The 72,089-nt window shown below is 39.5% G+C and overlaps 3 protein-coding genes and 2 pseudogenes across 3 annotated transcripts; all 5 read right to left on the bottom strand.

Moving 5' to 3' along the window:
- Positions 1-10,109: 10,109 nt before the first annotated feature.
- Positions 10,110-11,016, bottom strand: LOC142844849 (olfactory receptor 4F6-like; annotated as a pseudogene).
- A 9,572-nt stretch (positions 11,017-20,588) lies between these two features.
- LOC142844850 (olfactory receptor 4F6-like) lies at positions 20,589-21,527 on the bottom strand. Its single transcript, XM_075963648.1, has one exon. The coding sequence runs from the start codon at positions 21,525-21,527 to the stop codon at positions 20,589-20,591; it is 939 nt and encodes a 312-aa protein (XP_075819763.1).
- Positions 21,528-28,121: 6,594 nt separating this feature from the next.
- On the bottom strand, positions 28,122-38,236 carry LOC142845221 (olfactory receptor 4F6-like; annotated as a pseudogene).
- A 3,557-nt stretch (positions 38,237-41,793) lies between these two features.
- On the bottom strand, positions 41,794-42,732 carry LOC142844851 (olfactory receptor 4F15-like). Its single transcript, XM_075963649.1, has one exon. It carries the CDS (start codon positions 42,730-42,732, stop codon positions 41,794-41,796), a length of 939 nt encoding a protein of 312 aa, XP_075819764.1.
- A 19,655-nt stretch (positions 42,733-62,387) lies between these two features.
- Positions 62,388-63,335, bottom strand: LOC142844852 (olfactory receptor 4F3/4F16/4F29-like). The gene has a single exon (XM_075963650.1). It carries the CDS (start codon positions 63,333-63,335, stop codon positions 62,388-62,390), a length of 948 nt encoding a protein of 315 aa, XP_075819765.1.
- Positions 63,336-72,089: the final 8,754 nt, after the last annotated feature.

The raw sequence follows: 72,089 nt of genomic DNA on the forward strand, positions 1-72,089 counted from the left end.
AAATGCATTGAAGGCTACTTCCCACTTTGTCTTCTACCAGGTTCAATGTGGTTGGATTTATATTGAGGTCTTTAACCCGTTTAAATTTGAGTTTTGTGGATGGGGATAGGTATGGATCAATTTTGTCTTCTTCTACATGCTGACATCTAGCTATTCCAGCACCATTTGCTCAAGATGCTTTCTATTTTCCATTGTATAATTTTAGCTTCTTTGTCAAAATTCAGGTGACCATAGGTGTGTAAATTAATATCTGGGTCTTCACTTCAATTTCATTGATCAAACTGTCTATTTTTATGCCAACACCAAGCTGTTTTCACTGCTGTAACTCTATAATAGAGTTTGATGTCAGGCATGGTTATGACTCTGGTAGTTACTTTATTGTATAGGATTGTTTTGGTTATCTTGGGTTTTTTGTTTTTCCATATGAAGTTGATTATTGTTCTTTCAAGGTCTGTGAAGAATTGTGTTGGGATTTTGATGGGGATTGCATTGAATCTACAGATTGCTTTGGTAGAATTGCTATTATTTTTAATTGCTATTTTTTATTATGTTGATCCTACCTTTCCAAGAGCATGAAAGATCTTTCCATTTTCTGGTATCTTCATCAATTTGTTTCTTCAAAGACTTAAAGGTCTTGTCAAATAGGTCTTTCACTTGTTTGGTCAGTGTTACCCCAAGATAATCTATGTTATTTGTGGCTATTTTGAATGGCGAGTTTTCTCTGATTCCTTTCTCAGCTTCTTTATCATTTACATATAGGAGGGCTGCTGATTTTTTGAGTTGATCTTGCATCCTGTCACATTACTGAAGGCATTCATCAACTGTGTGATTTTCCCTAATAGAGTTTTTGGGGTCACTTATGTATTCTATCATATTATCTTCAAATAGCAAAAGTTTGACTTCTTCCTTTCCAATTTGAATCCCCTTGGTCTTCTTTTGTTGTCTTATTGCTCTAGCCAAAACTTCAAGAACTATGTTGAATAGATATGGAGAGTGAACAGCCATGTTTCATCCCTGATTTTAGTGGAATCACTTTGAGTTTCTCTTTGGGTAATTTGATGTTGGCTGTCAGCTTGCTGTATATTGCTTTTATTATGTTCAGAAATGTTCCTTGTATCCCTGACCTCTTCAAGGCCTTTATCACAAAGGGGTGTTGGATTTTGTCAAATACTTTTTCTGCTTGTAATGAGATGATCATATATTGTTTTCTATGTTTCAGTTTATTTGTATGATGGTTTACATTGATAGATTTTCGTATGTCAAACCATCCCTGCATTTCTGATATGAAGCTGACTTGATCATGGTGGATAATTTTTATTGATGTGTTCTTAAATTAGGTTTGCCAGTATTTATTGAGTATTTTTTTGATCTATATTTATGAGTGAGACTGGTCTGTAATTCTGTTTCTTGGTTGAGTCTTTGTGTGGTTTTGGTATCAGGGAAGAAGGAAGCTTTCTTATCCATTCTCTTAGCCTGCGTCTTTTTATGGGTGAATCCAGTCCATTAATATTAAGAGATATTAATGACCAGTGATTGTTAAATTCTGTTAACTTTCAGTGGTAGTGTTTCCCTTCTTTGGGGTTTGCTGGTGTGTGATTGTCTGTTGCCTGTGTTTTGGTGGGTGCACTTAGCTTCCTTAGGTTGAAGTTTTCCTTCTAAGACTTTCCATAGGGCTGGATTTGTGGATAGGGATTTTTTAAATCTGATTTTGTCATAGAATATCTTGTTTTCTCCATTGATAGTTATTGAAAGCTTTGCTGTGTATAGTAGTCTGGGGTTGCATTTGTGGTCTCTTAGTATCTGCAACACTTCTGTACAGGACCTTCTGGATTTTCTGCTTTCCAGTGAAAAGTTAGGTGTAATTCTGATAGGTTTACCTTTAAAAGTTACTTTACCTTTTTTCTTTGCAGCTCTTAATATTCTTTCTTTATTCTGTATATTTTGGGTTTTGATTATTATATTATCATATGACATGGGGCCTTTTTTTTATTCAGTTTACTTGGTGTTTTTTCAGCTTCTTTTACCTTCAAAGAGATATTTTTTTTTTTTTTAGTTTGGGAAAGTTATCTACTATGATTTTGTGGAATATATTTTCTGTGCCTTTGTGCTGAGGTTCTTCTCCTTCTTTTATCCCTATTATTCTTAGGTTTGGTCTTTTCATGGTGTCCCAGATTTCTTGGATGTTTTGTGCTAAGAATTTGTTGGATTTAACATTTTATTTCCTGTATAGTATCGTCGACACCTGAGATTCTCTCTTCCATCTCTTGTATTCTGTTGGTTATGCTTGCCTCAGTAGTTCCCATTCATTTGCTTAGATTTTCCATATCCAGAATTACCTCAGTGTTCTGTTTGCTTTTTTGCCTCTATTTCAGTCTTTAAGTTTTCAACTATTTGAACTCTTTGCTTCACCTGTTTGATTGTGTTTTCTTGAGAGATTTATTGATTTTCCCCCTTTTTTGTCTTTTCCTCCAATTCTTTAAGAGAATTTTTCATTTTCTCTTTAAAAGTTTCCATCATCCTCATAAAGTTATATTTAAAATTGTTTTCTTCTGCTTCTTCTGGGTTAGGATGATCAAGTCTTCCTGTTGTATAACCACCGGGCTCTGGTGTTACCATGTTGCATTTTAGGTTGTTGAATGAATTCTTGCATTGACACATACCCATCTCTTCCTCCAACTGGTACCAGCAGTGTCTTTGCCTCTTGGCCCAACTATTGCAGTGGCTAACTTTGTCTTTGGGAACTGTTCTTGGTCTGTTCTGTACTGTCTCTGTCTGTGTCTCAGGGAGCCACTGAGATCTGTCTTGGCCTGCTCTCTTGGCCTACTCTCTTGGTCTGCTCTCTTGGTTTGCTCTCTTGGTCCAGTTTGTTCAGTCACAGCCTGTGCTTCAGGGTTCTTTTGAGGTTGCAGGGGATAGGAGCATTTGGCGGTGGAGTGAGACGTATAACTTGCAGGGTCTAATTGATGAGGTGGCTGTGTTGGAGCAGCCTACCTGCAGGAACGTTGCCTGCTGTCTGGCTAGTGAAGCTGAAGCAGGTGGGGGAGGGGTCCAGAGTTTTGTCCCCAAAAAGGAGGGCCAAGAGAGTGTGGTCTCCTGCTGAGTAGGTGGTCACTCCCCTTTTTGCCCTCTCTGTGTATTTGCAGCCTATGTTTCAGAGATCCTCTGAGGTTGCAGGGCTAGGGAGTGGAAGGGAGATATGACGGTTTGGAGATGGAGTGGGACTTCAAAGGTATATTCTTGCCAGGAGATGGTGGTGCACGCCTTTAATCCCAGCACTCGGGAGGCAGAGGTAGGTGAATCTCTGTGAGTTCGAGGCCAGCCTGGTCTACAAGAGCTAGTTCCAGGACAACCTCTAAAGCTACAGAGAAACCCTGTCTCGAAAAACCAAAAAAAAAAAAAGGGTATATTCTTTTGTGTTTGGATGAAATAATCTGTAGATTCCTCTTAATTTGTCAGGTTAATAATATTTCTTTGTTTAATTTTTGTCTGGATGTTCTGTCCATTGAGGAGTATGGGGTATTGAAACCTCCCACAATTAATGTATGAAGCTCAATATGTGATTTATGCTTTAGTAATGTTTCTTTATAAATATGGGTGTTCTTACATTTGGGGAATAGATGTTAAGAATTGAGATGTCATCTCGGTGAACTTTTCCATTGATGCATATGAAGTATCGGTTCCCATCTCTTTTCATTAATTTTGGTTTGAATTTTATTTTGTTAGATATTAGAATAGCTACTCCAGCTTGGTTCTTGGGGCTGTTTTCTTAGCAAATCTGTTTCCAACTGTTTATTCTGAGGTACTGTCTATCTGACATTGAGGTGTATTTCTTGTATTATGCATAAGGATGGATCTTGCTTTTTAATAAATTCCTTAGCCTGTGTCTTTTTATTGGAGAATTGAGTCCATTGACATTAGAGATATTAATGACCAGTGATTGTTAATTCCTGTTCATTTTTTTGTTGATGATAGTGTGTGTATATGTGTTTTCCCTCTTTTGTTTTTATTTCTGGTATGAGATTATATAATTACTGTGTTTTCATGGGTGTAGTTAACTTCCTTGGGTTGGAGTTTTTCTTTTAGTACATTCTTTAGGGCTGGGTTTGTGGATAGATATTGTTTAAATTTGACTTTATCAGGTAATATCTTGCTTCCTCCACTTATGGTGACTCAACGTTTTGCAGGGTATTGGAGTCTGGGTTGGCATTTGTGGTCTCTCAGAGTCTGCAAGATATCTGCCTAGGTCCTTCTGGCTTTTAGAGTCTATATTGAAAAGTCAGGTATAATTCTAATAGGTTTGTCTTTATATGTTACTTGGCCCCTTTCCTTAGTAGCTTTCAATATTCTTTGTTATGTGTTTAGTATTTTGATTAGTGGTGGGGGGTGCTTTGTTATCTGGTTTAATCTATTTGGTATTCTGTAAGCATCTTGTACTTTATATTTATGTCCTTCTTAAGGTTAGGTAATTTTAATTCTGTCATGTTGTTAAAAATATTTTCTGAACCTTAGAGCTGACATTGTTTTTTTCCTATTCCTACTATCCCTTTGCTTGATCTTTTCATAGTGTCCAAAACTTCCTGAATGTTTTGTGTCAGGAATTTTTTTAGATTTTATGTTTTCATTGACCAATGTATCATTTTCTTCTATTGTATCTTCTATGTCTGAGAATCTCTCTTCTGTCTCCTGTCTCCTCTTGGTGAAGCTTGTGTCTGCAGTTCCTGTTCACTCCAGGATTTCCTCAGTTTGTGTTTTCTTTACTGATTCGATTTCCATTTTCAGGTCTTGAACAGTTTCATTGATTTCCTTCACCTGTGTTTTTTTTTTCCCTTAGCTTTCTCATTTGTTTGTGTTTTCCTGGGTTTTATTAAGAGATTTATTAATTTCCTTCAAATGTTTGCGTTTCCCTGGATTTCTTTTTGTGTTTTGTTTTGTTTTGTTTTGTTTGTGTTTTTGGTTTTTCAATTCAGGGTTTCTCTGTGGCTTTGGAGCCTGTCCTGGAACTAGGTCTTGTAGGCCAGGCTGGTCTCGAACTCACAGAGATCTGCCTGCCTCTGCCTCCCGAGTGCTGGGATTAAAGGCGTATGCCACCACCGCCCAGCTCCCTCGATTTCTTTAAAGATTTATTTATTTCTTGTTTAAGGACCTCTATTATCTTCATAAAGTTGGTTTTAAGGTCATTTTCTTGTGCTTCAGCTGTGTTGGAATATTCAGGGTTCACTGTAGTAGGATAGGTGGCCTCTAGTGGTGACATACTGCATTGTCTGTTGTTGATTGTGTTCTTAGGTTGGCCTCTAGGTGTCTGGATTTATGTGTCAATGTCCCAGTTTATCTTTGTGGGATTGGTGTTTCTGTCCCTGCTTTCTCTCTCCTCTCTGGCCTGACTTGCCTGTGGTTCTGGTGCCCGGAGAGTTGTTGGGGAAAGCTGGGCCATTTCTGAGGAATGTTGGAGATGTACAGGTAGGGTCTTACCTGAGGTTGATGGTACTGGCATGGCCTCTGGTAGAGCAGGGGTTTTCTGTCAGGGTCGGGATATGGACTCAGCTTGATTTCTTATAGAACTGAGGGCCATCAGCCCAAGAATGGCACCACCAAGAGTGGGCTGGATCCTGCCCCATCAAGCACTAATTGTGAGAATGCTTATAGCCAGATTTACGAAGGCATTTTCTTCATTGAGGTTTCCTTCTTTCAAATAATTCCAGCTTGATAGAAAACTGACCAGCACAATTAACCTCTTGTCAGCTTTCCACACATATACAACACTGTTAAGCTCTTTTCTTTCCTTTTTTTTTATTTTTCCTCTACCCTAAGGCCACACATTGACATCACATGACAATGTAAACATTCTTAAATTTAAAGACCCACAGTCTTTTAAAATACACTTAAAAATTCAGTCTCTTTAAAATTCAAAGTCTTGGGGTAAGGTTGAAATCTGGTGCAAGGGAAACTCCCACTAATCTACAAGGGTGACCCCAGCTAAGGCTCCTAGCAATGGTGGATAGGTAGCCTGAAGTGGCCTCCACCTGTAATCAACTGATGAAATCAAATACCCAAATCCACAGCCAAGCACACAGCCAGGCACCAAGCACGAGTTCTGGAATCATGCTGAAGAGAGAGAGAGGAATGATTGCACAAGCTAGGAATAATTGTGCCAAGGTCATCACAAAGGAACCCATAGAAACAACTTACCTGTGCTCATTGGAGCTCACAGAGTCTGGAACAACAGTTAGGCAACCTGCATGGAAGTGACCCAGGCCCACACTATGTGTGACAGTTGTGTAGCTTTATCTACTTGTGGGCCTCCTGGTGCTGGAAGTCTGGCCTGTACACAATGCTTTGCTGACTTCAAGGAGCCTAATCCTCATACGGCGTTGCCTTGCACAGCCTTCATACAAGGGGGAACTTAGTCCTACCTCAACTTGATATGCCATGCTTCATTGACACCCATGGGAGGCCTGTCACCCTTTCTACAGAAATAGAGGAGGAGTAGATTAAGGAGTGGAGTTGGGTGAGGTAACGGGAGGAGAAGATGGTGGGGAAACTTTGGTCTGGATATAAAATAAATGAATACCTTTAATTAACAGTAAAAATTAAAAAATTATAAGTCTTTTAAAAATCAAAATCTCTCAACTGTGGTTTTTTGTGAAATCAAAATTAAATTAAATTTTTTTTCTTCAAGTGGGAGAACAGGGCACAACCACACTCTGGACAGAGCAAAACCATATCCAGAAAGTTGACACTTCTGGGGTTCACTCATGATCTTCTGGACTCCTTCATGGGCTTGGTCTCTTCTCTGGCTCTGCCCTCTGCAGCAAACACACCTTGTCTTCTCTGCTCAGGCTGGCTCCAATCCACTTCTGATGCTGTTTTTGGTGGTCAGCCCATGGTGCCGGCATCTTCAAAATCCAGGGGCTTTCTGCTGCAACTGGGCTGTACTTTCATCCCTAGGCTCTCCTGGGCTCTCTTCAGGGACTCTAACCCTGCCACACAGTGACAAAGGGAAACTGCTCTCTATGACCAATGCACACCTTCAAAAACAGCACTGCCGGGGCGAATCTTATACTGCCAAGTTCAGTTGCCAGGACAAGGTACAACCTTGTCATGTCAGGAAAACTTTCCACAAGAGTTCACCTCAAGGATGCTGGTTTCTTCTTACCCAGCACTAATTTCTCAGCCCCAGCTGAGCAGCATCAACTGTTCCATGGAAGAAAAGTTTTTATTTTGGTGTTCTGGTATCTTGTTAATTACAGCTGAGTCTTTAGTCCCAGCTAATTAGCTAACTTCAGAATCTTAATTCAATACAGTGAATGCCCTTGATAAACATCCCTCTGAGACTTCACATGCCAGGCCTCTGTGGTCTGCTGTACTTTCAACATGCATCTTGTCCAAGCTCCTACAGAAGAGCTCACTGTGTGTTAACACTCAGTGGCTTTGTAGCCTAAGGTTCCAAAATCTTTCTATAATCCTCCTCAAAAACTACCTGTTCAAGTCTGTCGCAGCCATACCTCATAATCCTGGTACAATTTCTATCCTATTAGGGTTTCTACTGCTGTAATGAAACACCATAACCTAAAAGCAAGTTGGGAAGGAAAGGGTTTATTTAGTTTATACTTCCATTATTGAAAAAAGCCAGGACAGGAACTCAAGGAGCCCAGGAACCTGGAGGCACAAGCTGATGAAGAAGCTTACTGTCTTTCTCCTCCTGGCTCGCTTTCTTATGGAATCCAGAATCTCCAGCCCAATAATGGCACCAGGGACAATGGGCTGAACCCTTCTTCATCAATCACTAACTCAGAAAAATGCCTATAGCCAGATCTTATGGAGGCGTTTTCCCCACTGAGTTTCTCTCCTTTAGATAACTCTAGCTCGTGTCATGTTGACACAAATGTAGTTAGCATGAGTTATAAGGAGACTCTGCACCAACTTTGAGTGTTGATGAATCAGAACTAATTTTAACAAGGCTTGAAAACAGAGAAATAAAGGAAGTAACTTCAAGGTGAGTATCATTAAAAATGAGTAAAAAGCCAAAGTGAGCATTTGTTGAATGAAATCCAGTATTTGATAGACATGGAAAACCCAACGAGAATACTATAAATGGACGTGTCAGTGAAAAACCATTTGGAGAGCACATCAGACAACTAAGGAAATCAAATCTTGGATGAGAAATGGCAGGAAAGGAGCAGCAATCCATCAAAATAGATTTAATATTTGTACTGTCCTTGTGTTAATTTTAATCACCATGGAGCAAATACTTAGGATAAAGACTTACTTAACAAGGAAACTAAGTCAAATTATAGCTAATGCTAAATCCAAAGCCCTATGATCTGCTTTAAGGTGAGTAGTTTTCTAAAAACTGCAGTGTTCACAGAATCTTCTAACTCAAAGGAAGCTTATTTCTTCTCTAATGCAGGTGCTGGGTTTGCCAACTTTCCTTCTTGGCAGTTCCTCCTTTTGTACTCTATTCAGGGGTTCTCAATCTTCCAAATGATCTGACCCATTAATACAGTTCCTCATGTTGCTGTGACTCCCAACCATAAAATTATTTCATTGCTACTTTGTAACTGCAATTTCGCTACTGTTAGGATGTAAATATCTGATATGTGACCTCTGTAGAGTTGAGACCCATGGTTTGAGACTGCTGTTCCATTACTCCTGTAAGACACCTCAGTTTCCTTGATTCCATTCCAAATGAGAAGTCACACCCTCCTGAGAGACCTGTACTGGACATGGCTCCTGTGCCTCAGGGCCGTGTTCAGCTCTGTACATCTTTCTTTAAACTGACACACTGGTGTCATCAGACAACCCAATCCTCCCATTCTTCTACAAGCTTTCAATCATTCTGCTGATATATTTAAAGTTTTAATAATTTTGATACTTTCTCCTTATTTATTTTCCTATCCCTATGTGTGCATTCTGTTTCCTGTCTTTCTATAAATGCTACTTCTGTGATTATACATTTATATCTCTCTCAAAAACTACTCAACACTTGTTAAAAATGAAAACGTCATAAATTTTGTTTGATTTTATTTGAAATATAGTTTGATTTTATTTGTGATAATAGAATAGGGTAGCACCTTACTTTAAAGTTGAATGATTGGTCTGATGATCTAAATGGAGAACGTTAGCTTCATGATGAGAAAAATTCCGATTAAAATACAACTCAAAGGAAAAGGCAAATTTGGGAAGAGGATGCTTTTCATTACATTCGCTTTATTTTTTTCTTTCCTTCTCCTTGCTTTTGTTTGGTTTTGCTTAAACTCAACTGTTTAGAAATGGAGTTTGACCATGAAGGCTCCTTTAGCACTCTGAGCCCTCTCTGGTCTGGTCTGTGCTGCTGGGAACTCATCTGAAGCAATGGCTTCCCTTGAAAGTCATTCAGTGGAGTTTTATATTGAGTCAACAGTTCTTCATATTAAAGTTTGTCTTTTCAAAAAAATGATGCAGTTTCAGTCTTACTGGTCTTTGAGGAAGCAGATTAGTAAATAAATGATTGATAAACTGAAGGGGTAGAAAATAAATTATCAAAATAGTAAAAAAATCAGAGGAAGTAGAAACTATAAGAATTAAATTTGAAAACAATCTCAAGATTGGAAAGATAAATAGGTAAAAAAAAATCACGTACCGATTTTTACAAGTTTATCATTATTGCATTCATCATTATACCCATGCAGTATTATTGGTGAGGAATGACATGCACAAACTTTAATTTTTTAGTACATATGTTTTTATTAAGATAGATGATTCTATTTCATGTGTATGAGTGATTTGCTTGCAAGTATGCATGTATACCAATGAATGCTGCCTTTAGCAGAGGCCAGAAGTGGCAATTTGACTCATTTAAACTGGAATTACAGACAGTTTGTGAACCTTCATGTGGGCTCTGGAAACCAATTCTTGGTCCTATGTAAAAACACTGACTGATCTAAACTATTGAGCAATCTCTCTAGTCCATCATGTCTCTTACAGAAACTATTTATTAGTTGGTATTTTACTTTTGGGGAAAGCAAGTGAAGGCATATCAAATTTTGGTACACAAAACATTCTGGATAAATACAACACAGTCAATGTAGCAATATCCATCTGAAATTCTAATATAATTTGTGTGCTTTATATTAAGAAATTTTATTGTAATTAATAAACTGACTACATTGTCTTCTCATTGCCACCTTCATCTCTTTATTCCTAAGTGTATAGATCACTGGGTTTAGAAAAGGGGTAATAACTGCATCAAAGAGAGCAAGAAATTTATCCAGATGTGATGTTGGAAATGGCCAAACGTAGAAGAAGATTATTGGTCCAGAGAACAAAATGACCACCATGACATGAGCTGACAGAGTGGAGAGGGCCTTAGATAAACTACCCAAAGATTTCTTTTGAACGATCATCAAAATAAACACATAGGAGATGATCAGAATTAAAAAGGAGGCCACAGAAATGAACCCACTATTGGCAGTAATCATGAATCCCAAGGTGTATGTGTCCATACAAGCCAGTTTAATAAACCGAGGGAGGTCACAGAAAAAGCTGTCTAGTTCATTAGGGCCACAGAAGGGTAAGTCTATGACAAAAATCAACTGAGTCACTGAGTGGATGAAGCCAGTAATCCAGGAAGCAACTAAAACCAAAATGCACTTTTGTGGACTCATGATAGTCAAGTAGTGCAGGGGCATACATATGGCAACATATCGGTCAAAAGCCATGGCTATGAGCAGCACCATCTCAGTGCCTCCAACTGCATGGATGAAGAAGATCTGAGTGACACAGCCCCCCAAAGAGATGGTTTTGTGCTGTGGAGGAGCTAAATATCAATTCGAGAAAGGAAAGATTGGCTACGAGGAAGTACATAGGGGACTGTAAATGGGGGTCTGAAGTCACAGTTAGCACAATGAGAAAATTCCCCAACAGACTTGCCACGTAGAATATACAGGAAAAGAGGAAGAGGAAGAGCTGGGTTGTCCATGAGTTGGAGAGTTCCAGGAAGACAATTTCAGATACTACAGAGCAGTTTGCTTCACCCATTGGCTCTTTTGGCTGTGACAACTCTCAAGTCATCTGAAACAGGAGAGCAAGGAGAAACTCTGGTTTAGGACGAGCAATGCTCAACTGACAAAGTCACATGAATGATTAATATGCCGTTGGAGATAGTTTAAGTAAAAGCTTGGAGAATTCTGAGCGCAGGAGAAATAGCCTTCTCCATGTAAGAATTCCCCAGTTGTTGACTCAATATGAAGTGGTCAGCCCTGAAATTATATACTTGCAAGTAACATTATATGTACTGAGCAGATTGTACTTATGTATTTATGAGTATATGTATGTAGAATCAATGAAAGGAAAGATGTCATGAGCTTGAAACAAAGCAAGGGGCAAATACATGGATGCAATCAGAGGGAGGTAAGTGACATAATTATAATTTCAAAATATAAAAAAATAAGATGTGCTTCTTCCAGGTCAAATAAATGCAATTAATATTCCTGACATAGACCGTTGTTAAAAAAATACTAAACTAATTAACTCTTTCACTTACTTGGATAACATATTTGTTTTATTTTAAAAATCCAATTTGTAAGCATATTTTTGGGTTGACTCTGAGCTAAAGGATTTTTGGATATTAAATGTGAAGAAATTGTTAAATGATGGTGGTATTCACAACTGGAACATTCTTTAATATATACTAATATTAAATATATGATTACATTAAATGCCCGTATACACATTTCCAGGCAAGAGATGGGCATTTCTCTTATCTCTATATTGAGATGACAAGGTGAAAAAATGGGGCAAAGGATGCAGGTTTATGGCACTCATTGTGTGACTTGGAGAAATTAAAAAAGGGCATGAATACTCTGGAGCAGATTCTGTCTGATACTCAGTTGAGAAAAAAAAATGATAAACATCAAGTGAAAGAGGCAACCAGAATGAGGGCAGTATGTCATGATCCTCCACACAGAAGTGAGAACAAACATGTCAGAGGATCTGGTGAGGACCTGTCTCTTTGTAGGTAAATACTCCTAAGTTCATTCACAACTAAAAATATGGAAAAATAGCAACATAACAGCCTTTTCTTATTATTTAGACAGGTATTTAAATATTTGACAAAATACAAGGTTTGGTGGAGAAGCAAGCATTTTCACATCTGTTTGCAGAGAAATAAAGAGGTTAGGTTTCAAATGCCGTCTGAGTTTTTACATATGTGTTTTTGCTTTGGTTCAGCACTTCTGTCTCTAGGATTGAAAATTCTAGAGTGTATTAATATGTATGTTTCTGTGAATAAGGTAGACAGTGAAAGAACATTTTTTTGTTATTTTGGCTAAAGTACTGTTTTCAAGTTTAATGTCTTGAAAATGCCTTTCATGAAAGTAGAGACATAACATTGACTAGCTGTGATGTCCACTAACAATGTCCACACTTGCTTATCACATTTTTACCAACTATAGTAACTTATTCCCTTTTAAACCATTGTTAACTTGAAAGTTTAAAAATTGCAATATTCTAAGAAGAGTTATTTACCTAGTTCCTGTGTCACATTAAATTTAATTTAAAAATCTGAAAATCATCTGTGGACATAGTTGGTGGACTGTCGAGCTGGTTAATTCTCTGCATCTACTTAAATCTCAGTTCCCCAGGTGTGAAAATTGCTATTTGTTTCTATGCTTTAAAAGAGGGTAGAACTGGGACTGAAGCTGATGCTAGGACAGGGGTCGTTCTTCTCAAATTGAAAATGAGCATCATTGAGAGGCCAACATCCACAAACTCACTGAATGTAGAGAGTTTGAGCTCGTGCCTGTATGGAGCCTTCACTCGTATGTTCTAGTCTCTCTGGTGAGGGAAGGTACTCTGAAGGGTACTGAAAGAGAAACATGGACACCAAACCAGCCATAAAATCCTCAACGTAAAATCTGTCTTCCCTGCAAGGTGTGCTGGGGCCATGGTGGCACAGAACTTGTGAGAAGAGCCAACCAATGTCTGATGTCAATGCCATGAGAGAGTCAATGCCTTATGTTGTGTGGGATGGTTAAGAACCAGAGACTTAGGGCAGAATCAAAATGAATGGGGAAAATATCATTAAAATGATTACTAATAATATTCTTCTATAATCATAGATTGATGCCTTGTTCAGTCAGTATCAGAGAAGCTTCCCCTGGTAGATGAGAGTGAGTGCTCAACCACAGCAGACAAAACGCAGGAGGAAGAGTCTAAATTGAGGGCCTCCATCAGATCCTTCCCCTCTGCACTTGGGGAAGGGAAGAAAGATTGTAGGAATCAGAGAGGCTGGAGAATGCAAGGAGAGCATGAGCCACTGAATCAACTAAGTGGATGCATATGGCCTCAGAGAGACTGAAGTGGGAAGTATGGGGTTTGCACGGCTCCTCATCAGGTTCTCTATGTATGTTAAGGTGTTTTTGTGGGACTTTTAACACTGAACGTGTATCTCTGACCCCTTTACCTGCTCTTAGAACTCTTTTCTTTCACTGGGTTGCCTTGTCCAGCCTCCATTTGAGGGCTTTTGCCTTGTCTTATTGTACCTTGCTTTGTCATGTTTGGTTGGTGTCTCTTGGAACCTACTCCCTCCTGCAGGGAACCAAAGGCAGAGGGGACCTGGTGGAGAGGACCTGGGGAAGAAGAGAGGTGAGGGAGTGGGGAACAGTTGAGGGAGAGGAAACTGTGTCAGGTTGCATTGTCTGAGAGCAGAATACATCTTCATTTAACAAGAGGGCAGAAAAGTAGTTTAAATCTAATACTTCAGTGAAAACAGATTGAAGACTGAATAGTGTTTATTAATGAGGATTCAGACCTCAGTTCCACTGTCTTACCTGTGTTCATCTGAGTGCAAGAGTCTGTGCTCACACTTCCGCTGCTATGTGTGAAGTGTAACAGGAAATGCCTCAGGGTTCTCTACAGAGTAGGGCATTCCCTCCTGTGCTCAGGGCAGCTCATCCTTTCCTGGGCCAACATCAACAGGCAATGGACTTTAAATCATGTGAAAGAAGCATCGATGGAGTCAGCTGATAATGCTAGAGTTTTTGTTAAAATCACAAGTCAACATTTGAAACAGATCAGGAAAATACTGGCTATTTACTTTTTCTTTTCAGTTATTAAAAAATGTTGAAGTAAATTAGAAGTTTCTGGATAGTGCTGAAAAATTTCCTCAAGAGTTCAATATAATCACCAGAAGCTTCTCCACTATTTCTTCTTCCTGGTATGTACAGATTGATGTCAAGACATTGCTCAGTGTCCTAGAAGTTATGTAGAGAGGACATTAGACCTGCATGCTTTTACATGAGTCCTTATTGCTCATGGAAAGCTACTATCACCCCAGTGAAACTTTGCTGCATGTTTATGACAGTCTTTTGATTCTAAACTAAGATAGCAAAGGTCCAGGAAGGGTGAGGACTCTGCTTAAGCCTTAGAACAAACTGTTGGAAAATCTGAGTAAGTGTGTTTCCCTCTTGGTCTCATCAATCCAGATTTATTTATTATTTCATTCCACCTCCTTATTTTTCTATGATTGTCCTACACTTTGTGGATCCTGTGGATCAAGGAATCACAATACATCACTTGGATGAAATTTTAAGAAGAGAAGGTTTTGAAGGTTTTATCACATAGTATAAATCAAGTTTTAATCAATTGTTTGCCAATCATCCCATATTGATGATATAATATGAGTATGTCTCTTAACAGCTTATTGTATATCTATATAAATATTGTATTTACACTTAGAATTCAGCCCTTCAACATATATATATATATATATATATATATATATATATATATATATATATATATGAACCCTAGCTTCTTTACTGTTTTCCAAATTTATTGATATTTTTCCCACCTGGCTACACTTCAATTCTTATTTTATTCCCTTTGTGGAACACACATGTAAGACTTCCATGAAAACGCCACTGGAGGAATATCTACCATGCTGAACATCTCATGACTTTGCTCATTCCTCTGATTTGTATATTTTACTTGATATATTGCAATTTCCACGTTGAATTTATTTTTATAGTTGATTAGGTTTTTCGTCTGCTCAATGTGTTTCCATTGAATTTCTGATTTTCTTCAAAGACAGTTCTATCAGTGGGATAGACAGAGGTGCAAGGAAGTGCTGGATAGGTAGGTCAGAACGAGCAAACACACACACATACACACACACACACACGTCAATATAAAACTTAGAATGTTGTGATCTCACTATAGAAAATAACGGAAAGTCAGCTTCCATCCATCTAACCTACCTGAATCAATGTTGGGAAGATCACAAGTTAGATAACACAAGCCTGCTGAGCCCCAGGCTGTGCCATAGCTTAGCATAAAAAGTCAAGTGTTGTACCTCCACTGAGGAAAGGCGACTACTTATCAACATGGGAAAGACACTGAAGTGTTGCCATAGAATTTTGGGATTGTTATTTTGTGTACATTTGCCAATGGGAATTCTTTCCAAGGACCACAGAAATTTGGCCAGAGCCAAAGGAAAAATTTGGTATTGGGTCACCTGAGGAGAGAGAAGGCAGACTACAGGGATTTCGTATTTGTGAACAGCACAATCTTTTGCTTAATTTAAAATCCTTTTGATCTATTGCTTTTCTTATTTATAAGAAGAGAAAATCTATAAGATTTAAAATATAGTTTGGAAAGGGGTTTATCAATTTTGTTGATTTTCTCTAGGAACCAGCTTTTTCTTTCATTGAATCTTTGGATTGTTTTTTGTGTTTCTATTTTGTTGATTTCAGTCCTCAGTTTGATTATTTCAAGTCTTCTACTCCTCCTAGGTGAGTCTGCTTCTTTTTTTCTAGAGCTTTCAGGTGGGCTGTTAAGTCTCCAATGTGTGCTTTCTCTGTTTTCTTTAAGTGGGCACTTAGTGCTATGATCTTTCCTCTCACGACTGCTTTCATAGTGTCCCATAAGTTTGAATAGGTTGTTTCTTTATCTTCATTGAATTCCAGGAAGACTTTGATTTCTTTCTTTATTTCTTCCTTGATCCAGGTGTTGTTCAGAAGTTGACTGTTCAGTTTCCATGAGTTTGTAGGCTTTCTGGGGGTAGCATTGTTGTTGAATTCTAACTTTAATCCATGGTGGTCTGATAAGACGCAGGAGGTTACGAATATTTTTTTGTAACTGTGGAAGTTTGCTTTGTTTCCGAGTATGTGGTCAATTTTCGAGAAGGTTCCATGAGCTGCCGAGAAGAAGGTATATTCTTTCCTATTTGGGTGGAATGTTCTATAGATGTCTGTTAAGTCCATTTGATTCATTACCTCCATTAATTCTCTAATTTCTCTGTTAGGTTTCTGTCTGATTGACCTGTCCATTGGTGAGACAGGAGTGTTGAAGTCTCCTACTATTAGTGTGTGCGGTTTGATGGCTGCCTTGAATTTTAGTAATGTTTCTTTTACGTACATGTGTGCTGTTTTATTAGGGGCGTAGATATTCAGGATTGAGACTTCTACCTGATGAATTGTTCCTGTTATGAGTATAAAATGTCCCTCTTCATCTCTTCTGATTGATTTAAGTTTGAAGTCAACTTTGTTAGAGATTAGTATGGCCACACCTGCTTGTTTCTTAGGTCCATTTGCTCGATAAGCCTTTTCCCAGCCCTTTACTCTGAGTAGGTGCCTGTCTTTGTGGTTGAGGTGTGTTTCTTGTAAACAGCAGAATGTTGTATTCTGTTTTTTTATCCAATATCTTAGCCTGTGCCTTTTTATAGGTGAGTTGAGTCCATTGACATTAAGTGATATTAATGACCAGTGGTTGTTAACTCCGGTCACTTTTTTAGTCGTAGAGTTTGTGTGTTTCCCTTCTTTGATTTGTGTTGGTGAAGGGTCTCTAGATGTCTGAGTTATTGTGGTCATTGTTGGACTCCTTGGTTAGTGATTTTCCTTCTATTACTTTCTGTAAAGCTGGATTTGTGGCTGTGTATTGTTTAAATTTTTTTTATCCTGGAAAATTTTATTTTCTCCATTTATAGTGAACGAAAGCTTGGCTGGGTATAGTAATCTGGGCTTGCATCCATGGTCTCTCCGTTTCTGCAGTACATCTATCCAGGACCTTCTGGCTTTCATGGTTTCCATGGAGAAGTCAGGTGTAAGTCTGATAGGTTCACCTTTATAAGTAATTTGCCCTTTTTCCTTTGCAGCTCTTAATATTTTTTCCTTATTCTGTATGCTTTGTGTTTTGATAATTATATGGCAACGGGATTTTTTTTTTGATCCAGCCTATTCGGTGTTCTGTATGCTTCTTGAACCTTCATAGGTATATCTTTCTTTAGGTTGGGAAAGTTTTCTTCTATAATTTTATTAAATATATTTTCTGGACCATTAAGCTGCACTTCTTCTCCTTCTTCTACTCCTATTATTCTTAGGTTTGGTCTTTTTATTGTGTCCCATATTTCCTGAATGTTTTGTGATGAGAGTTTGTTGGACTTGCTGTTTTCTTTGATCAGTGTGTTCATTTTCTCTATGGTATCTTCAGAATCTGAGATTCTTTCTTCTAACTCTTGTATTCTGTTGGTTATGCTTGTTTCTGTAGACTCTGTTTGTTTACTTAAATTTTCCTTGTCCAGCCAGCCCTCTGTTTGTGTTTTCTTCTTTGCCTCCATTTCAGTTTTCAAGTCTTGAACTATTTCCATTATCTGTTTGATTGTTTTTCCTTGGTTTTCTGGGGTATCATTCACTGATTTATTCAATTCTTCAAACTTTCTGTTATATTCTCATCCATTTCTACAAGGGCATTTTTTACATGCTGTTTAAGGGCGTCATTCACTTTCATGAAATCAATCTTATCTACTTCTTCCTGATGAAGGTGTTCATGTCCTCCCGTTGTGAGGTCGCTGGTTTCTGGTGGCTTCATGTTGCTTTTCAGCTTGTTGGGCGAATTCTTGCCTTGGCGTCTGCCCATTTCTTCTTCCAAATGCTCCCTTATGGATCTTCTTTTACTGGATCAGGTCTCCTTGCCTACCCAACGCTGGCTCTCCCCAATGTTGGCTCTCCCCAAAGCTGCCTCTCCTGGCGCCCCAATGCTGTCTCTCCTGGTGCCAAGAGATCAGGCCTCCGAGCTGATGGGGCAGCTCGCAAACAAAGCGCCTACCCTGCTTGGTGCAGGCAGGCCATAGAAGGAAAGGAACCCCCACCTGCTTGGGTGCCCCGAGGATTCGGACCCAGTGCCCAGACAGGCTGGGCTGGGTGATGTTATGTGCTGAAAGAGGGCGGTGAGGCCGAAGTGGGGAGGGTTCTGGATGGAAGCTGGGTGGGCTAGGAAGAAAGAGGCGGTAAGCTGGGAGTAGAGGCCCTGCAGAGAGCCCAAGAAGGATAGGGGGCCAAGGAACCTCTGAGTTCCTTGTCCCAGGCTGGCGCTGGGCGGGGCCAGAAACTCACCCCAACGCTGGGTCTCCTGGCTCTGAGAGCTCAGGCCTCAATGCTGATGGGGCAGCTCGCAAACAAAGCGCCTACCCTGCTTGGTGCAGGCAGGCCATTGAAGCAAAGCAACCCCCACCCGCTTGGGTGCCCCGAGGATTTGGACCCAGTGCCCAGGCAGGCTGGGCTGGGTGATGTTATGTGCCGAAAGAGGGCGGTGGGGCCGAAGTCCTATAGCCAGATCTTATGGAGGCGTTTTCCCCACTTAGTTTCTCTCCTTTAGATAACTCTAGCTCGTGTCATGTTGACATAAATGTAGTTAGCATGGGTTATAAGGAGACTCTACACCAACTCTGAGTGTTGATGAATTTGAACTAATTTCCAAATAAAGCCTGAAAACAGATAAGCAAAGAAATAGCTTCTAGCTGAACACCATCAAAAATGAGTAAAAAGCCGACATGAGGACTTTTTGAAATTCGGTATTTGATTACCATGAAAAACTCATGGAGAATAATACACATGGTCTCATCAGGCAAAAGCAGTTGGATAGCACACCAGACAGCTAAGGAAATGGCAGGAAAGGAGCAGGAATCTGTCCACACAGATTTAATATTTGTATTGTCCATGTGTTACTTTAATCACCCTGGGGCAAATACTTATGATTGAGACTTTCTTAAGACGGAAACTAAGTCAGTTTAAAACTAATGTGAAACATAGCCCTAGGATCTATTTTAAATTCAGTAGTTTTCTAAGAAACTGCACTGTTCACAGAATCTTCCAACTCAAAAGAATTGTCTTCCTTCTCTGATGCAGTTGCTGGGTTTGCCAACTTTCCTTTCTTGGCAGTTCCTCCTTGTAGACTCTATTCAGTGGTTCTTAACCTTCCTTATGGCCTGGCTCTTTAATACAGTTCCTCATGCTGTTGTGAATCCCAACCATAAAAGTATTTTATTGCTACTTCATAGCTGCAATTTTGCTACTGTTAGGAATTGTAATGTAAATATCTGATATATGACATCTGTAGTGTTTTCAACCCACAGTTTGAGTCCACTGTTCTATTTTTTCTGTATGTCACCTCAGTTTCCTTGATTCCATTCCAAAGCAGTAGTCAAACCCTTCTTGGAGACATGTACTAGGCGTGGCTCCTCTGCCTCAAGGCTGTGTCCTTTGCTGTTCATCTTTCTTTAAACTGACACTTTGGCATCACCAGACTGCCCAAGCCACCTGTCCTTCTTCCAAGCTTTCAATAATTCTGCTGATTTATTTTAACCTTTAATAATTCTGATACTTCCTCCTATTTATTTTCCTATCCCTTATGTGTGCATTCTGTTTCCTGCCTTCCTAAAAATGCTACTTCTGTGCTCATAGATTTCTGTCTCTCTCAATGAATTACTCAGTACTTGTTAGAAATGAAAATGTCATAAATTTTGTTTGATTTTTATTTGAAACGTAATTAGTTTTTATTTTTACACCTCATTGTGTAATGAGTAATGAGTGGTCCAATGATCTCAGTGGAGAAAGTGAGCTTCATGAGGAGGAAAATTCTGAAGAAAATTTACTCAGAGAAAAAATTGAATTTGGGAAGAGAATGCATTCTCACTATATTCGCTCTATTGTCTTTCTTTCCATCTCTTGACTTTTGCTCTGCTTTGCACGAAAACAGGAACATTTAAATCTTCCTGGATTGCCCTGTGCCTGGGCTGAATGTAGAATTCTATTTTTAAACAATTTTATGAAACTATTTAGCATAGTTTATACTCAGACAATTCTTCATATCAGAATTTTCTTTTTCAACCAAACCCGATGTGGTTTCTGATTCCTTACTGGATTGTGAAAAGCAGATTATCACACAAATGACTGATAAACAAGATGCTGAAGGGACAGAAAATAAGTCATGAGGAGAGTAAGACAAATCATACAAAGCAAATGTTAGTTAATCTTTATTTTCAAGTAAGACAGTCCATTTATAATGTGACCCTTAGAAACATGTGCTTCGGCAATTATCAGTATTGTCTTGACCATTTTAGTGAATTAAGCTTATTGGTGAGTAAGACTGGAAAACTCTTTTGTCTTTAGTCTGTTGTATAAACAGTTAGTACTATCCAAATTTAATTCAGGCAGAAACGAACAAGGGTACATCACATATTAGCACATAGTAACATTCTGGTGAAGTATAACATAGTTTATATAGCACATATCCACATGAAATTCTACTTGCATATTCATGTATCTTCAGTATAGCTAAGATAACTTACTGTAATTCATAAAGCGAGTGTATAGTCTTCTTATGGCCATCTTCATCTCTTTATTCCTAAGCGTATAGATCACTGGGTTTAGAAAAGGAGTAATAATTACATCGAAGATGGCAAGAAACTTATCCAGATGTAATGTTGGAAATGGCCACATGTAGAAGAAGATTATTGGTCCAAAGAACAAAATGACCACCATGACATGAGCTGACAGAGTGGAGAGGGCCTTAGATAAACTACCCAAAGATTTCTTTTGAACGGTCATCAAAATAAACACATAGGAGATGATCAGAATTAAAAAGGAGGCCACAGAAATGAACCCACTATTGGCAGTTATCATGAATCCCAAGGTGTATGTGTCCATACAAGCCAGTTTAATAAACCGAGGGAGGTCACAGAAAAAGCTGTCTAGTTCATTAGGGCCACAGAAGGGTAAGTCTATGACAAAAATCAACTGAGTCACTGAGTGGATGAAGCCAGTAATCCAGGAAGCAACTAAAACCAAAATGCACTTTTGTGGACTCATGATAGTCAAGTAGTGCAGGGGCTTACATATGGCAACATATCGGTCAAAAGCCATGGCTATGAGCAGCACCATCTCAGTGCCTCCAACTGCATGGATGAAGAAGATCTGTGTGATACAGCCCCCAAAAGAGATGGTTTTGCGCCTTCTGAGAAGGTCATAAATCATCTTTGGTGCTGTCAATGATGAACATATTAAGTCGACGATGGAAAGATTGGCTAAGAGGAAGTACATAGGGGACTGTAAATGGGGGTCTGAAGTCACAGTTAGAACAATGAGAAAATTTCCAAACACATTTGCCACGTAGAACATACAGGAAAAGAAGAAGAGGAAGAGCTGGGTTGTCCATGAGTTGGAGAGTCCCAGGAAGACAAACTCAGATACCACAGAGTGGTTTGCTTCACTCATTGCCTCTGTTGACTGTGACAACCCTCATGTCATCTGAAACAGGAGAGAGATGAGAAACTCTGGTTTAGGACGAGCAATGCTCAACTAACAAAGTCACATGAAAGACTAACATGCCTTTGGAGATAGTTATGTATTTATACACACACACACACACACACACACACACATATGTAGAAATAGTGAAATAAAATGAGACCATGATTTTGAAGCAAAGCAAGGGGGAATATATGGAAGGGATTGGAGGTATGAAAATAAGAATGTGATGTATTTACATTTTAATTTCCAGAAATAAAAAGTATAAAAAGCACTTCCTCCATCCCCCCTAAAGCAATTAGTATTCCTTTCATATATCCCAGTGTCCAAAGCATAACAATATTTAACCCTTTAATTTACTTGGATAACCATATTTGTTATATTTTGAGAATATATTATTATAGGCATATCTTTCTGATGACTCTGAAATAAAAGTCTTGGGTTATTAACTGTCAAATTCTTAAGTGACTGTGGACATTTCTTAAGATATTAGTATTCTAAATAAGATCACATTAAAATGCCTATATACACATTTCAGGATAAGAGATGGGCATTTCTCTTATCTCTATATTGAGATGACAAGGTGACAAAATGGGGCAGAGTATGCAGGTTTAAGACACTCACTGTGTGACTTGGAGAAATTAAAAAAGCCATAGATACTCTAGAGCAGATTCTGTCTGATGCTCACTGGAAGAAAAAAAATGAAAAATATCAAGTGAAAGAGGTAACCAGAATGATGGCTGTATGTCATGATCCTCCACACAGAAGTGAGAACAAACATGTCAGAGGATCTGGTGAGGACCTGTCTCCTTGTAGGTAAATACCCCTAAATTCATTTACAATTAAATTAAATGCATGCAAAATATCAACATAACAGCTTTTTCTTATTAATTAGGCAGGAGTTGAAACATTTGACACAAATCAAGGTTTGTGGGTGGTTGAAGAAGAAAGCATTCTCACATCTGATGACAGAAACGAGTAGTTAAATTTGAAGTGCATTCTTTTTTTTACATTGGTGTTTGCTTTGGTTCAGCACTTTTACCTCTAAGACTCAAAATTCCTGAGTATATTCACATATATATTCATGTGACTAAAGTAGACAATGGAAGAAAATTTTATGTTATTTTACTGAAATACTATTTTCATGTTTAGTGTTTCAAAAATGCCTTCAGTGTGTGACATAGGATTCTAGGTAAATAACTCAGAATATTGTAATTTTTTTCCTTTGAGTTAGTAAAGATTTAAAAGTGGGCAAGTTACTATAGTTTGTAAAAATTTGGAAAGCAGGTGTTGACATTGTTGGTGGACTATCCAGTTAGTCAATGCTCTGCCTCTACTTAAATTTCAGCTCCCCAGGTTTCAAACTTTCTATTTGTTATGCAGACTGACTCTGCACTAAAAGTGGGCAGAATTGGGGCAAAGGCTGATACTAGGACAGGGGTCGCTGTCCTCAAACTGACAGTCAGACCCCACTGCAGAGGTCACCACCCAAACAGCTTATTGAATGTAGAGAGGTTGAGCTTGTGTTGTTTGGAGCCTTCACCCTTATGGTCTAGTTTCTTTGATGAGGGAAGGTACTCTGAAGGCTATTGAAAGAGAAACGTGGACACAAACTCAGCCACAAAACCCTGGACCTAAAAATCTGTCCTGTCTACAAGATGTGTTGGGGCAATGGTGGCACGGAACTTGTGGGAGTAGCCAATCAATGTGACAGGGAGCCCACGCTTCACACTGCTTGGGATGGCTAGGAACCAGAGACTGGATATCCAAAAGACCTAGGGTAGAACCATAAACTATTTGTGAAAAAAAATGAAAATTTTCCCGATAGTATTTTTCTATACTCATAGATGTCTTATACGGTCATCAAATGAGAGGCATCCTCTGGCAGAGATGGGAGCAGGTGTGCAGAGACCCACAGGCAGACATTATGGGGAGAGAGAGAGAGAGAGAGAGAGAGAGAGAGAGAGAGAGAGAGAGAGAGGAAGACTAAATTGAAGGTCTCCATTGGATCTTTCCCGGCTGCACTTGGTGAGTATGGTGGAGGAGGGGGAGGAATGATTACGGGAGTCAGAGGGGATGGACGATACTAGGTGTAAATGACCCACTGTCTCAACTAATTAGGATGTATATGGGCTCACAGAGACTTAAGTGAAAAGCATAGGGTCTACATCAGGTCCTCTGTGTATATGTTTAGTGTTTTTGTGGGATTTTAAACACCAGGAGTGGATTCATCTCTGACTCTTTTTGCCTGCTCTTGGGACTCTTTTCCTCCTATCGGTGTCCTTGTCTTGTCTCCATATGAGGGCTTTCATCTTGTCTTACTGTATCTTGTTTTGTTGTGCTTGGGTGTTGTCTCTTGGAGGCCCACTCTTTTCTGAAGGGAGACAAAGGGCTAGTGGACCTGGCAGAGAAAGAGGATGGAGGGAAGACTGTGGTCAGGTTGTATTGTTTCAGAGAAGAACACATTTTCAATAAAAAAAGGCAGAAAAGTAGTTCAAATCCGATGCTTTAGCGAAAACAAAATTGTAGCAGTATAGTTAACTGAATATAGTTAATTAATGAGGACACTGTCTTTGCAGTGTTCTAAGTCTCAGACCTGACTTCACCAGAAAGCAAAAGTCTCTGCTCACGCTTCCACTGCAAAGTGTTAAGTGTAACAGGACAAGACTCAGACTCCTCAACAGAGCAGTGCATTCCCTCCTGTGCTCAGGGCAGCTCATCCTTGTCTGGGCCAACATAAACAGGCAATGGTCGTTCAATCATGTGAAATTAGCACCGATGGGGCAGGCTCATGCTAGAGTTTTTGTTAAAGTTGAAAATCAACATTTGAAGCTGCTCAGGAAGAGTCAGAGTATTCTTTCTTTATTTGGTAAACTTTTTTTCTCAATTATTAAAAAAGTTGAATTAAGTCAGAGCTTCTGTATAGTGCAGAAAATGTCTTTGAAAGAGTTCAATATGATCATGATAAGCTTCTCCACTGTTTCTTTTTCCTGAGATTGACAGAGAGAATTCGGGACATTGCTCAGTGTCCTAGAAGTTGTGTGGAGAGGCTTTAGACCTGCATGCTTCCACATGAGTCCTGAGTGCTGCCAGGACAGATTGGAAGGCTATTGTCACCCCACTGAAACTTTTCTACATGACTGCGATATTCTTTTGATTCTAAACTAAAGAAAGAAAGGCATGGGAAGGGCAGGGACCCTGCTAAAGTCACAGAACTAATTGTTGGCAAATCTGGAGCAAGCATGTTTGACTCTTGGTCTCATCAGTCCGGATTGCTTTCATTCCACCCATTTGTTTTGCTGTGCTTCTCCTACACTTTGTGTCCTGTCTGTGGCCCGAGGAATCACAACACATCACTTGGATGAAATTGTAAAAAGAGAGGGTTTTGAAGGTTTCACTACATAGGAAGAATAATGTTTAATCAATTGTTTGCCAATAATCTCAGTTTGATGATACAATATGAGTATATGTCTCAACAGCTTATTGTATATCTATAAACATTGTATTTACAATTATAATTCAGTCTTTCAACCCATATCTATGGACCCTAGTTTCTTTACTGTTGTCCAAAATTATTGATATTTTCTCGATCGGGCTACGCTTTCACTCTCATTTTATTCCTTTTGTTGAATGCACATGGAAGACTTCCATGAAAATGCCACTGGAGTAACCTCTACCATGCTGCACACCTATGACTTTGTTCATTCGTCTGACTTATACACTTTAATTTATGGGTAATATATTGCAATTTCCTCATTGAATTTATTTCTTCTGATTTATTAAATTTTTGTCTACTCTATGTGTTTCTTTTAAAATTCAAATTTTCCTCAAAGACAGTTTCTATCAGTGGGATAGACAGAGGTACAAGGGAGGGCTGGATAGGTAGGTCAAAATGAGCAAAGTATAACACACACAGACACACACACACAACACACAGAGACACAAATGTCAATATGAAACTCAGAATGCTGTATGCTAACTATAGAAAATAACGAAAAGGTAGCTTCCGTCCGTCTAACCTACCTGGATCAGTGTTGGAATTATCATAAGTTAGACAACCCAAACATGATAAACTCTAGCCTATGCCATTACTTGGCATAAAAAGTCAAGTTTAATACCTCCATAGAGGGAAAGACAATTAATTAGCAGCATGGGGAGGACATTTCAGTGTTGCTATAGAATTCTGGAATTGCCATTCTGTGTACATTTGACCAAGGGAATTGTTTCCAAGGACCACAGAAATTCGGTCAGAGCCAACCAGAAAATGTGGTGATTAATGGGTCACTTGAGAAGGAAGAAAGACAATAAAATTATTTATCATAAAATTTACTGCTCAATCTTTTCCTCTTCAAATAGTACAGACATAAATATTTGATGATATATTAAAATGACGGGATGTAAATCTCAAATAGCAATTTGAGATTTACATTAAATACATTAAAACTCAATAGTGAGTTGTTGTTTGCTTACTATTTTATAGTGCTATATGCAGATATGAAAATGTATTTAGAATTTATAAGAGCGGATGAAGGGACTCTCTTTCCTTCAGGCAGTAGAGTTCTTTTTTTTTTTTTTTTTTGATTCAAAACAGGGTTACTTGGCTTTACAGCCTAGATCTTGCCAGCTGTTGTCTTTGGTCTCATTAGTAAGTCTTTTTGTCTTTTAGTTCCCTAATCTATAAAACAAGAATGAAAACATTATCTACATTGTTTTGCTAGTATCAATGCATATAAAAAACTTGAAATGCTACATACTTATACTAATTGTTGGAGATGGCGCAGAAGGGACCTGTGGGTGGTTGCAGGTAGAGAGAGTCCTGGTGGAAGCCAAGGGTTGGCTACAGTGCAGGCATGGGTGACCAGAGTAGGCAGGACAGTGGTACTCACCAACCTAAACACTGGAGGAGGTCTTGGGATGTCTAGGTACCAAGTGGTGTGGTTATAAAATTGAATGTTTAATAATTTGAAACAATTTTTTTGCCTGTATATAATGTTAGTATTATCATTTTAAAATATTACAACAAAGCATTTGAATATTTTCTCATAAAAGAAATAGAAAATCACTACTATGCTTTACGAATTTAAACATTATATAATGTAAATACATTGAAATATGACATGTATCTCATAATATATAATTTTTACATTTTATGTATTATAATTATTCTTTTCCTTTTTTTCGAGACAGGGTTTCCTTAGCTTTGGGTTATTTTCTTTTTTTTTTTAATTTATTTATTTATTAAGGATTTCTGCCTCCTCAACGCCACCGCCTCCCTTTTCCCCCCACCTCCCCCAATCAAGTCCCTCTCCCTCATCAGCTCGAAGAGCAATCAGGGTTCCATGACCTGTGGGAAGTCCAAGGACTGCCCACCTGAATCCAGGTTTAGTAAGGTGAGCATCCAAACTGCCTAGGCTCCCCGAAAGCCAGTACGGGCAGTAGGATCAAAAACCCATTGCCATTGTTCTTGAGTTCTCGGTAGTCCTCATTGTTCGCTATGTTCAGCGAGTCTGGTTTTATCTCAGGCTTTTTCAGACCCAGGACAGCTGGCCTTGGTTAGTTCCTGATAGAACATCCCCATTGTCTCAGTGTGTGGGTGCACCCCTCGCGGTCCTGAGTTCCTTGCTCGTTCTCCCTCTCCTTCTGCTCCTGATTTGGACCTTGAGATTTCTGTCCGGTGCTCCAATGTGGGTCTCTGTCTCTGTCTCTTTTCATCGCCTGATGAATGTTAATATTCAGGAGGATGCCTATATGTTTTTCTTTGGGTTCTCCTTCTTATTTAGCTTCTCTAGGATCACTAATTATAGGCTCAATGTCCTTTATTTATGGCTAGAAACCAAATATGAGTGAGTACATCCCATGTTCCTCTTTTTGGGTCTGGCTTACCTCACTCAGGATAGTTTGACACAAAATTTATGCCATATTATCATCACTCTTGCTCTTAGTGTCTCATTCAGCAGCCTGTTTGAAACTGTCATAGCTTTCACCCCATCAACATCCTTAGAGGATTTTAGGAGCCTATTTATTATTTTATTTCAGCTACGACCACAACTATTGCCCCCATATGCATCAATTTTACCACCACCATTAATTTTTTATTAAAACAGGAAAATATAACAATAAATAGGAGTTATGCTCATCTTCAACAGTAAATTGCTGAACATATTCTCTGTTAGGCTCTTTTGGAAATGTTAAGAACACTATAGAAAGTAGATTGAGGCTAAAAACACTTTATTTTGAGGTATTTTATATAGTAATTATAAAAGGAACAAGTGAACAACACTTCCTAATTTATTTTGAAAAATCATCAAAGTTAAATACTGTACAAAATTATGACTATTAATAATTTTGTAGAAAGCAGCCCTTACAAGGTGTGGGCATAGAAACTTTAATTCAAACTCCCCTCATGCATATTGATTAAGGTACTATAGATAATAACTGGCAAATTCCTAAATGTAAGCTGGTTCACAAACTAATAGAGAGCTGAAATATCACTGACTTTATTTTCTTCATGGCCATTGAGTGTAGAGTTGCATTTTTAATGTTTTTTTTTAAACAAAGTATTTAGGATACTTTCCTGTAACTCAGAGGCTGGTAGCAGAGTTTCGTCATCGCTGCTTTCATCTCCTTGTTCCTGAACGTATAGATGACTGGATTTAGAAAAGGAGTGAGGACTGCATCAAAGATGGCAAGGAATTTGTCTAAGTGTGATGAAGGAAATGGCCAGATATAAAAGAAGATCAATGGCCCAAAGAATAAAACCACTACTGTCACATGAGCTGACAAAGTAGACAGGGCCTTGGATATGCCACCTGAAGAGTGCTTCCGAACAGTGACCAAAATGAAGATATAAGATATGATCAGTACGAAGAAGGAGCCCAAGGAGATGAGTCCACAGTTGGCTGTGACCAAGAATCCAATTTGTTGGTCTCTGTGCAAGCAAGTTTAATGAGCTGAGGGAGATCACAGTAAAAACTGTCCAGAATATTAGGTCCACAGAAGGGCAAGTCTACAACGAAAGCCAGTTGGGCCACTGAGTGGATAAGTCCCAAGATCCAGGCTACTGACAAAAGTAAAATGCATATTTCTGGTCTCATGATAGTCAAGTAGTGAAGAGGTTTACATATGGCTACGTATCTATCAAAGGCCATGGCTATGAGCAGTACCATTTCTGTACCCCCAATAGCATGAATAAAGAAGATCTGAGTTATACAACCCCCAAATGAAATGGATTTGTGTTTTCTAAAAAGATCATAAATCATCTTGGGTGCTGCAATAGAGCAAACTCCTAGGTCAAGAAATGAGAGATTGGCCAGCAGGAAGTACATTGGGGAGTGCAGGTTGGAGTCAGCAGTCACAGAGAACACAATGAGGAGGTTCCCCATCAGACTTGCTGTATAGAACACAGAAGAAAAGAAGAGAAGCAACTGGATTCCCCATGTATTGGAGAGTCCCAGGAACACAAATTCAGATACAACAGAGTGGTTGTTTCCATCATTGTAGTGGAGAATAAAGCTTTATTCAATAAAACCTGAAAAAGTTAGAGAAGAGAAAATACAAGCTGAATGCAGAGTTAATGACTACATCCATTTCACACTGTAAATTGCTGCATAAAGTCAGTACCCCTCAGTGTAACTGCAGAAAATTGGCAGTCACTCAATGCCATGAGCCACCACATCTAACATCCTGTATATCTTAACAGTATCCAAATAAAGATAGGGAAATATTTAGGAATAAGTATTGGAAGAGAACAAAAGACCGGCCTGACAAAAGGCTATGAGGAGACTAAAGACTCACTGGAAATAAAATACATGAAGAAAGGAAATGAGAAGAAAGCCCCTGAATTCTCTAATCCAGTTTCCTGCTCCTGCCCAAGTTGTGTCCCCAAAACTTTCTGTGGATCTTTAGTTCTCTTACCTCTTTGATTGTTCCAATTAGCAATTTGGTACACTATTCCCATAAAGGCTGTCTCACAGTTAATCTTTTATCAAACCATATTCACCTTTTTCCATATACAGTGAGAAGATAATGCAGAAACCCTAACCGCACCACACTTTGATAACAGTCTAGGTTACAAGCCAAGGTTGTAGATGCAGCAGGGTAAGAACTGGATTAGAAAAGATATGTAGGATGCAGCAAAACATGCATTATGTGAATAATATGTATACAATTCCATTTTATAATAAAGTTTATTAAAAATTTCTACATGATTGACACTTGAAGATTATTTCCACCCTGTTTTGTGTCTTCATACTTCATTGTATGGTGGAAAGAACACTGTATTTGGAGTGATAAAAACATAATGCCCTCCCCAAGCCTTCCACACTTCACTCACAGCCTTCCTCCCATTTCATTGTCTGCAAAATTAAAGGGGCTGAGTGAAGATGGTAAAGAATGATTTCAAAAAATTTGGTTATTTTTTTCCATTTTGGTTATTTTATAATAGAAAATTATAAAATTTTAAAATACATAAATTTATATAAAATATATAAAACTATAAAATTCTAAGTTTCATGCCATGCAATGAAACTCTTTATAATGATAGTATCCTCTTCTCTTTATGTTGCAGCTATATCCACTTTTGTCCCTTGTTTGTAAGTATTTGCATTTCATATTCTAAAGAAGACATTTACCCAAATAAATCAACTTCTTATTTCTTTTGTTATAGTTAGAATGTATTATAAATTCACTGTGTCACATATTATAGCCATTGACATCAATAAATAAACACTTTCTAGATGTCTACTATACCCATTGATCACTGAATTTTTGAAGTAGTAACACATTCAATACCCTTTAGTCTTCTACATTAGCACACACAATGTAAATAATAGTAAGAGTGCCAAGGAAGGAACCGGTCCTATAAATTTTCTGAAGTAGAAACAATACCTGTGAGTTAGCCTGGTGAGGGTTGCGGTCTGAAGGAAATCAGAACCTATGCTGCAGATCTAGATACAGCTCTTGTTCTTTTTCACTATACAACTCATATCTGAGCTTAAGGATTCCCTTTCACAGCCAAGGAATCTCTGCAGCAGTCCGTGATTGATGAGCTTCCTATGACAGTAATAACCCAGTCCAAAACAAAACCAGCATCAACTATGTACATGGCACCATACTTTCTTCCAAACACTATCTTGTCTGACACTTGTAACTACTGCAGGAGTCGTTGTCATTGTCCCTTCCTGGAGGAATTAAGACCATGAGAGTAGAAGTGACATTTCAGAACAGTGAGTTGTAGGAATCCAGAGAGTCTGATGAGCATCTTCTTCAATATCTACAGGAGACTTGATCCTTTTCTCATGACTATTCTGTTGTGTGTTTCTCCTTAGTGGTTGTCTAGCTGCCTTACAGTGACTCACAGTGTGTTTGGCAGACCTTAATGAGAGAAGGCAGGCTTGAGAGGGACGGCAGGCTGCATTCATAAGCATCTAGGTTTCTTAGGTTTCTTCAAATGCATCTTATAGATGCATCTTATATTCACAATGATTCTTAAAATAAACATGAAGGAGAGCAATCCATTTAATACCTGCAGCACAGAACATCCTGGTTGTTTCCAGGCCATCTTTATCTATTTCCACATGAAGACTTTGGCATTTCAAAGAACAGACAATTCTTAGCACTCTGATGCAGAGAGTAAATTCTTACTCACACTTCTAAGGCTGCCTCCTATACTTCTAGCTCCTTGTTTTCCCATCTCAAACTTAGAGGTTAAAAAGTAATTTAAGTTTTAGATATTGTGTCTTGTAGTAATATGAGCGGCGGGCTGCATCCCTGGCACCCGGCCTCCCCCACGGCTAGCTTTACCTGAAATAATTACACGGAAACTGTATTCTTTTAAACACTGCTTGGCCCATTTCTATCTAGCCTCTTCTAGGCTAGCTCTCGCACCTGGACTAGCCCATTTCTAATAATCTGCTGTAGCCCACGAGCTGGCTTACCAGGAAGATTCTATCCTATGTCCATCCTGGGTCGGAGCTGAATCTCGTCTGTCTGGGAGAGCAGAGCATGGCGTCTCTGTCTGAGGCGTCTTACCTCACTTCCTCTTCCTCCCAGCATTCTGTTCTGTTTACTCCACCCACCTATGTTCTAAGCTATGAGCCCAAGCAGTTTGTTTTTATTTAACCAATGACCTTCCTCCATCATTTCCCCTTTTTCGGTTTAAACAAAAAAAAAAAGGCTTTTAACTTTAACATAGCAAAATTACATATAACAAAACAGTTATCAAGTAAAAGTTACAATAATCTTTATCATAACTAAGGAAAACTATAACTATAACTAACTATTCTTAACTCCATCAAAGACTCCAGAAAGAAAAAAGCAACTTTTAAAACTCTAGAAATGACAGAGACATCTCGCTGCCTGGACAGTCACCCAAAGTTCCTCTGTACCGTTGGGGCATCCATCTTCAGCCTTCAGGCCCATGGTATCCAGAAGACATTTCCATAAAGCAGGAAAATTCAAAGTCAGTTCAGTCACTATCTGTTGTGTCCTGCAGAATGTCTCGCAGATTCTTTCATGAATCAGGAACCCCGAAAGATCATCTCACCTTTAGGCAAGTTTGGCAGTCCTCTCTCTGTGGGTTCTCTGTGTCCAGTTCATGCAATAGTCCTGGCAAGAACAGTTTCTTGCCCAAATGGCTATCAAACTCCATAAGGTGCCTCTTTGATGCCCATCTTCCTCTTGAAGTAGATTGGTGCTGCCAGGAGCAGAGTGTCTCATTGTCATGAAAAGTCCTCAGTTATTAAAACATTAAATGTCCTATTCTGTAATCTTTGAAAGACATGAAGAATGTCTATCTAAAATATATCTCTATATATCTAGAAAATCTAACTAACATGACTACAAGCTTTACTATTATCGATGGTTATCCATTAACAACCTATATTTCTTAATTATACATTACATATTTAAATGAACTACACAATCACAATACCTTAATCAAAATCAGAAACACTTATATATATAACAAAATTGGCCGTAAATCTCTATCAATAAAGCAAAACCTATCCTAATGAAAATTATTCATATCTATATTATATCCCCCTTTAAATGTAAAAGAACATTTATATCCATCCATTTGCATGCAAAATTCGAGAAGTCATTGTTTTTTACCGCTGAGTAGTACTCTAATGTGTATATATTCCATACTTTCTTCATCCATTCTTCCATTGAAGGGCATCTAGGTTGTTTCCAGGTTCTGGCTATTACAAATAATACTGCTATGAACATAGTTGAACAAATGCTTTTGTCATATGATAGTCCATCTCTTGGGTATATTCCCAAGAGTGGTATTGCTGGGTCGAGGGGTAGGTTGATCCCGAATTTCCTGAGAAACCGAAACACTGACTTCCATAGTGGTTGTACAAGATTGCATTCCCACCAGCAATGGATGAGGGTACCCCTTCCTCCACAGCCTCTCCAGCAAAGGCTATCCTTGGTGTTTTTGACTTTAGCCATTCTGACAGGTGTAAGATGATATCTCAAAGTTGTTTTGATTTGCATTTCCCTGATCGCTAAGGAAGTTGAGCACGACCTTAAGTGTCTTTTGGCCATTTGAACTTCTGTTGAGAATTCTCTGTTCAGTTCAGTGCCCCATTTTGTAGTTGGGTTAATTAGCATTTTAAAGTCTAGTTTCTTGAGTTCTCTATATATTTTGGAGATCAGACCTTTGTCTGTTGTGGGGTTGGTGAAGATCTTCTCCCAGTCAGTTGGTTGCCTTTGTGTCTTAGTGACAGTGTCCTTTGCTTTACAGAAGCTTCTCAGTTTTAGTAGGTCCCATTTATTCAATGTTGCCCTTAATGTCTGTGCTTCTGGGGTTATACATAGGAAGCGATCTCCTGTGCCCATCTGTTGTAGGGTATTTCCCACTTTCTCTTCTATCATTTTCAATGTGTTCGGGCTGATATTGAGGTCTTTAATCCATTTGGACTTGAGTTTTGTGCACGGTGATAGATATGGGTCTATTTTCATTCTTCTACAGGTTGACATCCAGTTGTGCCAGCACCATTTGTTGCACTATCCTGAGTGAGGTATCCCAGACCCAAAAAGTTGAACATGGGATGTACTCACTCATAATTGGTTTCTAGCCATAAATAAGGGACACGGAGCCTACAATAGGTGAATCTAAAGAAGCTAAGTAAGAAGCTGAACCCAAGGAAAAACATATAGTTATCCTCTTGGCTAAGGGAAGTAGACAAAATTGCCGGGGAGAAAATTGGGATCTTGGGGGTGGGGTGGGATGGGGGTAAGGGGAGATGGGGAGAGGAAAGGGATAAGGGAAGGAGGTGGGGCCTTGGGGAAACAGGAGGATTGGGATAAAGGAAGGTTGGACAGGGGAGCATGGAACCACATTTCTTAGTTAAGGGAGCCACTTTAGGTTTGGCAAGAGACCTGACCCTAGAGGGGCTCCCAGGTGCCCAAGCTGAGGTCCCCAGTTAGTTCCTTGGGCAGCTGAGGATAGGGAACCTGAAATGACCCTATCCTAGAGCAATACTGACGAATATCTTGCATATCATCATAGAACCTTCATCTGGTGATGGATGGAGATAGAGACAGAGACCCACACTAGAGCACTGGTCTGAGCTCCCAAGGTCCCAATGAGGAGCAGAAGGAGGGAGAACATGAGCAAAGAAGTCGGGACCACGAGGGGTGCACCCACCCACTGAGACAGTGGAGCTGATCTATTGGGAGCTCACCAAGGCCAGCTGGACTGTGACTGAAAAAGCATGGGATAAAACTGGACTCTCTGAACATGGCGAACAATGAGGGCTGATGAGACGCAAAGGACAATGGTACGGGGTTTTGATCCTATGTAATGTGCTGGCTTTGCGGGAACCTAGCCAGTTTGGATGTTCACCTTCCTAGATATGGACGGAGGGGGGAGGACCTAGGACTTACCACAGGGCAGAAAACCCTGACTGCTCTTTGGACTGGAGAGGGAGGGGGAAAGGAGTTGGGGGAGGGGGAGAAGGGTGGGAGGAGGGGGAGAAGGGTGGGAGGAGGGGAAGGGAAATGGGAGGCTGGGAGGAGCTGGAAACTTGTTTTTTTTTCTCCTTTTCTCAATAAAAAAAAGAACATTTATAAACCATATTTGGGAACATGGGCGCAGTTTTTTCTCTCCAAACTGCTTCCTGCTGAATGGGGGCATCGTTAATTAGGTCTTTCATGGTATAACCTGTGTGCTAGTTTCATCTCAGTTGGCAGTTGAATGAAGCAATTTTCTGAAGGTGTTCACACCAACCCTTCAGTAGGGTGTGGTCCATCATACCAAATAGGAATAGAAGAAATGAACAGGGTTTCATCCTCTGTGAAAACAAAATAAGAAACTCCTTTCCAAAGCGTCCTGTCCTTAGATCCAAATTTCAAAGTCAAGGCATCAAAATATCTATGTTGGATTAGTTCAGCAGCATTTATAAAGAAATATCTTTTAGCATCTGTTGCTTCTTCCTCAGCATTCAAATAATTCAAAGAGAGCATAATAGCATACAGTATCAAAATTCTCTGTGTATTTTCCATCTTTGTACGACTTTATTTTAACTCTATTTCATTTTTTTTTACTTTTATTTTTTGAGACTCCTTCTCTGTATTTCTTTGTCCTGGAATAACTCTGTAGACCAGGCTGTCCTTGAACTCTCAGAGATCCGCCTGTCTCTGCCTTCTTGGCACTGGGATTAAAGGCGTGTGCTACCACACCTTGAAGTCACAGAGGTCAATCTCCCTCTGCCTTCCAAATGTTGGGATTAACGGTGTGTACTACCACACACAACAACTCTCTTCCTTTTTTTTTAAGAACTTCAACTTTTAGCCTGCATATATTTTTAACACACAGTAAACCATTTAGAAATTTTCTTTGTCTTTGAATCTCTCTTACTGTATCTCTCTCTGTTTTTCTGACCACATGCGTCTTTAATTTACCAAGCAATCTCAGTAGGATTAAAGCTGTGGCTTTGACGGCTGGATCCAGCCCATTCCTTAGCTTTCCAGCCTCATGGCTGAGGTACTGGCTGTAGCCATGTTTATAGCCACAACTCTATGGCGTTTCAAGGTCCCTGCCAGCAAGCGAGCTTCAGCAGCCTGTGCTTGCAAACTGCACTAACCGCCTGCGTAAAAGAGTCAGAGTTTGCCCTGACAGGACAGCCCAGAAAGCTGGCATTTTTAAATGGCGCAGCTTTTTTCCTGCTACGGCTGAAAACTGAAAAGCATGCATTCAGCTTTTCGTCAATACCGTTTAAATGTTTCGTGGCAGGACCTCTTAAGAGCTGCAGGGTTTTGCAGCTGAAGCTGAGTCAGGAAGCCTCTCTTAGATGAGAGCGCTTGCTTGCCTCTAGCAAGCAGAGTGCCACCAATGCTTTAAAGCCAGAGTTCACACTGGCAGCACAGCCCCAAGAAGCTGCGCTTTAAAATGACACAGTGTTTTTTCTGCTGCTGTTGCCGAATCAGGAAATCTCTCTATAGCACACCAGCAACAAACAGCAAAAATCTGTGTTAAACTCTCTCTCCCTTATTTTTAAGCCTTCTCAGATTTTTAAAGTGGGTTTAGCCCCATGTTGGGCGCCAGCCCGGATAGCTCAGTCGGTAGAGCATGAGACTCTTTATTCTCAGGGCCGTGGGTTCGGGCCCCATGTTGGGCGCCAAATGTATCGGCAGTAAGTAAATGCAAAGGCAGATATTAAAGAATATATGTACAGTTTTAATGTTTAAACAATTTTACAGAACCGAGGTTTCCACTCAGCCATTTCCAGGTGGCAGGAAAAGGAAAAAGAGGGGGAGGAGCCACCTTCCTAGGGCCCATTTATCGGTATGCATTCACCCGAGGCAAACCCCGCCCCCTAAAGGGGCTGACTTAACCCTACAGTGTCTTTCTTCTTTTCCTTTGTGTATTTATTTATTTATTTTTTGCTCATCAACTCAAGTTGAGGCATTTTTTCTGGTGCAAGGTAATATTTAATTGATTTCTATAGAAAATAATCTATCATTTGAAAAAATTCTATTCAATACTGGCTAGTTGGAACCTTAGATATCGTACTATAATAGGCTATTACTATATTTGTCACTAGTGCTCTTAAAGGTTTATTTCCAAATACTTAAGCATAGTTTACCTTTCTCTTGATTAGAAGTAGCATTATTTCATGTACAAACATCTCCACGAGGGCTGCTACTGTGGGGACACAGCTAATTGACCCACAGAGGAGTACTGACCAAATGATACCACAGAGACTTGGGATGGCCAATATGAACTCATTGTGCAAGGGAATTGTTACCTGGATTCCTGGCAAGTCAAAGGAGGAAGCTTTAAATGGATCACAAAGGAGGGAATGGGAAAGAGACAGAAAGATATATGAATGTAAAAGATCTAAGGTCTGCATAATAAGGTAACATTGAGTAGTCACTTAAATCAAAGCTACCTCATTTTTAAGTATGCATGGAGATAACATATGTGACCATATATTTTATATATATTTATATATGATATTTATGTATAAATTAAATTATAATTACATCATTCCCCTTTCCTTTCCAACCACCAGTTCTTTCCCTTTATCCCCACTTGGTTTTCCTCAAATTCAAGGTTCCTTTTCTTTGTTACTATTACATCCCCCCATAAAAATATTACTTGCTCAGTCTGCTTCCTGCTACTGGTATGCATATGATTTCACAGCTGACCAACTGGGACATATTCATGGGGAAGTCTGTGTTTTCACACCCAGCATTCCTTAGTTGCCTGCAGTTCTTTGTCTAAAGGATTATGGAGCTTCCTCTTCCACCTTAGCAGGATTATAGTTATTGTATTTGTTCAGGTCTTGTTTTGGCATCAGCATTATTGAGGAATCATGGGCTAACTTTTCTTGTCATTTTTTTGAGGGGTGCAATGAACTTTATTGATGGTATTCAAGAGAGTAGGGCTTCCTAAGCCCCCTCCTGCTATTCTGGGGGTCTGGGATGGAAACTGTGAGGGAGATGCGCAGTGTCAAGGGTTAGTTAGAACAGGGACTGCTCAGCAGCCGAGGACCTCTCTCTTGCTGTGTCCTTGCTGGGATGGGTGGTCCAGGGCGGGCTTCTTACTCCTTGGAGGCCATGTAGGCCATGAGGTCCACCACTCTGTTGCTGTAGCCTAATTCAGTGTCGTACCAGGAAATGAGCTTTAAAAAGTCTTCATTGAGAGCAATGCCAGCCCCAGCATCAAAGGTGGAAGAGTGGGAGTCTCTGTTAAAGTCACAGGAGACGACCTGGTCCTCAGTCTAGCCCAGGATGCCCTTTAGTGGGCCCTCCGATGCCTGCTTTACCACCTTCTTGATGTCATCATACTTGGCAGCTTTCTCCAGGCAGCATGTTAGATCCACGACAGACACATTGGGGGTAGGAACGTGGAAGGCCATGCCCATGAGCTTCCCGTTCAGCTCTGGGATGACTTTGCCCACAGCCTTGGCAGCGCCAGTGGACGCAGGGATGATGTTTTGGGCAGCACCACGGCCATCTCGCCACAGCTTCCCAGAGGGGCCATCCACAGTCTTCTGAGTAGCCGTGATGGCATGGACTGTTGTCATGAGTCCTTCCACGATGCCAAAGTTGTCATGGATGACCTTGGCCAAAGGGACTAAGCAGTTGGTGGTGCAGGAAGCATTGCTGACTATCTTGAGGGAATTGTCATACTTGTCATGGTTCACACCCATCACAAACATGGGGGCATCGGAAGAAGAGGCAGAAATGATGACCCTCTTGGCCCCACCCTTCAAATGGGCCCCAGCCTTCTCCATGGTGGTGAAGACACCGGTAGACTCCACAACATACTTGGCGCCGGCATCCCCCATTTGATGTTGGCGGGATCTCGCTCCTGGAAGATGGTGATGGCCTTCCCGTTGATGACAAGCTTCCCATTCTCAGCCTTAACTGTGCCTTTGAACTTGCCATGGGTGGAGTCATACTGGAACATGTAGACCAAGTAGTTGAGGTCGATGAAAGGGTCATTGATGGCAACAACGTCCACTTTGCCAGAAGTGAAGGCAGCCCTGGTAACCAGGCGTCCAATATGGCCAAATCCGTTCACTCAGACCTTCACTATCGTGTCTCTGGAACGAGGCTGGCACTGCATGAAAAGAAGCGGCTGTCTCCAGAACAGGGAGGAGCAGAGAGCCTCCCTGTCATTTTTAGGAGACATAATATCACACCAGATTTCCTGGTTCCCTGTCTCTTACCATATTTCTGCCCTTCTTCCAGGTTGTTCCCTGTATGTGAAGAATTTGTGTTACAGATATAGCAATTGGGGTTGGGCTCCACACAATCAGTTGTTCTTTGCATTTTGGCCATGGGTGGTTTTCTCCAATGACCTCCATTTGTTCCTTAGAGAATATTCTTTGGGGAGCAGGAGCTGCATGTATCTGTGGGTTGGAAGCTAAGTATGATGAATGCAGATAGGAATTCCGATGGTTTAGTCAAATGGAGGTAGTAGGTTCTCTTCTGAGATCTATGATCTCACTAGTCTTAGGTAGTTGGCTAGGTTTGCAGTTTGGATTCCATTCTGTAGAGTGGGCTTTAAGCCCAATAAGAACCTGGCTACCATCAATATATGAGTGCTTACTGTTGCACCTTTAGGAACTTCAAGAAAATGAAGATTAAAACTACTTTTAGACTCTACCTCAACCTAGTCATAACGGCCATCATCAGGAATACAAACAATAGCAAATTTTGGAGTGGATTTTGGAAAGGCGAATCTCTATACACCACTGGTGGGAGTGTACTATAGTCACTTTTGAAATTAGTCTGGCGACTTCTCAAAAACCAGAAATGGAACTACTTTAGAAATAGATCCTTCTGATTATAAGAGCCAGAGGCATCAAGGAAATCACAAGAAAACCCACGGAGAAACTAACTTGAGCTCATAAGAACTCTCAGAGTCTGAACTAAGACCAGGAAACCTTCACAGGACTGACCTATGCCCTCTACATATAATGTGAGAATTGCATACCTTAATCTACTTGTGGGACTCCTATCAATGGGAGAAAATACTGTCCCTAACACCTGCAGGCTCTTGGGAATCCATTCCCCATGTTTGGTTGCTTTGCCCAGAGTTAATACAAGGAAAAGTACTTAGTCTGACTGCAACTTGAATGCCATGTTTTGTTAATACTCATTGGAGGGCTGCCCCTTTCTGAACAGAAACAGAGAAAAAAAGGATAAAGAGGTCACATCGTAGGGATAGAATAGCTAGAAAAGAGAGAGGGAAAACTGTGGTCTGGATGTAAAACATAAAAATAAATGTATATAAGAGTCTTCTATATCTTTTCCTCTTCAAATAGTAAAGAAATGAATACTCGATGTTATATTAAAATGACAGAATGTAAATCTCAAATTGCGTATTTTAGTTAGTTGTAGTTTGCTTAATATTTTATAGTGCTAATGCAGATTAGAAAATGTGTTTAGAATATATAAGAACAGGTGAAGGGACTCTCTTTTCTGCAGGCAGAGTTTTTTGATTCAAAACAGGGTTACTTGGCTTTACAGTCTAGATCTTGCCAGCTGTTGTCTTTGGTCTCATTAGTAAGTCTTTTTGTCTTTTAGTTCCCTAATCTATAAGAGAAGAATGAAAATATTCTCTACCTTGTTTTTGCTAGAATCAATACATATAAAACACTTGAAATGCTACATACTTATAATAATTGTTGGAGATGGTGCAGAAGGGACCTGTGGGTGGTTGCAGGTAGAGAGAGTCCTGGTGGAAGGCTAGGGTTGGCTGTGGTGCAGGCATGGATGGCCAGAGTAGGCAGAGACACTAGTTGTGAGACCTGGGCTTGAACTGAACGGTTCAAGGTCATGGAAAAGAAGTGTTCAGTAGGTCAGTGGCACTCACGTACCTAGATACTGGAGGAGGATTTGAGACATCTGGGTACCAAGTGGTGTGGTTTAAAATTGAATGTTTAATAATTTCAAACAAAATTTATGCCATATTATCATCACTCTTGCTCTTAGTGTCTCATTCAGCAGCCTGTTTGAAACTGTCATAGCTTTCACCCCATCAACATCCTTAGAGGATTTTAAGAGCCTATTTATAATTTTATTTCAGCTACGACCACATCTATTGCCCCCATATGCATCAATTTTACCACCACCATTAATTTTTTTATTAAAACAGGAATATATAACAATAAAAAGGAGTTATGCTCATCTTCAACAGTAAATTGCTGAACATATTTTTTGTTACGCTCTTACTGGAGTTTTAAGAACACTATAGAAAGTGGATTTAGGGGAAAATCACTTTGTTTTGAGGTATTTTATATAGTAATTATAAAAGGAACAAGTAAAAAACACTTCCTAATTTATTTTGAATAATCATCAAGTTTAAACACTGTATAAAATTATAACTATTAATAATTTTGTAGAAAGCATCCCACACAGGGTCTGAAACTTCAATTCAAACTCCCCTCTTTGAGTTCACAGGGGTCTAGAGAGATGTCCCCAGCTTGTTCCTTGAGCAACTGAGGAGGAGCACCTGAACTGGCAATATCCTATAGCCACACTGATGAAATATCTTGCATATCACCATAGAACCTTCATCTGGCAATGGATGGAGATAGAGACAGAGACACACATTGGAGCACAGGACTGAGCTCCCAAGGTCCAAATGAGCAGAAGGAGGGAGACCATGAGCAAGGAAGTCAGGACTGAGGGGTACACCCACCTACTGAGAAGGTGGGGCTGATCTAATGAGAGCTCACCAAGGCCAGCTGGACTGGGACTGAAAAAGCATGTGATCAAACTGGACTCTCTAAACATGGCAGAAAATGAGGGCTGCTGAGAAGCCAAAGACAATGGCACTGGGTTTTGATCCTACTGCATGTACTGGCTTTGTGGTAGCCTAGCCTGTTTAGATGCTCACCTTCCTAGACCTGGATAGAGGGGGGAGGACCTTGGCCTGCCCACAGGGCAGGGAACCCTGACTGCTCTTTGGACTGAAGCAGGAGAAGGAGGAGAGTAGGGTGTGGTGAGTGGGGGGAGGGGGAGAAAAAAGGGAGGCGGAGAGGAGGCAGAAATTTTTAATTAAAAAAAAACGCAAACTTCCCTCTTTCATATTGATTAAGGTAATACAGATAAAAATTGGTAAATTTTTATATGTAACCTGGTTCACACACTAATAGAGATCTGAAATATCACTGACTTTATTTTCCTCATGGCATTGAGTGTAGAGTTGCATTTTTACTGTTTTTTATTTTTAAAAAATATTTATATTTTTAAAACAAAGTATTTAGGATATTTTCCTGTAACTCAGAAGCTGGTAGCAGAGTTTCCTCATCGCTGCTTTCATCTCCTTGTTCCTGAATGTATAGATGACTGGATTCAGAAAAGGAGTGAGGACTGCATCAAAGATGGCAAGGAATTTGTCTAAGTGTGATGAAGGGAATGGCCAGATATAGAAGAAGATCAATGGCCCAAAGAATAAAACCACTACTGTCACATGAGCTGACAAAGTAGACAGGGCCTTGGATAAGCCACCTGAAGAGTGCTTCCGAACAGTGACCAAAATGAAGATATAAGATATGATCAGTACGAAGAAGGAGCCCAAGGAGATGAGTCCACTGTTGGCTGTGACCACGAACTCCAATTTGTTGGTCTCTGTGCAAGCAAGTTTAATGAGCTGAGGGAGATCACAGTAAAAACTGTCCAGAATATTAGGTCCACAGAAGGGCAAGTCTACAACGAAAGCCAGTTGGGCCACTGAGTGGATAAGTCCCAAGATCCAGGCTACTGACAAAAGTAAAATGCATATTTCTGGTCTCATGATAGTCAAGTAGTGAAGAGGTTTACATATGGCTACGTATCTATCAAAGGCCATGGCTATGAGCAGTACCATTTCTGTACCCCCAATAGCATGAATAAAGAAGATCTGAGTTATACAACCCCCAAATGAAATGGATTTGTGTTTTCTAAAAAGATCATAAATCATCTTGGGTGCTGCAACAGAGCAACCTCCCAGGTCAAGAAATGAAAGATTGGCCAGCAGGAAGTACATTGGAGAGTGCAGGTTGGAGTCAGCAGTCACAGAGAACACAATGAGGAGGTTCCCCATCAGACTTGCTGTATAGAACACAGAAGAAAAGAAGAAGAGAAGCAACTGGATTCCCCATGTGTTGGAGAGTCCCAGGAACACAAATTCAGATACAACAGAGTGGTTGTTTCCATCCATTGCAGTGGAGAATAAAGCTTTATTCAATAAAACCTGTAAAAGTTAGAGAAGAGAAAATACAAGCTTAATGCGGAGTTAATGACTACATCCGTTTCACACTGTAAATTGCTGCATAAAGTCAGTACCCCTCAGTGTAACTGCAGAAAATTGGCAGTCACTCAATGCCATGAGCCACCACATCTAACATCCTGTATTTCTTAACAGTATCCAAATAAAGATAGGGAAATATTTAGGAATAAATATTAGAAGAGGACAAATGACTTGCCTGACAAAAGGCTATGAGGAGACTATGAGGCTATAAGGAAATAAGACATAAGGGAGAAAGGAAATAAGAAGAACCCCCCTGATTTCTCTAATCCAGTTTGCTGCTCCTGACCATGGGTTTCCACAAAACTTTCTGTGGCCCTTCAGGTTTCTTACCTCTTTGATTGTTCCAATTAGCAAAGTGGTACAGTACTCCCATAAAGGCTGTCTCACAGTTAATCTTTTATCAAACCATATTCACCTTTTTCCATATACAGTGAGAATATAATGCACAAACCCTAACATCACCCCACTTTAATAACAGTCTAGGGACTGCAAAAGTTTTAAAGCCTAGGTTGTAGATGCAGCAGGGTAAGAACTGGATTAGAAAAGATATGTAGGATGCAGCTATAGATGGATTATGTGAATAAAATGCATCCAATTCCATTTTATAATAACATTTATTAAAAAATTCTACATGATTGATACTTCAAGATCATTTCCACCCTGTTTTGTGTCTTCATACTTTATTGTATGGTGGAAAGAACAGTGTATTTGGAGTGAGAAAAACATATTGCCTGCCTCGAGTCTTTGAGAACTCAAAGAAAGGTTTTCTTCCACCCCTTCCACACTTTTTCGCTGCCTGCCTCCCATTTCATTGTCTGCAAAACTAAAGGGGTTAGTACAGATGGTAAAGAATGATTTCAAACATTTTGGTTATTTTATAATAGAATACTAGTCTGCCACACAATGAAACTCTATAACGATAGTATCCTCTTCCCTTTGAGTTGCAGCTATCTCCACTCTTGTCCCTTGTTTGTAGTTATTTGATTTCATATTCTAAAGAAGACCTTTCTTCAGCTCAATCTACTTTTTATTTCTTTTGCTATAGTTAGAATGTCATTATAAATTCATTGTGTCACTTATCATAGCCATTTGTCATCAATAAACAAACACTTTCTAGATGTCTACTATACCCATTGATCACTGAATTTTTGAAGAAGTAACACATTCAGTACCCTTTAGTCTTCTACATTAGCACACACAATGTAAATAATAGTAAGAGTGCCAAGCAAGGAATGTGGTCATATAAATTTTCTGAAGTAGAAACAATACCTGTGAGTCAGGCTGGTGAGGGTTGCGGTCTGAAGGAAATCAGAACCCAGGCTGCAGATCCAGATACAGCTCTTGTTCTTTTTCAATATACAACTCATATCTGAGCTTAAGGATTCCCTTTCACAGCCAAGGAATCTCTGCAGCAGTCCGTGATTGATGAGCTTCCTATGACAGTAATAACCCAGTCCAAAACAAAACCAGCATCAACTATGTACATGGCACCATACTTTCTTCCAAACACTATCTTGTCTGACACTTGTAACTACTGCAGGAGTCGTTGTCATTGTCCCTTCCTGGAGGAATTAAGACCATGAGAGTAGAAGTGACATTTCAGAACAGTGAGTTGTAGGAATCCAGAGAGTCTGATGAGCATCTTCTTCAATATCTACAGGAGACTTGATCCTTTTCTCATGACTATTCTGTTGTGTGTTTCTCCTTAGTGGTTGTCTAGCTGCCTTACAGTGACTCACAGTGTGTTTGGCAGACCTTAATGAGAGAAGGCAGGCTCGAGAGGGATGGCAGAATGCATTCATAAGCATCTAGGTTTCTTAGTTTTCTCAATTGCATCTATAATTCACCATGGTACTTAAAATAAACATGAAGGAGAGCAATCCATTTAATACCTGCAGCACAGAACATCCTGGTTGTTTCCAGGCTATCTTTATCTATTTCCACATGAAGACTTTGGCATTTCAAAGAACAGACAATTCTTAGCACTCTGATGCAGAGAGTAAATTCTTACTCACACTTCTAAGGCTGCCTCCTATACTTCTAGCTCCTTGTTTTCCCATCTCAAACTTAGAGGTTAAAAAGTAATTTAAGTTTTAGATATTGTGTCTTTCTTCTTTTCCTTTGTTTATTTCTTTATTTATTTTTTGCTCATCAACCCAAGTTGAGGCATTTTTTTCTGGTGCAAGGTAATATTTAATTGATTTCTATAGAAAATAATCTATCATCAGAATAAATCTATTTAATACTGGCTAGTTGGAACCTTAGATTTTGTACTATAATGGGCTATTACTATATTTGTCACTAGTGCTCTTAAAGGTTTATTGCCAAAGACTTAAGCATAGTATACCTTTCTCTTGATTAGAAGTAGCATTATTTCATGTACAAACATCTCCACGAGGGCTGCTACTGTGGGGACACAGCTAATTGACCCACAGAGGAGTACTGACCAAATGATACCACAGAGACTTGAGATGGCCAATATGAACTCATTATGCAAGGGAATTGTTACCTGGAATCCTGGCAAGTCAAAGGAGGAAGCTTTAAATGAATCACAAAGGAGGGAATGGGAGAGAGACAGAAAGATATATGAAAGTAAAAGATCTAAGGTCTGCATAATAAGGTAACATTGAGTAGTCACTTAAATCAAAGCTACCTCATTTTTAAGTATGCATGGAGATAACATATGTGACCATATATTTTTTATATATTTATATATAATACTTGTGTATTATACTTGTGTATAAATTAAAATATAATTACATCATTTCCCTTTCCTTTCCAACATCCAGTTCTTTCTCTTTATCCCCACTTGATTTCCCTAAAATTCAAAGTTCCTTTTCTTTGTTCCTATTACATTCCCACCATAAAATATTACTTGCTCAGTCTGCTTCCTGCTACTGGTATGGTATGCATATGATTTCACAGCTGACCAACTGGGGCTCATTCATGGGGAAGTCTGTGTTTTCACACCCAGCATTCCTAGTTGCCTGTAGTTCTTTGTCTAAGGCATTATGGAGCTTCCTCTTCTATGTTATATTTTATAGTTGTTGTATTTGTTCAGGTCTTGTTTTGGCATCAGCATTATTGAGGAATCATGGGCTAACTTTCCCTGTCATTTTTAGGAGACATAATATCACACCAGATTCCTGGTTCCCTGGCTTTTACCATATTTCTGTTCTTCTTCCAGGTTGTTCCCTGTAGGTGGAGAATTTGTGTTGCAGATATAGCAATTGAGGATGTGCTCCCCAGGATCAGTTGATCTTTACATTTTGGCCTTGGGTGGTTTTTCGAAATGACCTCCATTTGTTCCTTAGAGAATATTCTTTGGGGAGCAGGAGCTGCATGTATCTATGGATAGGAAGCGAAATATGATGAATGTAGATGGGAATTATGATGGTTTAGTATAATGGAGGTAGTAGGTTTTCTTCTGAGATCTATGATCTCACTGTTCCTAGGTAGTTGGCTAGGTTAGGAGTACCAGGCATGGTTTCCATTCTGTAGAGTGGACCTTAAGCCCAATTAGAAGCTGGCTGCCTTTAATATATGAGTGCTTACTGTTGCACCTTTAGGAACTTCAAGAAAATGAAGATTAAAACTACTTTTAGACTCAACCTCGACCTAGTCATAACGGCCATCATCAGGAATACAAATGATAGCAAAGTTTGGAGTGGATTTTGAAAAGGGGAATCTTTTTATTTTATTTTATTTTCTTATTTTGTTTCATTAAAAGTTTGCACTTCCCCTCCTCCCATTCTTTTTCCGCTCCCCCACCCATCCTCTTCTGTCCCTCTCCCTCCTTAAGAGGGGGCAGGGAACCCTGCCATTTGGGAAGTCCAAGGCCCTCCCCCCCTACATCCAGGCCTAAAAAGCTTTGTATCCAAATAGACTAGGATCCCAAAAAGCCAGTACATGCAGTAGAAACAAGTCAGTGGTAAAAAATAATGACATTTTGAATTTTGCATGCAAATGGATGGAAATAGAAAACACTATCCTGAGTGACTCAAAAAGAGGAATATGGTATGTACTCACTCATTAGTGAACTCTAGCCATAAACAAAGGACATTAAGCCAATAGTTCGCAAGCCTAGAGAAGCCATATAACAAGGTGAACCCAAGAAAAACATATATAGATGCTCCTGAAAATTGGAAGCAAACAAGATTGCCGGGCAAAAGTTGGGAGCAGAGGGGTGGGGGTAGGGGTTGGATAGGTGTTGGTGGAAGGGGAGAGGGGGAGAGAGAAGGGAGAAAAACAGGGAAATCTTTATATACTGCTGGTGGGAGTGTACAGTACTATAGCCACTTTTGAGATTAGTCTGGTGACTTCTCAAAAACCAGAAATAGAACTACTTTAGAAATAAATCCTTCTGATCGTAGGAGCCAGAGGCATCAAGGGAATCACAAGAAAACCCACAGAAACAACTAACTTGAGCTCTGATGTAGTCACAAAGTCTGAGCCAAAAACCAGGGAACCTTTCCAGGACTGACCTAACCCCTCTACATATATGTGACAGTTGTATAGCTTTCTCTAATTGTGGGACTCCTAACAATGGGAATAGGGACTGTCCCTAATACCTGCAGGCCATTGCGAATCTAGTCCTCATACTCGGTTGCCCTGCCCAGAGTTAATATAAGGAAAAGTACTTAGTCTTACTGCAACTTGATATGCCATGTTTTGTTGATACCTATTGGAGGCTGCCCCTTTCTGAACAGAAACAGAGGAAAAGTGGATATGTGGGGGAGGTAACATTGTAGGGAAGGAATAGGTGGAGAGAATAGAGGAAAACCTGTGGTCTTGATGTAAAATATAAAAAATGGGGTACTGAACTGAACAGAGAATTCTAAACATAAGAAGTTCAAATGGCCAAAAGATACTTAAGGTCATGCTCAACATCCTTAGCAATCAGGGAAATGCAAATCAAAACAACTTTGAGATACCATCTAACACCTGTCAGAATGGCTAAAATCAAAAACACAAATGATAGCCTTTGCTGGAGAGGATGTGGAGTAAGGGGAACACTCATCCATTGCTGGTGGGAATGCAAACTTGTGCAACCACTTTGGAAATCAATGTGCCAGTTTCTCAGGAAATTCGGGATCAACCTACCCCAGGATCCAGCAATACCACTCTTAGGAATATACCCAAGAGATGCCCTATCTTACTACAAAAGCATTTGTTCAACTATGTTTATAGCAGCGTTATTTGTAATAGCCAGAACCTGGAAACAACATAGATGCCCCTCAATGGAAGAATGGATAAAGAATGTGTGGAATATATATGCATTAGAGTACTACTCAGTGGTAAAAAACAATGACATCTTGAATTTTGCATGCAAATGAATGGAAATAGAAAACACTATCCTGAGTGAGGTAACCCAGACCCAAAAATATGAATAAGGTATGTACTCACTCATTAGTGGATTCTAGCCATAAATAAAGGACTTTGAGCCTATGTTTCATGATCCCAGAGAATCTAAATAGGAAGCTGAACCCAAAAAAACCATATAGTTATCCTCCTGGATATTGGAAGTAGACAAGATTGCCAGGCAAAAATTGAGAGCTTGGGGGTAGGGGTGGGGTGGAGGTAAGGGGAGACTGGGAGAGAAGTGAGAAGGGGAGGATGGGGAGAGCTTGGAGGAATGGGACAGGTGGGATGGAGGAAGAGTAGATATGGGAGCAGGGAAGTATATATCTTAATTAAGGGAGCCATTTTAGGGTTGGCAAGACATTGGACTCTAGAGGTGTTCCCAGGTGTCCAAGGAGATGTCCACAGCTTGTTCCTTGAGCAACTGAGGAGAGAGCACCTGAACTTGCCCTATTTTATAGACACACTGATGAATATCTTGCATATCACCACAGAATCTTTATCTGGCGATGGATGGAGATAGAGACAGAGACCCACATTGGAGCACTGGACTGAGCTCCCAAGGTCCAGATGAAGAGAAGAACAAGGGAGAAGATGAGCAAAGAAGTCAGGACCACATGGGGTGTGCCCACCCACTTTGACGGTGGGGCTGATCTAATGGGAACTCACCAAGGTCAGCTGGACTGGGACTGATAGAGCATGTGATCAAACTGGACTCTCTGAACGTGGCTGACAATGAGGGCTGACTGAGAAGTCAAGGACAATGGCACTGGGTTTTGATTCTACTGCATGTACTGGCTTTGTGGGAACCTAGCCTGTTTGGATGCTCATCTTCCTAGACTTGGATGGAGTGGGGAGGACCTTGGACTTCCCACAGGGCAGGGAACCCTGACTGCTCTTTGGAATGGAGAGGAAATGGGAGGGGGAATGGGGGCTGGGAAAGGAAAATGGGAGGAGGTGAAAATTTGTAATACTAATATAAAAATAACAAAAAGATCTTCAAAAAAAAAGAAATGAAACCTATTATAAGCCACAGAGAAAAAAGTAAATTGTTGTTGAAATAAAATTCTTGTTTCTTTGCATGTTTATACACACAGAAAATAAAGAATAATCTATAATATTGGCTTTAACTTAAAAAAAAGTAAAAAATTAGCGTCTTCTATACCACTCCCAAGTATCACCCAAAGGACTCTATATTACCCTACAGAGGAACCTGTTTTACATTTATGTTCATTGCTACCCTTTATACAATGAGGGGATATGGAATCAGCCTCAGATATTATTAATAGAAGAACACATTATATAAGTGTGATATATGTATATATATATATATATATATATATATATATATATATATATATATATATACACACACACACACACACACACACATACACAGTAAAATTTTATTCAGTAGTAGTAAAGAAAAATGAAATTTGCAGGTAAATGGAATTAGGAAAAGTATATTGAAATGGGCAACCTAGGCTTAGAAGGCAAGCAGTGTGTGTTTTCTCTTCTATGTACATGTAGCTTTGTGCTTCTAGATTTTTTTTTAAAGTTATAACATCGGAGAAAGAGGTGTGTTGAAGTCTCCTACTACTAGTGTGTGTGGTTTGATGTCTGCCTTGAGTTCTAGTAATATTTCTTTTACATAAGTGGGTGCTTTTATATTAGGGGCGTAGATATTCAGGATTGAGACTTCATCCTGATGAATTGTTCCTGTTATGAGTATAAAGTGTCCATCTCAATCTCTTCTGATTGACTTTAGTTTGAAGTCAGTTTTGTTAGAAATCAGTATTGCCACACCTGCTTTTTTTTTAGGACAATTTGCTTGAAACACCTTTTCCCAACCCTTTACTCTGAGTAGATGCCTGTCTTTGTGGGTGAGATGTGTTTCTTGCAAACAGCAGAATGTTGGATCCTGTTTTCGTATCCAATCTCTTGGCCTGTGCCTTTTTATGGGTGAATTGAGGCCATTAATATTAAGTGATATTAATGACCAGTGGTTGTTTACTCTGGTTATTCTTATTGGTTTTGTTTTTGTTTTTTAAATCTTTTTTTAAATTTATTTATTTATTAAAGATTTCTGCCTCCTCCCCGCCACCGCCTCCCATTTCCCTCCTCCTCCCCCAATCAAGTCCCCATCCCTCATCAGCCCGAAGAGCAATCAGGGTTCCCTGACCTGTGGGAAGTCCAAGGACCACCCACCTCCATCCAGGGCTAGTAAGGTGAGCATCCAAACTGCCTAGGCTCCCCCAAAGCCAGTACGAGCAGTAGGATCAAAAACCCATTGCCATTGTTCTTGAGTTCTCAGTAGTCGTCATTGTCCACTATGTTCAGCAGGTCCGGTTTTATGCCATGCTTTTTCAGACACAGGCCAGCTGGCCTTGGTGAGTTCCCGATAGAACATCCCCATTGTCTCAGTGTGTGGGTGCACCCCTGGTGGACCTGAATTCCCTGCTCGTGCTCTTATCTTGGAATGTCTTGTTTTCTCCATTGATAGTGAACAATAGCTTGGCTGGGTATAGTAGTTTGGGTTTGCATCCATGGTCTCTTAGTTTCTGAAGTACCTCTATCCAGGACCTTCTGGCTTTCATAGTTTCCATAGAGAAGTCAGGTGTGAGTCTGATTGGTTTACCTTTATAAGTTCCTTGCCCTTTTTCCTTTGCAGCTCTTAATATTCTTTCTTTAACCTGTATATTTTGTGTTTTGATTATTATATGGTGAGGGGATGTTTTCCTTTGATCCTGTCTGTTTGGTGTTCTGTATGCTTCTTGAATATACAAAGGAATATCTTTCTTTATGTTGGGAAAGTTTTCTTCCATAATTTTGTTAAAAATATTTTCTGGGCCTTTGAGCTGTGACTCTTCTCCTTCTTCTATTCCTATTATTCTTAGGTTTGGTCTTTTTATTGTGTCCCATATTTCCTGGATGTTTTGTGATGAGTATTTGTTGGCTTTGCTGTTTTCTTTGATCAGTCTGTTTATTTTCTCTATGGTGTCCTCAGAATCTGAGATTCTTTCTTCTATCTCTTGTATTCTATTGATTATGCTTGTTTCTGTAGACTCTGCTCACTGACCTAGAATTTCCTTATCCAGCTGGTCCTTAGTTTGTGTTTTCTTCCTTGCTTCCATTTCAGTTTTCAATTCTTGAACTGTTTCCATTACCTGTTTGATCATTTTTTCTTGGTTTCCTAGGGTATCATGTACGTATTAACTCATTTCTTCAAACTTTTTGTTATACTTCTCATCCATTTCTATAAGGGTGTTTTTTACATGTTGTTTAAGGGACTCTATTGCTTTCATAAAGTCAATTTTTTCCACTTCTTCTGTGTTAGGGTGTTCAAGTCCTTCTGTTGTAAGATCATTGGGTTCTGGTGTTTTCATGTTGTTTTTCAGATTGTTGGGTGATTCTTGCCTTGGTTCCTGCCCATCTCCTCCTATAGATGCTATCTAATGGGTCTTTTAAAACCAGATCAGGTTTCCCTGCTGGCCAGGGGCTCCGCTTACAAAATGCCCTCGCTCCGTTTCCTGGCTCCTGCTGTGGGCCAAGATCCCTCTCACCTCTCAGAGGGGTCTTCAGGAACAGGACCAGGCTCCCCGTTCACCAGGGACCTCGACAATAGAAAGGCCTACCTCTTTGATTTAATTGTAGTGGGGCGATCTGCTCTCGGTATGCCGCTTGCGTCTCTGCACTGTGCCAGTCCGATGCTTGCATGTCCGCGGCACATCTGCGCTGGTCTCCCCGTGCCACTGGGAGACTACACACACTAGTAGTAGGAGACTTCAACATACCTCTCTCTCCAAGGAACAGGTCAATCAGACAGAAACCTAATAGAGAATTAAGAGAATTATTGGGGGTTATGAAGCAAATGGACTTAACAGACATCTATAGAACATTCCACCCAAATAGGAAAGAATATACCTTCTTCTGGGCAGCTCATGGAACCTTCTGGAAAATTGACCACATACTCAGAAACAAATGAAACCTCCACAGATACAAAAAAGATATCAGTGCCCACCTGAGTCTTATCAGATCACCATGGACTAAAGTTAGAAGGCAACAACAATGCTACCCCCAGAACGCTGAGAAACTCATGGAAACTGAACAGTCAACTACTGAACCACACCTGGGTCAAGGAAGAAATTAAGAAAGAAATTAAAGTTTTCCTTGAATTAAATGAAAATAAAGAGACAACATACTCAAACCTATGGGACACGATGAAGGAGTGCTAAGAGGAAAGTTCATAGCACTAAGTGCTCACTTAAAGAAAACAGAAAAAGCTCACATTGGAGACTTAACAGCATACCTGAAAGCTCTAGAAAAAAAGAAGAAGACTCACCTAGGAGGAGTAGAAGACTGGAAATAATCAAACTGAGGGCTGAAATCAACAAAATAGAAACACAGAAAACAGTCCAAAGTATCAATGAAACAAAAAGTTGGTTTTTGGAGAAAATCAACAAGAACGAGAAACCCCTATCCAAACTAATAAAACGACAGAGAGAGAACACGCAAATAAATAAGATCAGAAATGAAAAGGGGAACATAACCACAGACACAGAGGAAATCCAGAGAATCATTAGATCTTACTACAAAAGCCTGGATGCCACAAAATTGGAAAATGCAAAAGAAATGGACATTTTTTTAGATAAGTACCATATACGAAAGATAAACCAAGACCAGGAGAACGATCTAAATAGACCTGTTAGTCACGAAGAATTAAAAGAGGTTATCAAAAACCTCCCTTCCAAAAAAAGCCCAGGACCAGATGGTTTCAATGACGAATTCTGCCAGAACTTATAAGAAGAGCTAATACCTATACTCCTTAATGTATTTCACAATATAGAAACAGAAGAAGCATTGCCAAATTCCTTTCATGAAGCTACAGTTACCCTGATACCAAAACCACAGAAAGACCCAATGAAGAAAGAAAATTATAGGCCTATCTCACTCATGAATATCTACACAAAAATTCTCAATAAAATACTGGCAAACCGAATCCAAGAACACATCAGAAAAATTATCCATTATGATCAAGTAGCCTTCATCCCAGAGATGCAGGGCTGGTTCAACATACGAAAATCTATCAATGTAATCCAGCATATAAATAAACTGAAAGAAAAAAACCATATGATCATTTCATTAGATGCTGAAAAAGCATTCGACAAATTTCAACATCCCTTTATGATAAAGGACTTGGAGAGATTAGGGATACAAGGGTCATACCTAAATATAATAAAAGCTATTTACAGCAAGCTGAAAGCTAACATTAAATTAAATGGAGAGAAACTCAAAGCCATCCCACTAAACTCAGGAACATGACAAAGATGTCCACTCTCGCCATACCTCTTCAATATAGTGCTTGAAGTTCTAGCAATAGCAATAAGACAACATAAGGGGATCAAGGGGATTCTTTTTGGAAAGGAAGAAGTGAAACTTTCGTTATTTGCAGATGATATGATAGTATACATAAGCGACCCCAAAAACTCCACCAAAGAACTTTTCCAGCTGATAAACACCTATAGTAATGTGGCAGGATACAAGATCAACTCCAAAATATCAGTTGCCTTCCTGTACACTAAGGATAAGGAAGCAGAGAGGGAATTTAGAGAAGCATCACCTTTCACGATAGCCACAAAAAGCATAAAATATCTTGGGGTAACTCTGACCAAGGAAGCGAAGATCTATTTGACAAGAATTCAAGTCTTTGAAGAAAGAAATTGAAGAGTATACCAGAAAATGGAAGGATCTCCCTTGCTCTTGGATTGGGAGGATCAACATAGTAAAAATGGCAATTCTACCAAAGGCAATCTATAGATTCAATGCAGTCCCCATTAAAATCCCATCAAAATTCTTCACAGATCTTGAGAGGACAATAATCAACTTTATATGGAAAAACAAAAAACCCAGGATAGCCAAAACAATCCTATACAATAAAGGATCTTCTGGAGGCATTACCATCCCTGACTTCAAACTCTATTACAGAGCTACAGTAATGAAAACAGTGTGGTACTGGAATAAAAACAGAGAAGTCAACCAATGGAATCATATAGAAGACCCGGATTTTATCCCACAAACCTATGAACACCTCATTTTCGATAAAGGAGCTAAAAGCATACAATGGAAGAAAGAAAGCATCTTCAACAAATGGTGCTGGCACAACTGGATGTCAACCTGTAGAAGAATGAAAATAGAACCATATATATCACCATGCACAAAACTCAAGTCCAAATGGATTAAAGACCTCACTATCATTCAATGAAAATCCCAGTGACAGCTCTAGGGTACAGCTTTCAGACAACTTTATAGATTCTTAAGTCATATTATTTACTGGCTTTCTGCCGTCAGTATCAGGATAAATTACATTTCAGCTCCCCACAAAGGAAAGGTTTCCACAAATTTGCTTTCCACAACTTTATGAATCTCCAAGACAAATCTGCTCCCCCAGTCCTCATCTGGTACAGTATACCACCATGAATACTGACACTTTTTTCTCTGTTTGTCTTTCAGAATCATTTTCAGAGATAAAAATATATTTTGGGCTATGTTATCAAAGTTTCTATGCCCCAAACATCAATTCTTGAATCTACTTGCTGTGGTCACAAGAAAACCAGGCTTTAGGGAAAAGAGCTCACGTGTGTGACTAACAAGAAATCTGAATATATTTATGATAATCCAAACACTAGTTTCTCATCACTCCTACACAAGAAATGTGGAGGAGAACAAGAATTGGAATCCTCTATGGGGTAGATGGTATCAATAGAAATCCCATGACTAAATTAACATTACAGAAAAACTTTTATGGATTTATTCAGTGGGTCTATTCTGAGAGGGAATCAGGAGACATAAAAGAGAGTGACTAAGGAAAGACATTGAAAGTGAGATGAAAGGACACACATGCAAGTTTAGAAAGAAGTGACAGAAGACTTGGGATGCAGCTCATGAGCAGAGTCTAACACAAACTACATCCTGGGTTCAGTTCATAGTACAGAGTGATATGGGTGTATCACACTATCTAAATGAATGCTTAGCTTGTGCTAAGTACTGGGTTAAATTCCTAGTGTGTGTGTGTGTGTGTGTGTGTGTGTGTGTGTGTGTGTACGTTCATGTGTTCATGTATAATCTAAACAAAAAGCCAAACAAAAAGGCCAAAACAAGGAACAAAAATTCTTTTGAAGAGGGAACAGAATTGAGGTATCTTTTACAATTAAGATTGATAACTGCTCGGGGCACCCAAGCGGGTGGGGATCTTTTGTTTCTATGGCCTGCCTGCACCAAGCAGGGTAGGCACTTTGTTTGCGAGCTGCTCCATCACCACGGAGGCCTGAGCTCTCGGGGCCAGGAGAGACAGCGTTGGGGTGAGTTTCTGGCCCCGCCCAACGCCAGCCTGGGACATGGAGCTCAGAGGTTCCTTGGCCCCCTATCCTTCTTGGGCTCTCTGCAGGGCCTCTACTCCTGGCATACCGCCTCTTTCTTCCTAGCCCACCCAGCTTCCATCCAGAACCCTCCCCACTTCGGCCCCACCGCCCTCTTTTGGCACATAACATCACCCAGCCCAGCCTGTCTGGGCACTGGGTCCGAATCCTCGGGGCACCCAAGCGGGCTGGAGTTCCTTTGTTTCTATGGCCTGCCTACACCAAGCAGGGTAGGCACTTTGTTTGCTAGCTGCCCAACCAGCAGGGAGACCTGATCTCTCTGCTCCAGGAGACCTAGCGTTGGGGAGAGCCAGCTTTGGGTATGGAGACCTGATCTCTCAGCACCAGGAGAGCCAACATTGGGGAGAGCCAGCGTTTGGTAGGCAAGGAGACCTGATCCAGTAAAAGAAGATCCATAAGGGAGCATTTGGAAGAAGAGATGGGCAGACGCCAAGGCAAGAATTCACCCAACAAGCTGAAAAGCAACATGAAGCCACCAGAAACCAGCGACCTCATAACAGGAGGACATGAACACCTTCATCAGGAAGAAGTAGACGAGATTGACTTCATTAAAGTGAATGACGCCCTTAAACAGCATGTAAAAAATGCCCTTAAAGAAATGGATGAGAAATATAACAGAAAGTTTGAAGAATTGAATAAATCAGTGAATGATACCCTAGAAAACCAAGGAAAAACAATCAAACAGATAATGGAAACAGTTCAAGACTTGAAAACTGAAATGGAGGCAAAGAAGAAAACACAAACAGAGGGCCGGCTGGACAAGGAAAATTTAAGTAAACAAACAGAGTCTACAGAAACAAGCATAATCAACAGAATACAAGAGTTAGAAGAAAGAATCTCAGATTCTGAAGATACCATAGAGAAAATAAACACACTGATCAAAGAAAACAGCAAGTCCAAAAAACTTTCATCACAAAACATTCAGGAAATATGGGACACAATAAAAAGACCAAACTTAAGAATAATAGGAGTAGAAGAAGGAGAAGAAGTGCATCTCAATGGTCCAGAAAATATATTTAATAAAATTATAGAAGAAAACTTTCCCAACCTAAAGAAAGATATACCTATGAAGGTGCAAGAAGCAAACAGAACACCAAATAGGCTGGATCAAAAAAAAAAAAAAACAAACCATCCCCTCGCCATATAATTATCAAAACACAAAGCATACAGAATAAGGAAAGAATATTAAGAGCTGCAAAGGAAAAAGGCCAAATTACTTATAAAGGTAAACCTATCAGACTTACACCTGACTTCTCCATGGAAACTATGAAAGCCAGAAGGTCCTGGATAGATGTACTGCAGAAATGGAGAGACCATGGATGCAAGCCCAGATTACTATACCCAGCCAAGCTTTCGTTCACTATAAATGGAGAAAATAAAATTTTCCAGGATAAAAAAAATTTAAACAATACACAGCCACAAATCCAGCTTTACAGAAAGTAATAGAAGGAAAATCACTAACCAAGGAGTCCAACAATGACCACAATAACTCAGACATCTAGAGACCCTTCACCAACACAAATCAAAGAAGGAAAACACACAAACTCTACGACTAAAAAAGTGACCGGAGTTAACAACCACTGGTCATTAATATCACTTAATGTCAATGGACTCAACTCACCTATAAAAAGGCACAGGCTAAGATATTGGATAAAAAAACAGAATACAACATTCTGCTGTTTACAAGAAACACACCTCAACCACAAAGACAGGCACCTACTCAGAGTAAAGGGCTGGGAAAAGGCTTATCGAGCAAATGGACCTAAGAAACAAGCAGGTGTGGCCATACTCATCTCTAACAAAGTTGACTTCAAACTTAAATCAATCAGAAAAGATGGAGAGGGGCATTTGATACTCATGACAGGAACAGTTCATCAGGATGAAGTCTCAATCCTGAACATCTATGCCCCTAATATAAAAGCACCCACATACATAAAAGAAACATTGCTAAAACTCAAGGCAGCCATCAAACCACACACACTAATAGTAGGAGACTTCAACACTCCTCGCTCACCAATGGACAGGTCAATCAGAGAGAAACCTAAAAGAGAAATAAGAGAATTAATGGAGGTAATGAATCAAATGGACTTAACAGACATCTATAGAACATTCCACCAAAAGAGGAAAGAATATAGCTTCTTCTCTGTAGCTCATGGAACTTTCTCAAAAATCGACCACATAGTCGGTAACAAAGAAAACATCCACAGTTACAAAAAAATATTAGTAACCACCTGTGTCTTATCAGATCACCATGGATTAAAGTTAGAATTCAACAACAATGCTACCCCCAGAAAGCCTACAAAGTCATGGAAACTGAACAGTCAACTACTGAACCATACCTGGATTAAGGAAGAAATAAAGAAAGAAATTAAAGTCTTCCTGGAATTCAATGAAAATAAAAAACAACATACTCAAACTTATGGAACACGATGAAGGAGTGCTAAGAGGAAAGTTCATAGCACTAAGTGCTCACTTAAAGAAAACAGAGAAAGCTCACATTGGAGACTTAACAGCCCACCTGAAAGCTCTAGAAAAAAAAGAAGCAGACTCACCTAGGAGGAGTAGAGGACTGGAAATAATCAAACTGAGAGCTGAAATCAACAAAATAGAAACACAGAAAACAATCCAAAGGATCAATGATAGAAGAAGCTGGTTCCTGGAGAAAATCAAGATTGACAAACCCCTATCCAAACTAATCAAATGGCAGAGAGCGAATTTGCAAATTAATAAGATCAGAAATGAAAAGGGGAACATAACCACAGACACGGAGGAAATTCAGAGAATCATTAGAACTTACTACAAAAGCCTATATGCCACAAAACTGGAAAATGTAAAGGAAATGGACACTTTTTTAGATAAATACCATATACGAAAGTTCAACCAGGACCAGGTGAACAATCTAAATAGACTTGTTAGTCGCGAAGAATTAGAAGAGGTTATCAAAAACCTCCCTACCAAAAAAAAGCCCAGGACCAGATGGTTTCAATGCAGAATTCTACCAGAACTTCCAAGAAGACCTAATACCTCCTTAATGTATTTCACAATATAGAAACAGAAGAGGCATTGCCAAATTCCTTTTATGAAGCTACAGTTACTCTGATACAAAAACCGCACAAAGACTCAACTAAGAAAGAGAATTATAGACCAATCTCACTCATGAACATCGATGCAAAAATCCTCAACAAAATACTGGCAAACCGAATCCAAGAACACATCAGAAAAATTATCCATTATGATCAATTGGGCTTCATCCCAGGGATGCAGGGCTGGTTCAACATACGAAAATCTATCAATGTAATCCAGCATATAAATAAACTGAAAGAAAAAAACCATATGATCATTTCATTAGATGCTGAAAAAGCATTCGACAAAATTCAACATCCCTTTATGATAAAGGACTTGGAGAGATTAGGGATACAAGGGTCATACCTAAATATAATAAAAGCTATATACAGCAAGCCGAAAGCTAACATCAAATTAAATGGAGAGAAACTCAAAGCCATCCCACTAAACTCAGGAACATGACAAAGATGTCCACTCTCGCCATACCTCTTCAATATAGTGCTTGAAGTTCTAGCAATAGCAATAAGACAACATAAGGGGATCAAGGGGATTCTTATTGGAAAGGAAGAAGTGAAACTTTCGTTATTTGCAGATGATATGATAGTGTATATAAGCGACCCCCAAAACTCCACCAAAGAACTTTTACAGCTGATAAACAGCTTTAGTAATGGGGCAGGATACAAGATCAACACCAAAAAATCAGTCGCCCTCTTATACACAAAGGATATGGAAGCAGAGAGGGAAATCAGAGAAGCTTCACCTTTCACGATAGCCACAAAAAGCATAAAATATCTTGGGGGTAAATCTAACCAAGGAAGTGAAAGGTCTATTTGACAAGAACTTTAAGGCATTGAAGAAAGAAATTGAAGAGTATACCAGAAAATGGAAGGACCTCCCTTGCTCTTGGATTGGGAGGATCAACATAGTAAAAATGGCAATTCTACCAAAGGCAATTTATAGATTCAATCCAATCCCCATCAAGGTCCCATCAAAATTCTTCACAGATCTTGAGAGGACAATAATCAACTTTATATGGAAAAACAAAAAACCCAGGATAGCCAAAACAATCCTATACAATAAAGGATTGTCTGGAGGCATTACCATCCCTGACTTCAAACTCTATTACAGAACTACAGTGATGAAAACAATGTGGTACTGGAATAAAAACAGAGAAGTCGACCAATGGAATCGTATAGAAGACCCGGACTTTATCCCACAAACCTATGAACACCTCATTTTCGATAAAGGAGCTAAAAGTATACATTGGAAGAAAGAAAGCATCTTCAACAAATGGTGCTGGCACAACTGGATGTCAACCTGTAGAAGAATGAAAATAGACCCATATCTATCACCATGCACAAAACTCAAGTCCAAATGGATTAAAGACCTCATTATTAGTCAGAACACATTGAAGTTAATAGAAGAGAAAGTGGGAAGTACCTACAACAGATGGGCACAGGAGATCGCTTCCTATGTGTAACCCCAACAGCACAGACATTAAGGGCAACATTGAATAAATGGGACCTACTAAAACTGAGAAGCTTCTGTAAAGCAAAGGACACTGTCACCAAGACAAAAAGCCAACCTACTGACTGGGAGAAGATCTTCACCAACCCCGCAACAGACAAAGGTCTGATCTCCAAAATATATAAAGAACTCAGGAAACTAGACTTTAAAATGCTAATTAACCCAATTAAAAAATGGGGCACTGAACTGAACAGAGAGTTCTCAGCAGAGGAAGTTCAAATGGCCAAAAGACACTTAAGGTCAAGCTCAACCTCCTTAGCGATCAGGGAAATGCAAATCAAAACAACTTTGAGATATCATTTTACACCTGTCAGAATGGCTAAAGTAAAAAACACCAATGATAGCCTTTGCTGGAGAGGCTGTGGAGGAAGGGGTACCCTCATCCATTGCTGGTGGGAATGCAATCATGTGCAACCACTTTGGAAATCTGTGTTTCGGTTTCTCAGGAAATTCGGGATCAACCTACCCCTGGACCCAGCAATACCACTCCTGGGAATATACCCAAGAGATGCCCTATCATATGACAAGAGCATTTGTTCAACCATGTTCATAGCAGTATTATTTGTAATAGCCAGAACCTGGAAACAACCTAGATGCCCCTCAATGGAAGAATGGATGAAGAAAGTGTGGAATATCTACACATTTGAGTACTATGCTGTGGTAAAAAAACAATGAGTTCTCGAATTTTGCATGCACATGGATGGAAATAGAAAACACTATTCTGAGTGAGGTAACCAAGACCCAAAAAGATGAATATGGGATATACTCACTCATAATTGGTTTCTAGCCATAAATAAGGGTCACAGAGTCTACAATTGGTGATCCTAAAGAAGCTAAGTAAGAAGATGAACCAAAGGAAAAACATATAGTTACACTCTTGGCTATGGGAAGTAGACAAAATTGCGGGGGAGAAAATTGGGATCTTGGGGGTGGGGTGGGATGGGGGTAAGGGGAGATGGGGAGAGGAAAGGGATAAGGGGAGGATGGGGGAAACTTGGGGGAAAAGGAGGATTGGGATAAAGGAAGGTTGGATAGGGGATCACGGAAGCACAATTCTTAGTTAAGGGAGCCACCTTAGGGTTGGCAAGAGACTTGAACCTAGAGTGGCTTCCAGGAGCCCAAGCCGAGGTCCCCAGTTAGTTCCTTGGGTAGCTGAGGATAGGGAACCTGTAATGACTCTAGCCTATAGCAATAATGACGAATATCTTGCATATCATCATGGAACCTTCATCTGGTGATGTATTTAGATAGAGACAGAGACCCACACTGGAGCACTGGACTGAGCTCCCAAAGTCCCAATGAGGAGCAGAAGGAGGGAGAACATGAGCAAAGAAGTCAGGACCACGAGGGGTGCACCCACCCACTGAGACAGTGGAGCTGATCTACTGGGAGCTCACCAAGGCCAGCTGGACTGTGACTGAAAAAGCATGGGATAAAACTGGACTCTCTGAACATGGCGAACAATGAGGGCTGATGAGAAGCCAAGGACAATGGCACAGGGTTTTAATCCTATGCAATGTGCTGGCTTTGTGGGAGCCTAGCCAGTTTGGATGTTCACCTTCCTAGATATGGACAGAGGGGCGAGGACCTAGGACTTACCACAGGGCAGGGAACCCTGACTGCTCTTTGGACTGGAGAGGGAGGGGAAGAGGAGTGGGGGGAGGGGGAGAAGGGTGGGAGGAGGGGGAGAGGGGTGGGAGGAGGAGGAGGGCAATGGGAGCCTGGGAGGAGGTGGAAACATGTTTTTTTTCTTCCTTTTCTCAATAAAAAAATAAAAAATAAAAAAAAGATGGATAACTATGCCAGGTTAGAGAAAATCAGAAGAACCATGGTATTTGAGATTACTTTTTAAAGAACTAAATTAAAAATCAATTAATTTAAATATAATTTTATAATTTTCTCTCTTCCTTTTTCTCACTCAGGCCACCTAATATCTGACAATCCTCCTCCTACAAATTCAAGGCCTTATCTTCTTTTACCATTGTTACATATATCTATAAATTATATAAATACACACACTTGTGTACATACATGTATATGTATACATACCATGTAACATATAAATAGAACCTGCTGAGTCTTTTCAATGTTGCTTGCATGCATGTTTCTAGGGAAGATCACTTAGTAAAGAATAAAGTGATTTATATTCAAGGATGTTCTATTTTAATCTGAATCTCTTTAACTGTCAATGAAAGAATTTTTGAAACTTAAAGCCCTAATAAAGAGTCTTCTCATTGCAACTTTCATCTCCTTATTTCTAAGTGTATAGATGACAGGATTCATGAAAGGAGTGATGATGACATCAAAAATTGCTAAAAATTTATCTATGGGCAAAGTAGGGAAAGGCCACACATAGACAATAATGCAAGGACCAAAAAAGAAAACCACCACAGTGATGTGAGCTGAGAGAGTGGAGAGGGCCTTGGAGGAGGCACCTGAGGAATGTTTGCGAACCGTGACCAGGATGAAGATGTAAGACACAACCAGGATGAAGAAGGTAGCCATGGAGATGAAACCACTGTTGGCAGTGACCAGGAACTCCAGTCTGTATGTGTCTGTACATGCAAGTTTGATGAACCGAGGAAAATCACAATAAAAGCTATCCATTTTATTAGCTCCACAGAAGGGTAAATTGACAACAAAAGCCAACTGGGCCACAGAATGGATAAGGCCAATGGTCCAAGCCAGAGTCAAGAGAAAAATGCACATCCTTAGACTCATGATGGTGAGGTAGTGGAGGGGCTTACAGATGGCGATGTACCGGTCATAGGCCATGACTATGAGCAGCACCATCTCTGTTCCTCCCACAGTGTGAATGAAGAACATCTGAGTGATGCACCCATTCACGGAAATGACTTTGTGCTTTCTGAAGAGGTCATAAATCATCTTTGGGGTAGCAATGCTGGACACACCTGTATCTATAAAAGTGAGGTTGGCCAGCAGGAAGTACATTGGGGAGTGCAGGTGATGGTCTGAGACGATTGTGAGCACAATGAGAAGGTTACCTAGCATGATTGCTACATAAAATACTGTGAAGAACAGGAAAAGGAGAATCTGAATTCCCCATGAATTGGTGAGACCCAGCAACAGAAATTCTGATACCATGGAGTGATTTCCTCCATCCATCAAGTTGTGCAGGTCTGACCATGAGGTGATTACTACCTGAAGGGTACAGAGGGAGAAAATATTGTATCTAAGCAAAAGGGGTGTCCTGGTTGTGGAACAATGACTTAAGTATAAAACATCAAAGATATCCCTGTTGTTTTACAGGGAGATTTTACAAATCTCTCACAGAGACTAGGTACAGAACATTTCCTATGCTTGCATATTTAGGGGCAATGGATCCTTTAATCTTATGTTTAGTTTGAAGTGTATAGCGAAGAGGGAAAAATCGAGGCAAAGGCACTTGAGAATCTAAGGAAAGTCAAACAAGCTATACAGTTGCTGTGCTCACGAGTTTCCACATGGGAAATTAGCGTCATGAAATGGTAGCATGCTAACAGAAATTCAGGCTTTTAGCCTTTGTGCATCACTTCCTTCGTTTGTTCTGAAATTTTGTGTGTTTAAATTGCTGACACATCTTGGTTTTGTAGGCTTGCAGTAGTGTCATCAATGAAAAAGGTACTTTTAATAATATTAAATCTTTTCTTGCTGAAAATAGTGCTTTTTTAATTAATTAAATTTGTTCTCAGAAAGTCTCATACATGCACACAGAGTATATTGACCCAACTCATCCCCCATCCTTCACCATCTTCCATCTATGTACCAACCCTTCCTCACCCCCTGACAAATACCTTTTCTGGTCCATATCTATTCATTTCATTTTGTTATCAGTTAGTCTAATCAGGCCTTCTGTGTAATTATGTGTTGCGTGCTCTCTGTTGTGGGCTGGTGAGCTCAGCAGTGTGTCCACAACAGGAGACAACGATTCTTCATTTCCCAGAATATATCAGTAGCCAGTAAAGTTTAGTGGTCCATGAGCCTCTTACCCTTCCAAGTAAATTGCACGCAGGATCAGTTTGAAGCACTCTGCAGGTAACTAAATGATTACCAATATATATGAAGAACAATGGATGACTCTACTTTCAGCTATAGCATTGACTGATACTGAAAAATGGAAATGACAGTCTTGTTTGGAATGAAAGGTAATGAAACTCTTACCTGAGTTAATCCAACAGAATATGTCTTCAGGTGGGAATCACACTCTTAAAGAACTAAGAGATAATGAGAAGCTCCAATCATATGAAAGCTGTAATTCTCAAAGAGAAAAGCTGAAAATTACTTTGGATTATGCTGAGAAGTGACAAAAATCAAGATTATATTGAATACAAAAGCTGAACATATGTTAAAAATTCATCGCTATGAAAAACTAAATGGATAAGAAAAATAAGGAAAGAATATCGAATAGAAAGCATGAACATATTATGCACTGTTCTTTTGTAATTTTTTATGTGATAAGCATTCTATTTTTTATTTTTTTCTGGAGCTTTTTGTAATAAAGCTTCTCCAAGAACATGAGCAAAACTTACACATGCTCAGCTGATCCTATTTTCTGCTTCTTCTAGAACACACGAAGCAAACGTTCCAAAAACAAAACTGCAGCTTAAATTGAGGGCAAATAATTTATGACCAATAGTTGTAGACAGATCCTCTGTGCATAGTTAGATTGGACTGATATTTCTCTCCTGTGAATTATCTGTTCACATGTGTGTTTTACCTACATGGTAATTCTCTAAGTGAGAGAATTTATCTTGGTTGAGAGGAGGATAATTTTACCTTCTGACAGAATGCCTTTTCCAAAACAAAGAGCCTTAAGATTTTTTTCCCCAGCAAAAACAATGCTTCTAATTAGTGTGGTCCACTGAGTCTGTATTGACACCCAGGGAATAAAAAGGACAAAAGAAATGAAGAACAATAGTACCTCTCACGTAAATGATCATAAATACTTTTTTTTTGCCTCAGAATGAGTGTTAAAGTAATTGATGAGAAAGTCAGAACCTCAGAAATCCAAGAGGCAGAGATGCTAGATGAAAGCGTTAGCTACCTATCGTAGAATTAGCAATGAAGTTTTAGCAAAGGAGAAACCAGCACACACTGCGCTATCACCCACTTTGGAAATTTGTGTCTTTCAATTCCATAAAGTCCCAAGCCCCCAGACCTTAGACTGTGGAGATTTTTCAACAGAAGTATAGTTAAATAATTGAGTGATCATTACTAATTTGAAAAGGCAATGTTATGTCAAAGTTTTCAAACAACTTTCTATGACTATATTTAATAAGACTTTCCTTATATTATATTATAATTTTCCTTCACAGAGTTCCCTCTATTAATATAATGTCCATCATTCTTCAAATACTAGCATATAAAGATAATTCTTATGGAAATGCACAATTGCCAAAATTCAAGATCATTGCCATGTTCTCCTACAACCCAATGTATGAAAAAAAAACCAGTAGTACCCAATGTGGAATATATACTCAATATTACTTAATAAATACTTTCTTTCTATTACTATCAAATATATTTGTTTATCATCCCAAAGACAAAAGATGACAAATGTTCATGAGATGTGGAACAAAGGGAACTCATACAGTGTTGGTGGGTAAGAAGGTTAGCTTTCTGAGAAATTGCCACACTGACATCCCAAGGGGTTGCATCAGCTTGCACTCCCACCAGCAATGCAGGAGTGTTCCCTTTACCCCACAACCTCTCCAGAATAAGTTGTCATCATGTTTTTGATCCTGGACATTCTTACAGGTGTAAGATGGAATCTCAGAATTGTTTTGGTTTGCATTTCTCTGATGACTAAGGATGTTGAGCATTTCCTCAAGTGTCTTTCAGTTATTTTAGATTCTTCTATTGAGAGTTCTATGTTTAGATCTGTAGTCCATTTTAAAGAGTTCTTTGTATATTTTGGAGATCAGTCTTTTGTCTGATGTGGGGTTGGTGAAGATCTTTTCCCATTCAGTAGGTTGCCTTTTTGTCTTATTAGCTGTGTTTTTTTTGCTTTACAGAAGCTTCTCAGTTTCAGGAGGTCCCATTTATTTATTGTTGCTCTCAGTGTCTGTGCTACTGGGGTTATATGTAGTAAGTGGTCTTCTGTGCCCATACATGGAAGACTACTTCCCACTCTCTCTTCTATTAGGTTCAGATTTATATTGAGGTCTGTAATCCATTTGGAATTGAGTTTTGTGCGTGGGGATAGAAATGGGTGTATTTGCATTCTTCTACGTGTTGACATCCAGTTATGCCAGCACAATATGTTGATGTTGCTCTCATTTTTTCCATTGTGTAATTTTAGCTTATTTGCCAAAAATCACATGTTCATAGGTATGGATTAATATTCTTGTCTTTGATTCAATTCCATTTGTCAACCTGTTTGTTTTTATGCCAATACCAAGCTGTATGGAGTTTGATGCCAGGGATGGTGATGCCTCTGGAAGTTCCTTTATTGTACAGGATTGTTTTGGCTGTCATAAAGGATGTTGAATTTTGTCAAATGCTTTTCAGCATCTAATGAGATTATCATATGGTTTTTTCTTTCAGTTTATTTATATGGCAAATTACATTGATAGATTTTTGTTGAACCATCCCTGCATCTCTGGGATGAAGCTGACTTGATTATGTTGGATGATGTCTTTTGATGTGTTCTTGGATTCAGTTTGTCAGTATTTTATTGAGTTTTTTATATCTATGATCATGAGTGAGATTGGTTTGTAATTCTCTTTCTTGGTTGAGCCTTTGTGTTGTTTTGGTATTAGGGTAACTGTAGCTTCATAAAAAGAGTATCAAGTTATGTAAAGTTCTTACAAAAATATAGACAAAAGCCATCAACATTTTTTGAGTAACTAATAGTGCCACGAATAGTCTTGAACAAACATAATTATTTCTTGCATATTCTTTTCCCCTCATTTTGTATGTGCGTAGTGTATGCATGTGTGTGTGTGTGTGTGTGTGTGTGTGTGTGTGTGTGTGTGTGTGTGTGTGTAAATGCACAGGAAGGTGCACTATCCATGAATGTGCATAGGGAGCACAGGTCTGCGTTAAGTGTCCTCCATTATTCTCTACTGCCTTTTTTGAGACAGAGTTTCTCACTGAATGTAAGCTCACCTATTGGCTACACTGGATAGTTTGTGAGCCAAGGGATCCATCTGCCTTCCCCAGCCCCAGCATTTGAATGCTGTGACCCTTTAATACAGTTCCTCATGTTGTGCTATCCTCTAACCATGGAATTATTTTTGTTGTTACTTGATAACTATAATTTTGCTACTGTTAAGAATCATAATGAAATTATCCAGTAAGCAGGGTGCATTTTCATTGCTAAATATTGAAGTAAAATGTAGCCTGGATAATAGTCTTTATATAATAATAGTTAATTACATTGCTAGGTTTTGTGATAGAATGTTTAAAAAACCAATTTTAATGAAGGTTGAGATTGCTTCTTTCTCATCATATTAGAAAATTTCCAGCTGCATTTGCAAGAACACACCGAAGATAATCTTTCCCAAATCTATTTCTATATTTACCACCCTACCAACAATCTGTAAGCCCTGTCTCACAAAGATATGCTATTGGAAATAAAACAAGGCACAACACAGTTTCAGACAGAACAGAATATGACTACAAATAAATGATCCAGAATTTTGCAGCTGGTATTGTAGAAAAAGATGTTTTTGTTGGATTGCTTTTAAGAAAATGTATTTAAGTAAAAATATTAATGAAGATTATTTTTCAATTCTTAGTATCTATGCCCCAAACACAAGGGCAGCCAGGTGTAAATGAAACATACTAATTCTTAAATCACGCATCAACCCTTGCATGCTGATAGTGGGAGACTTCAATACCCAGCTCTCACCAAAGACATGTCATCCAGACAAAAATTAAACAGAGCTAACAGACTGGAGCTAACAGATGCTATGATTCAAATGGACCTAACATATATAGAGATCTTTTTACTGAAACAAAAAAGAATACAGTTTCTTCTCAACACTTCGTAGAACATTCTCCAAAATGAACACATGCTTGGTCACAAAGCAAGTCTCAACATATACATGAAAATTTAAATACTCCTGCATCCTATTAGACTACCATGAGTTAAAGCTGGACTTCAACAAGAACAGAAACAAAGAAAGCCTCCAAGCTCATGCAAATGGAATAATACTGTACTGAGTAACAACGATGTTAAAGAATAAATGACAGAAAAATGAAAGACTTCCTAGAGTTCCATGAAAATGAATGTACAACATATCCAAACTTATGGGGCACAATGAAAAATGGTGTTAAGAGAAAAGTTAATGGCCTTCATAAAACAGAGAGTCATGGGTGGTGGTGGCTCACACCTTTAATTATAGTTCTTGTAGGTAGAGGTAGGCAGAGCTCAGTGAGTTTGATGCCAACCTGATCTACAAAGGGAGTTCCATGACAATCAGGGCTATTACACAGAGAAAACCTGTCTCAAAAACAGAAAGGAAAGAGAAGAGTGAGATCTCATACTAGCAACCAATAGCACATTTGAGAGCTCTAAAAAAAAAGAAGCAAACACACCCAAGATGAGTAGAAAGCAGGAAATAGACAACTGAGTGCTGAAACCAATAAAATAGAAACAAAGAGAACAATAAAAAATATCAATGAAATAAAGAGTTGATTCTTTGAGAAAATCAACAAGGAAGAAAAATTTTATCCAAACTAACTAAAAGGCAGAGAGAGAATATCCGAATTAACAAAATCATCTATCAGGTTCAGTGTGTTCAGATTGATATTAAAGTCTTTGATCCATTTGGACTTGAGTTTTGTGCATGGTGATAGATATGGGTCTATTTTCATTCTTCTACAGGTTGACATCCAGTTGTGCCAGCACCATTTGTTGAAGATGCTTTCTTTCTTCCATTGTATACTTTTAGCTCCTTTATCGAAAATGAGGTGTTCATAGGTTTGTGAGTTAAAATCTGGGTCTTCTATTCGATTCCATTGGTCGACTTCTCTGTTTTTGTGCCAATACCACACTGTTTTCATTACTGTAGCTCGGTAATAGAGTTTGAAGTCAGGGATGGTAATGCCTCCAGAAGATCCTTTATTGTATAAAATTGTTTTGGCTATACTGGTTTTTTTCATATAAAGTTGATTATTGTCCTCTCAAAATCTGTGAAGAATTTTGATGGGACCTTGATGGGGATTGCATTGAATCTATAAATTGCCTTTGGTAGAATTGCCATTTTTACTATGTTGATCCTCCCAATCCAAGAGCAAGGAAGATCCTTCCATTTTCTGGTATCCTCTTCAATTTCTTTCTTCAAAGACTTAAAGTTCTTGTCAAATAGATCTTTCACTTCCTTGGTTAGAGTTACCCCAAGATATTTTATGCTGTTTGTGGCTATCGTGAAAGGTGATGCTTCTCTGATTTTCCTCTCTGCTTCCTTATCCTTTGTGTGTAGGAGGGCAACTGATTTTTGGAGTACAAAATCAGAAATGAAAAAGGAAACATAACAACAGACACTGAGAAAGTCCCAAGAATCTTTAAGTCATAGATTGAAACTGTGTGCTCTATAAAATTGGAAAAATAAACAATCTAAATAGACCTATAACCCCCAAGGAAATAGAAGTAATCAATAAAAGTCCTACAACAACAAAAAGAAATTCCATGGCCAGACAGTTTTAGAACAGAATTCTATGAGACTCTCAAAGGAGAAATATTATTAATACTTCTCAAATTATCTTACCAAATAGAAACAGAAGGAAAATTGCTGAATTAACTTTGTGAGGTCACAGTCACCGTGATACCCAAACCATGCAAATATTCAACAAAGAAAGCTAATTACAGAATAATTTCCCTTATGAACATGGATGTTTGTCATCAATACCACTGCAAAATATTTCTTTTGACCTTTTCAGTCAGTGGGAGCATGGTTTCTGGTGACAGCACAGACCAACGTCATCCATAAGGTCTCAGGTGGCAGAACTCCCATCACCAAGGTGCTGAGCAATTGCACAGCCAATGAACATCAACTTGGTTTTAGGTGACAGCACAGACCATGGACATCTGCATGGCCATTTTCAGTAAAATGGGCCATGCACATAAACAGAATCTCTGTCCACAGTAGGACCATGGACAAATACATGGCTCTCTGTGGCAGCATGACTCACAGACATCAACATGGCTTTAGGCAACAGCTCAGACCCTAGACCTAAGCATGGACTTCAGTGGTAACAAGGGCCATAGACATCAACACTCCCCTCCTCTAATGTAGCAGGACCAAGGACATCCAAATGAACCTCAGGCTTCAATACAGCCTGGAACAGAGGACCACGGGTACCAATGTGGTTTCCAACTGAGGCACATGCCATAGAGGTTCTTGGAGGAGATCCAATCCAGAAAATGAACTGTTCTTTATCTTGGATGCCTGTTGTTATTCAGAACCAGGTTGATCCTGTGTCTGGGTAGCATGTTCAGGGGCTTAGTATGTGCAAGCTCCAGGTTGCTGCTCAGCACCCTGTTAGTCCCACTTGGCAATTATGTGCTTCTCGGTCCACTGCAACCTGCTCTCAAGCTTGTCATTGCTGTTGCATCTCCACTGTGCACTTGCTGTTCCATTCCTCCATGTTTTCCTCTTCCTCATTACTTATTCGTTCATTGTAAGAACACTGGAAGCTGCAATGTGTCCCACAGTGCAAATACACACACACACACACACACACACACACACACACACACACACACACACACACACACATATATATATATATATATATATATATATATATATATATATATTTCCCAAACAGCTTTGCATGCAAATATTGATTGCTAAGAGTCTTTGGTCTGGTTCACAGTTTCTTATTTCTGAAGTATCAAAATTACTGGGCAATTGCTGCAACTTAAAGGTCAGAAACTTATATTAGGGTTCAACATGAAGATCCCAAAAGCAAAGCAGTCAGCCACTGGCTCTTACCTCGACTTCAGTCCAAAAATGATGATCGTTCTCCAGGAATCTTGGAGTGCGACTGAAATTGAGAGCTGCCACCTCCCATTTTATAATCCTCTCTAGGACTTGGATTAAAAGCATACATCACCTGGTGTCTATGGTAACCAGTTTGGTTACTGGGATTAAAGGTGTGTGTTACCAATGTTTGGTCCGTAAGGCTGACAGTGAGGCTATTTTACTCTCTGATCTTCAGGAAAGCTTTATACAAATGAAATATCACCACAGCAACTTCTTGGGTAGCCTGCTGTTGCCCAGAGTCTGGGTGATGTTGCTCCTAGGTAAGGCATTTGGATCAGTGTCTGTGCAAGTTTCTGGCTGCCACAGACCTACCTGTTCTCAGTAACTGCTACCTGAAGGCTCATTCCAGGGCTTTACCTTTGTGCTTGTAGCCTGCTGAACAGTACCACTATCCTGCAATCTCCATCTCCCAGCAGGATGGGCTGCCACTGTTATGATTCCATGTTTGTGGCCACCTAGCCAGCAAGCCTAGGGATGACCCTATTCAGTAAAGACATGTTTCTGCAGAAGCTCCATGCCACTGCACACCACCCTGTCCTTGGTGCCAACAGCTCCATGTCTCATCCAGCATGACCTTTGTGACTGCTGGTTGAGAAACAATAGCTGAAGCTATAGAGTCAGCGTTGTCCACCACAACTGTCATTTCTCATCTTTCTTTCCAATTTCATGGGTTCAGTTTTAAACATCTTCCCATAAGAGTTGCCTTTGTTTCTTCTCTTTTGATGTTGTTCTAGCATTATTAATGGCTCTGCAGGCTCTTTTCCCACTGCCTTGTCAACCTGGGAGCTTCCATGTCTCTCAGCCTCCTTGGAGTTCTGTAGCAGGTGCTGGTGGCTGCCACCATCTTTGTTTTCTCAAGAGTACAGGTTTTTAAGATTCTCCA

Source organism: Microtus pennsylvanicus, chromosome 2 (genome assembly GCF_037038515.1).
Source record: "Microtus pennsylvanicus isolate mMicPen1 chromosome 2, mMicPen1.hap1, whole genome shotgun sequence".
Taxonomy (NCBI): Eukaryota; Metazoa; Chordata; class Mammalia; order Rodentia; family Cricetidae; genus Microtus; species Microtus pennsylvanicus.

Coding starts and splice junctions, on each gene's coding strand:
- LOC142844850 (XM_075963648.1), bottom strand. CDS start 21,527: ATGAGTGAAGCAAACCACTCTGTGGTATCTGAGTTTGTCTTCCTGGGA.
- LOC142844851 (XM_075963649.1), bottom strand. CDS start 42,732: ATGGATGGAAACAACCACTCTGTTGTATCTGAATTTGTGTTCCTGGGA.
- LOC142844852 (XM_075963650.1), bottom strand. CDS start 63,335: ATGGATGGAGGAAATCACTCCATGGTATCAGAATTTCTGTTGCTGGGT.